Below are 61,500 nucleotides of genomic sequence, written 5' to 3'. Positions count from 1 at the left end.
CCATAGGATGACAAGTGCCCATCACTGGCTGCCCATAGGATGACAAGTGCCCATCACTGGCTGCCCCATAGGATGACAAGTGCATCAGGCTCATGACAAGTTTGGCTGCCCAACTGAGGAGCCACCAACTGCAAAGGCTGCAGATCAAGCATCACTGGATTGAAGATGCCACCGCCACTAGGGACTCAGTCTTGTGTCAGGGACCCCAATGGCTGTCATGTTCTGTCACATCGGAGCACATCTATAAGTGTCATTGAAGAGCGCTTTATGGTCAGCTGAAAATGTTTTTAAAGGGATTATCCCAAGATTAAAAGTTATGCCCTATTCTTAGAGTAGGTGATGAGGAGATGAGCCTTTGTGATGAGCTGCCCTCCCTGACATCTTGGAGCATCCCCCCACCACACTCTGATCAGCCATGTAGTCTCCCCTCCTCCTCCTCCCCTGATGCTATTTACAACACAGAGAGAGCCCAGGCAGCTGGAGCGATGTGCTGGTGGATCTGTCATATATAGCAGCGCAGCCACCTAGGTGAAGGAGTTACAGACTCCACAGCAGCAACATGGCAAACAAATGAACTATTAAAAGTTTGGTTAATTTAAGGTCCTACAATTAGAGCCGACATAGAGGAGCAAACAAGCACTGTCAGCACTTGTTTGCTCCTCGTTCCCCGCTCGCTGCCGCCGCTATTCGACGGGGGGCGGGGGGCTGCCCAGGTGATCGCTGACCGTCCGGGCAGCCCATAGGATATAGCGGCGGTCTGCTGCTGCCGCTCCTATTACAGAGAGTGCTGGCAGCAGATCGCTGCTATATAAGTCGTTTGTCTTTCAACATGTTGAAAGATAAACGACTTCAATGATCAGCGGACATGAACGATGTTGGCTGATCGTTGCCTCCTATTCCACAGGACAGTTATCGGCCGAATATGGCCATAAGCGTTCCATGGAATAGGGGCTTTAGTACATTGGAGGCAAATAAATTATCAGTGTGTATGTGTCCATTGCCTTCACAAGTGTCATTGAGGGATGTGGATATTCTGGGGAGGAGGTTGTTACGCAAACAAATTCCACTCTTTTAGGCTATGTACACACTTGATACTAAGTACACTTTGTGGTATATGTTGGCCAGCCAGGAGAACGGGATGCTGACATAGATCCCATTCTCCCAGCTTGCTTACATAAACCACAAAGTTTGCTTGTCATAAAGTGTGCACCGACCTAAGGGAACCTTATAGCACAGTTATGGCAGCCTGTACTTACAGCAGCCTCTGCTGCTGGATTTCATCTGATAGGAGCACAGGGCAGCACTGCTTTGTCTTCCCTACCACTTGTCCTGCACTACATCAACCTTCTATCTGCTGAAGGGCGTGAACACTAGATGAAGCAATTGCTCCAAGTTTATTTCCCCATTGCATAAGTTTGGAAAATATATTTCTGGCTCCTATATATGACACGGGTGGATTTTGTGTGACATGAGGGTCGTGTTACATCTCTAGCTTATGGGGGCACTTGCTTTAAAAAGATTTCCTGAATTAGAAAACTATTTCTTCAAGAAACAGTGCTGCTCCTTGCCAGTGGTTGGGTCTGGTATTGCAGATTGGGGGTGTTAAAGGGGTAACTTAGAATTAGACAAAAACATAGCTGCTTCAGTCTTAAAGAGGATGTACCACCAGGTATGTCCTCTTTAACCTGACCCAGGGATAGAACAGCGCCGTCACGGGGAAGCCTGTGGCACGGGCCTTTTTTCGAACCGCGGCCCAGTTCCCCTGTACAGCGCCGTTCTTTCCATGGTTACCGGCCGGTGCTCAAGCACTGGAGGAAGGTCGGCCCGCCCCCAGTGGGAGGGAATTCCCTCCCCTCTATGACGCGGCTCCGTAAGAATCAAAGGAGCCGCGCCATGGGAGCGGGCCGACCTTCCTCCAGTGCTTGAGCGCCGGCCGGTAACCATGGAAAGAACAGCGCCGTACATGGGAACTGGGCCGCGGTTCGAAAAACTGCCTGTGACGGCGCTGTTCTATCCCTGCGTCAGGTTAAAGAGGATGTACCTGGTGCTCTACATTGGTATGTCATTAACATAGCAATCCATCTGCACTACAACATGTCCTTTCCTTTTGCGCTTAGATCATGACCCTATACACATGTACAGATGTGTGACTGGGGCCATTGATTAACATTGGTCCTATGTTCTGTTCGCAGTTACGTGTGAATAAGGCCTAAGTATAAGCTGACTGACTTTAGATTTTTCCTGTAGTTTTGGCTCTCGCACCTCAGTGCTTCACTTTCACAAACATTACATACCTATATATTTTTATGTGGACTGTGAGGTTATACATAGCCCCCATAGGGGAGTGTAAAGTGTTAATTGTCAGGGACATGTGGTGGCACACAATTGGCTGTTGTCTGGTCTGGCTATGGGGTGGTGACCCAGAGATGACCCGCATCTCTCCCCCTCCATCAGTATGTGCCACAAGGAGCGGAGCTGTAGTTGTCAGTCTCCGGAGACAAGTAACACCATTCATGTCCTGTGTAATGTCATACTGTATACCCACAGTCTGTGCCGCCCTTTCTTCTCCCAGCAGGTGGCAGCGGAGCAGAAATGGGGAACCGTCTGCCCTCCAGCTGTTGCAAAACTACCGTTCCCATCGTGCCTGGACAGCCAGATCTTTAGCTTCGGCTGTCCGGGCCTGATGGGAATGGTAGTTTTGCAACAGCTGAAGAGCTGACTGTTCCCCATCCCTGCCATATAGCAAATCATAGACATCTTATCAGAGATTCCTAAAGTGTAAGGAACATGATATCTGGTTAGATGAGAGGCCAGATTACTGATTTTACATGGTGACTCTCCAGAGGGACATGTAACACCATCTACTAGGTTGTGACTTCTAGTAGGTGTAATGTAGCCGGTGTTGGCCGTCACCCAGTATGTGTAGCACTAGGAAGAGGTTGGCTAGAATTTTTATGAACTTCTCTAGAGGGTGATTTTATTTTAGCCGGGCCTCGTGCACACGGTGTGGTGCCGATAAGATGGACTCGTGCCCTCTGCTCCTTCACCCCGGCACGGCTTAGATAAATACGCCCAGTCAGCATTCTTACCATCACTGCTGGATTTAGAAACCTGCTCCCAGTCTTGTGAAATGCAAGACACCATCCAGTGCCTGGTATTTGACTTCTATGGGGTTACTCTCTATACTACAGAGTGTGACGTCAGCGGAGGGTGGTGTGTCCCGCTGACTGAGCCCCCCCTTCCCCCACAGCTGAGATTTATGGCCGTCATTGTGGGTCTCCTCTTACAGACATACCCAGCAGCAGCAGCTGTGTATGCAGCGGAAACCTCAGCATGTGGCCTCATTGCAGACAGTAGTAAATGGAAGTTCAGCTGTTTATATGAAAGATTGAGTGACCTAGTAAACTCATCACTTAGAGAGTCCTTCACATGCTCTGTAAGGGTATGTGCACACAATGGAATTTGGGTGGAAATTTTAAGCAGCGTCCACGCGGCGGTCTCCACATGAAGTTCCGCCTGTCCCATAGACTCAATGTCAATTCTTTGGGTGGACAGCATATTGAGCGTCAGAATATCATTGAGGCAGGCGGAACTTCAAGCGGAGACTGACGCTCAAACTCCGCTTGAAATTTTTAAATTCTGTAGTGTGCACATACCCTTAGAAAGTGTTCTGATTGGGCAGGGGTTACAAAGCTGTTGTTTTTTAGGGCTTTAAAATGGCCTATCCTTATATTGGTGGCGATCCAACTTCAATTAGTTTGAGGGGGCTGCAATGCCTGGAAAAAAACAGGCACAGCTCCATATATTGTGTAGTAGCTGTACCGGGTACTGCAGCCTCCTCATTATCAGGCACAGCTCCATATATTGTGTAGTGGCTTTACCAGGTACTGCAGCCTCCTCATTATCAGGCACAGCTCCATATATTGTGTAGTGGCTGTACCAGGTACTGCAGCCTCCTCATTATCAGGCACAGCTCCATATATTGTGTAGTGGCTGTGTCAAGTACCACACCGATGCCAATTCAGCCCTCTTTACATCAGATATCAGGCACAGCAACTCAGCATGTGCAGCGCTGTGCCTGGTAAACGGTAGAGTCCGCAGTGCTTAGGTGATCCTAGTGGCCCCTTTATTCAGCTGATCTGTGCGGATGTCAGCACTCGGATACAGATAACATCATACACATGATTGTTGTTGTTTTGATATATGTACAGATTACCTAACGTTGCCATTTTCTTTTCCAGCCCAATGGTCGCCCTGTGGAGCTGTCAGAGGAGGTGGCGGTCCCTGCTGTAAAAAAGGAAAGTCCAAAGCAGCCTATTGATGCAGAAAAGAAAAATGAGAAGGTAACTTCCCTTGAGTCCTCTATAATGGCTGTTCCTGACATTTCTCACTGCAGCTACATTGTGAGTAAAAGAACTACATGAAACAACCCTATGTGGTGCCCTCTGTCAGTACAGTGAAGAGGGAAGCTCAGCTTTGTCTTCTCTAATCCAGTAGTTTTAATGCCAGCCCAATACCCCAGTGTATATAGCTTCACATAGGGTCCACACTCTGCCCCCCAGACTGTACATGAAGTCAGATAAGTCATATACCCTGGCATTTTATACTGGTGAATAGTCATAACCTAAGGTCTGACTTCATCTGCCATTGTTACACCATCCATAGTGACCCATTATAGAATATCACCCCTCAGCCTGCATATAATGTCTTTACAACTACAGATGATTTGACTTTTAAATATTCATTTTCTAAGATAAAGAAGAACAAAAAGAAACCAAAGGCGGATACGAAACAAACACAATCATCAGCCAGCCAAGATAAAAAGAAGCCGAGGAAGGTGAGCCAGGATCACTACTTATAATGAGTACACTGTCATTCTGTATCTCTCCACAGCAAAAGGTGCTTTCTGACTTGTTACTGATGGATAGTCTGGAAATGGTACGTGAAACATTACAAGAAAGTTGTCACATCATTAGGTAACCGGGTCTTCAGGTACTCAGGAAGATTGAGCCAGGTGTCTCGTTGTCACTTGCCAGTTTCTGCAGGAGATGTGGCTGGTTCTGCATTAGACACACACCTGCACCTGTTGCTTTGGGTATTTAGCAGACTACAGTCATTAGAGACAGAACTTTATTGTCTGCCTTGCAGAATCTGCTGGTTGCTCCACTTTTAGATATTATCTGATAACTTAGTTATTACCTCTCAAGTACAATGCACTGCTCTCAGCAACCCATCAGCATTCTGGTTTTATCTTTAGACTCCATATTCCAACATGAAAACCTTTGGATGCCTGCAGCCTACTACATGTTATGTACATGGAGTTGACTAAAGATGCAGTATAAAGATGAGTGAACCTCGAGCACACTTGGATTCATCTGAACTGGAACACTCTGCATTTGATGAAGATGGATGCAGCCTTGAAGCTGAGTCGAAAACATGGATACAGCCATAGGCCATGAGCTGTATCCATGCTTTCCAGGACTCCCTAGGACTGCATCCAACTTCATCCATTAATAAATGCCAATCAAAATCAAATGCTGCACCCTTGGGTCTGGATGAACCAGAGTGCACTCCGGGTTCACTCATCTCTAATGCTGTACCTAGGGACAATGCTGAGCTCTCTAGTGGTAGGCAGGGGGTTTGGAGCCTTATCGTAACTTCCAACCACTATAGAAATTAAAAATGTTGCACTGAATTCTTCTCCAGAATATACCTCCAGATTATATGATGTAAAGGCATTGTGCAGCAGCAGTTACGCTTTCTGCTTTTAGTTAAAAAATGTAAGAAAGTAGGTGACAACCTTACATTTTTATTTTATAGGGAACTGGGAAACCAAAATCAGTAACAAGGAAAAAAGGCAACAGCGCAAACGTGACAAAGGAGCGGACGGTGATGTAGGCACGTCCGATAACGCCACCTCAACAGTCGAAGCCTACTCGGTTATACCAACACAGTTTACAAACGTCCGAAAATCTAAAGGTCATTGTCTTATTTTTTTTTTTTTTTTTTTTACTTTTTAGTCAGAGGACTTTGTTAGAAACTGTGAATCACTTTTACTGTTGTAAAATGTTACCTGATCTCTGTAGCCACTCTCTGGATAGGTCCATGCATTACAGGCAGTATTCTGGTGTCAGTAGGCACTGTGTAGTGGAGGTGACGGAGAGAGCTACAAGGCCACAGGTTGGGACCACTGCTATAGATTGTAGTCTAAACTGCTGGTCAGTGGTGGAGGCTCCCCGTGTATTGTGGAACTGAAGAATCTTATGTAGAATAATTTGAATATTTTTAAATCATGGTTGCAATGCATTCAAGATCAGCACGTCAGCCTGATATTACTTCTCAGACATGAATACATCATAATAGTGTACTTCTATGTATTTACTTTGTGTGCGCTTGACAGGCCAAAGTGAAGCTTCTGCGCTGAATGGAAGCAGCTGGAACGAGAAGCCAACAAAAGTGATTCCCTCCCAGCTAGTGGAAGAAAAATGGGTGACCGCTACCAATACAGCAGGCAAGAAAAAAGCTGAAGCCTGCACTTGGAAGCAGGAAACCGTAGACTCTAATGGAAAAGAATGGGGAGCACCATGGAGCGAGCGTTCAATCTTCCCTGCGATGGGTAATAAGCTTTCAGTGGTGCTGTGTTTCATTTCTTAACCCCTGCCAAAATATTTCCAACTTTTTCCCTATAAATATAGTAAGAAGCTCCATGTGCACTTCAAAGAAACTTGAGCAGTCTTGTCTTACCAGCAACAGAAATGACCGTTTATTAATGCGCTCTTCGTGTGTCACAAGCAATGTATATTTCTTATTTCACATTTCAACCCCTGTGGTTCTATATCAAGGAATCTGTAGTGAGAAACTGTAAAAATAGGTACCTGGTCACAGAGACAGTAATTTATACCACATCTTCAGTATAACTTAATGTTACATGCAGAAAAGTAGGAGAACAGGTGGAACTTGACATGTGATATAACTAGGGATGGTCCGAACCTGCCGAGGTTCAGGTTCGGCTGAACCTGAATGCTCGGCATCGGATTACCGTTGTCTGCCCGCTCCGTGCAGCGGGCGGATACAGCGGGAGGACCGCCTAGAAAACTGGGATACAGCCTATGGCTATGGCTGTATCCCAGTTTTCCAGGCGTTCCTTCCGCTTGATCCGCCCGCTGCACGGAGCGGGCAGACAACGGTAATCATTGCGGATGGTTCGGGTTCGTACGAACTCGGTTCGGACCATCCCTAGATGTAGCGTATACTGTATGATTCAACACACAAACAAAGTAAAGGAATCCACCAGTGTTTTATGTGCTGTAAGAACAAGAAGTATGGCTGGTACAAAATACCATTGTGGGGAGATAGGGATATTTAAAATGATACTAGGTCCCAAGGTGTTCTTTCAGTGATACAGGGGGGTGTATTGTACATCATAATAGCCAGATATACTGTCCTTTGGTTGCTAATACTGATAAATGTAATACAATAGTAGAAGCTAATTGGGGATGGCAGTCCCGTAGGCCTAGGAAAGGCATTGGAGATTGCTGCTGAATGCAGTGGGCAGTCGCTGGGTATTGGATGAGCGTGCACTTTAACAGCACCGCAATGTATAGTTATGTCATGGTGCTTAATCGTTTCCTGGATGCAAGAATAAGTACTGCAGAGAGTCTAGAAAGAAAAAAACAAAGCACAGATACATATACACTGTCCATTTTACAGAACTTTTATTACATGTTTCAAACTTGTGGCCCTCCAGCTGTTGTAGAACTTCAGTGTGCATCGTGCCTGGACAGATAAACCTTTGGCTGTCCAGGCATGATGGGAATTGTAGTTTTTCAACAGCTGGAGGGCAGCAAGTTTGACACGCCTGTCTTAAGGGAATGCCTGCATCACATCGTCATTGTGACTTTATAGTAACTTTTTTTTTTATTGGTCTCTTTGTCAGCCACATGGCCCAGTGTGGACTCAAGACTGAATTCATCCGAACAAAGACCACCATTCTCCACCATTGGATTAAACAATGCTGTTTCTGGTATGTTGAGTAATAATTTTATTGCCGTATCTTGGAGAGGGGATAAGTGTAAAGAGTGGGACGTTTCCCTTTAAATTGGACAGAATATGCGAGCTTGAAGTCATGTTTGATGTACATTTGGTTGGGATTATTCTGTTAACAGAGAGAAATACAATAATACAAATACAGTAGCACATGTGCAGAGTTGTGACTGATGTGCTACATATCCTACAACAAGGCCTGCACTAACTTGTACGCAAACTGTAACCAGAACAAAAGGCAAACCCCATAATGCACTTGTGGTAAAGATATGATATGCCTGCCATGGTTACTTACCAAAATTTCTCTCCTCTTATTTAAAGCTGCAGTCAATGATTCAGTTCCTCAGAAAAGTGCAGCTGATAGCCAATGGGAAGTAACCCCTGCAGAGCCCAGCATTGATGATGAATGGTCTGGCCTGAGTATGTATAGACTAGTTTTTTTGTTTTTGTTTTTTTGCTACAGTGTATATTTGTAAAGACACAAACTGAGAACTCTTACCAAAGGGTAGAATACTCTCAGCAACAGTGACGGGGTTGCTCAGTTTATATTTACAAAGAAGGTTAGGACTCACTAATAGTGTTGAGCTGACTTGCTGAACTGTTTTTTTTTTTGGCAATGTTCTCTAATCTGAAAGCTAAGCATTTGACTCCCAGCATCTTGAGAAATTGGATGCAGCCCTGGGGAGTCCTGGAAAACATGGATACAGCCATATGCAAACAGTTCGGGAAGTCTCAACACTACTCACTAATTATATTTTTGCTTATTATGTTAGGGCTCTGTTTACATCACTGGTTCATACACCTGACCTGTAGCCCTGACACATTGGTTCATACACCTGACCTGTAGCCCTGACACATTGGTTCATACACCTGACCTGTAGCCCTGACACATTGGTTCATACACCTGACCTGTAGCCCTGACACATTGGTTTATACATATAATGTGAAGGAGAAAATCCACACCAATCCACAATCACATTATATTGGATTCACCAGGGTGCACTTTAATCCACTTGCTCCCGCTTGGATACCCACCCTTAACTAACAAGTCAACTTTGGTAAGCTGATTCACTTGTGTGTTTGTGTATATATATTATCTACATTGGTTTATACACCTGACCAGTAGCCCTGACACAAGCAGCTGTACCATTTACATATGTCATATATACAGAGTCCGTTTTCCTGTATGTTCTGGTACAGTGAATGCATACTGCCCATATGTGTTCCCAAAAGGAATCTGCATCAGACCCATAAAACTTTGTCATTTATCTCAATGTCTTTACTGGACTGTGGCCTATAATTATAACCTGTGGCCTTCTAACCTGCAGATGGTATGAATTCAGCTGACCCCAGTTCTGACTGGAATGCACCAGCCGAGGAGTGGGGCAACTATGGAGAAGAGGAATCTGCACCCGGTCCACAGAATGAGGAGCCCGAGCAGGAAGTTCCTAAGGTAACCTTTATTTATCTTCATATTTCACATGGAACAGCTGCAGGTGATATCTGTATTCAATATGCAGCGTTCTATAAAATGACTACATGACTTAGACAAAGACTGACCTGTATTGTGTTTATTTCACATTATATTGTTGTTTTACACATCAGCATTAAAGGTCTAGTGCGGTGCTACACATTTATTCACTAAATAACACACCTTACAAAGTTATACAACTTTGTAATGTGTGTTATTTAAGTAAATGGCCCCCTTCCCCATGTTGCCCCACCCCCGGAAGTGTTTTGCATTATACTCACTGAATTACTGTCGACCCCGGACGCCATCTTGGGACAATATGTAATCTTCAGGAGGCCGGCCGGACCGCTCCAGCCCTCCCTCATGCCGGCCCCCCTCTGGCGTATCATCAGCTGCTCAGCCGCGATTGGCTTAGAGTAACAATGACTACATGACTTAGACAAAGATCGAACTGTATTGTGTTTATTTCACATTATATTGATGTTTTACACATCAGCATTAAAGGGGAGTGCGGTGATACACATTTATGCACTAAACACACATTACAAAGTTGTATAACTTTGTAATGTGTATTATTTAGTGAATAAATATTGAACACTGAAGTACCCCTTTAAAGTGACTGTTATCCCTTTTCTGTATGAGGACTTCTCTACACAGCTGTCAAGCCTAAATTCTGTTGCTTTCATACCTTACTTTATTAAAGGTTTCTAGATGCTTTTTATTGGTGGATTGGGCCACCTGTGACTTCACCGTCTAGGCCGGCCCCCTTGGTGGCCATTGGAGTGGGCCTAGGCCGTTCCCAGTGGCTTTTGCGGAGGCGGGGCCTAGTCTGTAACCTGTCTATGGAACAGCAGATAACGTGAATTAGGAATTAATGTGAGAGACTCGGCAGTGAGGGAGCACAATATGGAGTGCACAGGAGGGAGGACAACAGTCTTGAGGGAATTCTGGCAATGCATGATGGGAAGTGTAGTGGGGGTCCTGCTGAAACAAAGCCCCCTCTTCCTGCATATATGGAGCAAAAGTGTGACAAAAAAGGACTACCTGTTTAGCATGTGGAATTAGCTCTTTGCTCCATTAAACATGTCTAGTTTATACTTGTTCTAGCTTTTGGACTTGGGAATTATTATAATTTTTTTTTTTGTTTCATAGGCTTCAGATGATGACAAAGATAAAGAAGAACAGGCTGGTCAATCTGCTGCTAGTGGCAAAGCTAAGAAGAAGAAGAAAAAGAAGAAGAAGCAAGGAGAGGAGTCTGGTTCTACCACACAGGTATCGGCACTGTGGTCAAACTCCAAGGGCTTTACCACACACATCCAGCCCTCTCAAGTGAATTACAGCTATGCTGCCATCTACTTATACGACAATGCAAGGACTAGAAGAAATAAACATTAAAGAGGCTCTGGTGCTTTCAGGAGCTCTAGGACCCCTGAAAACAGCTGATCAGGGGGTGCAGGGAATCAGACGCTTGCCATCTAATATTGACTGTCTGTTTTATAGTATTTTCATAGCCTGGGAAGGTTCAGACTGTGAGAATAACGGGAAAGGCTATAAACATATTAAAGTCGCACAAATTCTTATTTGAGTTCTGTAGTCAGAACTGTTTAATAACTGTCCATGGATGCATCAGATGACCAGATCTCCTGTGTGATCGGCTCTGGTCTGTGAGATGAAATGACATTGGGCAATTGCCGCCTCGTATCTGATTAACCAGTGTAATTCTTGCAACCAGTTTTTGCATATAAAATAAACTTTATGCTAATAATGTCAATGGCGTGTTTGTATAGACATGAGCGGAATTGCTGCTAATTGTTTTAGTAAATATTCTGTAGAATTGTCCATATTCAGCTTTATTTTTGTGAAGACTAACTAGAATTGTTACTGGCTATAGGATGATGATTTGTTTTTTTTTGTTTTTGTTTTTTTGTTTTCTTTTAGGAAGCAGAAAGCACAAAAGACGCTGGGGATAACAACAAGCAGAACTCTGTCCCAGCTCCTATAATCCCCACAGTAGTTGAAAAAAGTAAAGAACAGAAAGAGGTAAGTTCAAGAGTCAGATGCACAGTAATAAAACTTCACTATGTAACCAGTCCTGGTAATTTGCCTATAGTGTTTTTCTGCCCATAAATTGACATGCAGTGTGAATTTTATGCTCCCAAAGCATGTCAATTTTGTTGCCTATTGTCATCTCTCGTTTTACCAATTAATTCTATAGGGATGAAAACTGTGTGTATTCTGCATCAGACATAGATTAGCAGTGGACAAAATTGTATGCCAAGTTTGGCAGCCCTCAAACTGGAGAAGCAGCGCTCACATATGACCACTGCCCCATTCTGATGGGATGGGGTCCGTTATAGAGATCACAGTTGAGTGGGGGCCCCAGCTTTCTTACTCCTGGGTCCATAATTATCCCAAATGCTTTGGATAGCGTCTACGTTTTAATGGCGGGCTAACGCTTTTAAAGGTAATCTTTCAGGTCGGTACCAGGTCCAGAGCTACATGCACAGGACATAGGTCATAGGGAGATAAAACAAGTGCCGTCCCCAAGTGCAGATGCCGTCAGCATTTTTCCTTGGAAGCTAAAGCTATGATGAGCCACAGCAGGCAGGCCTCCTCCCCCATCTCACCCTGCCTTGACTGATTGACATACAGGCCTGAGCTGCCAGTAAATTAATTAAGATGGGGAGAGGTAGAGGAGGAGGTATGCATGCTGTGGCTCAGCATCACTTTGGTGACACTTCGGTTTCCAAGAATAAATGCTGACGGCCTTTATTTTAACTCCCTGTCACCTGTCTGCCTGTGTCTGCAGGTCTCTACCTGTTACACACCTGACAGGGTCCCATTAAAGTGAATGTACATCAAAATATATAATGAAATCATCAAATGTATATATATACATAAAAACAATCCAGATTATGGAGTCAGTGCAGCACAGTGACTTTGGCTCTAATATCATGGATGCATAGCTATACTAGACCTCTAGAATTGTTGTTAAAGATCATAGCTCTATTGTGGCTCTTTCCAGTAGTCATATGGGGGAAGTGGTAGTTTGTGATTGGGTTTATGCATGTAATTTAGACATCGGTAAATCAAAAGGGTGTTCTGAGATGGTAGTATTGATGGCCTATCCTTAGCACCTGGAAGATGAGCCACAGGTTAACCAGGATTAGTAAAACATGTCCTCTTCCATAAACAGCACTATTTTTGTCTTAAGTGTGTGTGTGGTATTGCAGCTCTGTTTCATTGACGTGAATTCTACTTGTCTGTATTACCACACACAACCTGGGGACAGAAGTGGTGCTGTATTTCACAGAAAGCAGCTGTGGTTTCCTAATTCTGGATAATCCCTTTAATGAGTAATTAACTCTTACATGAGTGACAGAATTCCTCTTAAAAAAATGTTATGAGTGCGTTTGTTTGCTTATACTGGTATGTAATCATTGTGAATTTATTGTAGAAACAAACTGTGCAGGAGACACGCCTACATACTGTATTTACTGAGGCTCCTGTACCTGCCAAGCATAACAATCCTGAGAAAAACCCTCCGCGAGCGAAGCAGCCACAGGAGTCCAACACTTCCGTTACCAAGCAAAACAGTGTGTCTCCCCCTTCAGAAGGTAATGCTCCACTCAAATTTTTCCTCAACATCATCAAGTGGCTAGGGGGGTCATTAGGGAACTATTGAATTTAAAGGGAACCAATCACACTAAAATTGGGCATAAAGGTAAGGAAACGTGCTGGTACATCAGCCAGCACGCTTCCTAACCATCCCCCTGTCCCCCCATCCCATAAACATTCAGCCTGCAAAGTTAGTAGTCACGGTGGGCGGGGTCTTTGTCAAGTAGTCTCTGGGTCCTAGGCCGGCTCCTGCGCTGTAATCACGCCCCTCCGGGCGTGTTGTAAAGCGGCGCCTGGTGACGTCACTCCGGGGGGGGGCGGCATTGCACGTCGGCCACGCCGACGTCTTTACTAAGCTGCGCATGCGCAGTACAGTGGGTGATGCCGCTGCTGTTCCACGCCGCGCAAGCGCAGTACAGCAGCGTCTTCTCAGGCTGCACTGCGCATGCGCAGCTTAGTAAAGACGTCGGCGTGGCCGACGTGCAATGCCGCCCCCCCCCGGAGTGACGTCACCAGTTTTAGTGTGTGGTTCCCTTTTAAGGGTTTATCTAGTCATAGAAAAAACATGGCTGCTTTGTTTCAGAACCAGCACCACTCCTGTCCTCTTGTTGGGTATGGGTTTTGCAGCTTAGTTCCCTTGAAGTGAATGGAGAGGAATTGTAATATCACACACAACCTGGGGACAAGGGTGGTGCTGGTTTTGCAGGAAAGTAGCTGTGCTTTTTCTAATTCCAGATAACAAAGCCGTATAGTTGAGTCAAAATTACATAGTGGCATTGTCATGACTTTTATTCTTTACTGCAAAATCCGTGGCACCCCATGTCTGAATCCTCCCTTAGAGGCTGTTTTTACAATGTGCTGTATATATATATATATATATATATATATATATATATATATATATATATATATATATATATATATATATATATATATATACATAATTATTATATATATTTATTATTTTTTTTTTTTTAATAATATTTATATTTACATTTACCCTATTCATTGGGAGATTCCGTGCACCACAAACTCAATGTGAAGCATCATTTCTTGCAGATAGATATAACTGGCCAGTTTCTAATTAAAGTCAATCTTGCTTTTCAGCTAAGTCCGAAGAAAGCTGGGAATCCCCAAAACAAGTGAAGAAGAAGAAAAAGGCCAGAAGAGAGACGTGATTTTCTTTCATCACTGGAGAAACATGTTCAGACACTCTTGAAGATTATGCTGTTTATGCAATAATTTGTGAACATGTACAGAATTTTATAACGTCTGCATTTTTAATAGTAACTGCTGTCAACATGACCTCCCTAAAGGCAGGAGGGGAATAAAAAAAAAAAAAATACTCTATTCATGGACAAGATCAAAAACCATACAGCGGCGATGGGATCGCCCAGATGATCATGTATTTGCCAACTGAGAACTTTTTAATTTGATATAGAAGAGACTTCAATTCCTGATTTTACGCAATGGTGACCTGTTTACATTCATATTGTGCCCTGTCTAGTCTCGGAGAGAGTGGAACCCGTGCTGGGCAAGTCTGTGAAACAACAGTTCTGCCATCTCATTGTTGACACTCTTCCTCATTGTCCTTCCTATTCTTTTTTTTTACTGTTGATAATAGTAATGTGACAGCCTGTCAGAGTATCATGGCACGTGTGAGCCATCAAGCAATGAGTAGGAGACTGAATTGTGATCTTGTGAATGTATGACCAGTTCCTATTATTTTATTTTTTTTTGCTTACTAGAATCATCCTCTTTTGTATTAGATTTAGCTTTATGGTGTGTTTCCTTTTTTTATCATACTGTTATGTCCCATAAATCGTAATACTTGCACTCTTAGCCATAGTGTGGCTAACATTCATGTTTTCAGTGGTGGCTGTCAGTGACAAAGCAGTATAATTTCTAGGGCTACCATTGACGATTGAGGAGGCGTCCATATTTGTAGGATAACGTGGGCGTACTGGATTCTCTGTATGGGCGTGGCGGCTTTAGACAGCTTTAATTGACGTTGTCAAGACCTCCAATAATCAGGAATGTTTTTTACTGCCTTAACCTGTAGTGTTTAGAATCATGAGCAGAATTAGTGTTTTTATAATACTGAAATACTAAAGATACATATGTAGTCCTGAGAGTAGCCCCCACCCTTGGCTTACAACCTGTCAAATCGTGTTGGTTTAAAAAAAAAAAACTAAAAAAAAGTGTGTGGGTTTCATCACCTTTTACCGGCAATGTAATTACATTTATTAAAATTTGCAGCTAACTTTGTATCTATACATTGTGCATGGTAAGATGGACATTGTAAATAGCCTTACCTAAAGCAGAACGCGAAACTACAAGACTACAAGTGCGGATCTAGATAGCCATACAATATTTATGACACCTGATCGGACATCAGAAACCGCAGTATAACAGATGTAACCAGTGCTACTGATCAGCTGTTCAATATACGCCTGTCTTATACGGTTACCCCTTCTTGAGGAACTTTCATCTGTGAGCTTTTCTGGTTCAAAAGTTTAGCACATGGTTTGGAGAGAGGTGATCATGCTACCTTTCAGTTTTAAATAAGACTTTGAGATCAAGTGTCAAGGAGGTGTTGCCAGACTACAGCGTCCATGCCTTCTCTCTCCCCCACCCTTCCCTGCCTTAATTGACATACAGGATAGTGCTGGAAGCTAAGCCCTATATGTCAATCGGGCAAGATGGGGAGGGAGAAAGCATGCACGTAGGGTTAGGCAATGCCTCCTGGACACTTGATCGGATTCTGATACAGAGATGACGGATTCCCTTTTAAAGGGGGTGTGCAGGATTAGAGAGAAGGTCTTGACTGTTTTCCAAAAACAGCACCACTGTGTTTTTGTTTTCCTTCTAATCCCAAATGTCTCCTGTAAGGTTGATCTAATACCAGTGAGATTGATGCCCGCCTGTTCACTGACTTAAAGCTAGATGTGCTTAGTGCCACATTGATGCCACCAGTCCCCAGTGAATAGACCGGCCGCACAGATGCCTTGATCATTGGCAGCAGATCATGTTTAGTATTTTCTTCTTTTTTTTCCTGGGGGGGATGAGGGGGGGAGGGCGTTAATGCTTGGACAACAGTTCCTAATTTTTACACAAATGTATTAAATATAGAGAATTCCAGTTGCAGGAACATGTCAGATGCGTTTACATGTTCAGAACATTTTGTTTAATTCAGTGATATTTCTAAGTTGATTTTGTTTAAATAAATTTGCAAATCCAGCGTGTGTCCCGGCTGTTGTATTTTTTTTTTTTTTTATGATTATTTTATATTGATTTATAAGGAGGCCTAAATCTGGAGATTAGTGACTGCTTCCTGATGTTCCATGTGGCTGTGTCGGATATTATTCAGGGTATATATGTTGTGCATTTGTAGGTTCTAGTTTTGTTGGGGGGAGGGGGTTGTGGTATAATAGTAATGCAGTGTGCACCCTTAAAGGGAGATGTGCAAAGAACTGCCATAGGGCCTACATACTATTCAGGGTAGCATTTTCTGTTTTTGCAGAAATTTCTCTGATTGTCCCATTCTCCTGGGTTTGCAGAAATCCATGCCTATTTTGCAGAAACAACCCAGTCTGATGTATGAAAGGGATTTTGGGATTCTGTAATACATTATGTAACGTTTATTTTTCCCTCATATGAATTAAAGTGTCACTATCAATGTCAATATATCAGTGTCAAATCAATAGTCCAGGCGATTTTAAGAAACGTTGTAATTGGGTTTATTAGGCAAATATGGCATTATCTGCGTTCAAAAAGCCTTTCCCCAGCCCCCCCTCCTTTCTCATCCACTTATTATCCAGAAATCCCGACTCTTACATCAGTCGAGTTGTGTCTAACCTATGGAGAGGGGAGGAGGGAGATTAGTTACCAGCAGAGAACAAAGGATTACACCAGCGTTTCCCAACCGGGGTGCCGCGGCACACTGGTGTGCCGGGAGAACCCGCCAGGGGTGCCGCGGGATCACGGTGGGAAATGTGCGCTGTCACTTTAAGCATCCCGAGAAGCTGTGGCCGCACAGCTTCTCAGGATGCACAGATCACTTTGATGTTCCGCCCGCACTGAGCAGGCAGAACATTAAAGTGAGCATAATGTAGGAGCAGGAAGTATCAGCATCCTGCTCCTACAGTCACTCCCATAGGCTGAAGGCACTTTATGCCAGCAGCCTATGGGAGGCCGGGACGTGACCTCTCCGGCAGGCGTGATAATGTGACGTCATCACGCCTGCCGGACGTCCTGTCCCCGCGGCTCGCAAGATGGAGCCCGAAGAGGAGGAGGAGAGCTTCTGCCTGCAGCCACAGCGCGGATTAAGTGAGTAGGATGTTTTTTTGTTTTTTTTTAGGGGCATAGCAGGGGGCATTATTAGCTCATGGGGGCACCTCTGGGGGCATTATTAGCTCATGGGGGAACCTCTGGGGGCATTATTAGTATATGGGGCACCTCTGGGGTCATTATTAGCTCATGGGGGCACCTCTGGGGGCATTATTAGTTCATGGGGGCACAGCAGGGGATCCTACATACAGGGGGCATCCACATTCCTACTCGCTTTACTGCACATAACACCAAACAGCGCAGTTACTTTGGGAGCCGACAGGAGGGAGAAAGGAAAGGAATTTGCTAGAAATGTGCGGAGCCTAAATTGTTTGTCTCGCAGGTTCTGAAGTGATGAAAAGTAGTTGGAAGAAATCATCATGGAGGTCTGGGCCGGATGGAGAGGAAAAGGGAAAGTGAAGCCTCAGATCAAAGAAGACGTCACCTGTGAGTCACTCTATGACGGTTTTCTTATTTTGTAGAACATTATTTAGTAGGGGTGCCCCGAGGAAAATTTTTTTTTTCTGAGGGGTGCCCCGAGGTGGAAAAGGTTGGGAAGCACTGGATTACACAGTGGGAGCTGTTCGAAAGCCGGTATTTAGAGATCAGAGAGGTCAGTGCTGACTTCAGAGGAGATAGCCCAGTAATGTAGCTGTAAATTAACTCTTTGTTGTCCTGTTTTGGTGCCTCATCTCCCTCCCCCTCCCCTCTCCACAGAAAATCATGAAGACAGGTGGGAGAGCTTCAAACTGCTTTCTCATGATAAAAATGCTTTTTTCGTCTAATAAACCCAATTACAAAGTTTCTTAAAATCTCCTGTACTATTGATTTCTGCTTAACTGTAGGAAGGATCTGGGTTGACGTCTCTGATATGATATGATTTGTTATGTGAGAATCGAGAAGTCCTCATACATTAGACAAAAAGCTGTTTAGACAGTTCGTCTAATGTGTATGGGGGCCCTAACAAATCATAGCTTCATAGCATCGATCCACTATAAATTTAGCAACAGATGTCTGTGACCTGACCACACTACTATTACTGACCCTTAGTTTACCAACTGTTATTGAGCCCAAATCTCTATATGTTTACTGTGGTTCACTAAGGAATCGGGTAAGATCTTTCTGCTGTTCCTTGAAGACGTATGCCGCATGATTGGGTATTGCTTATGAACATTGTATTTTGTGTCTCATACGTCTGTGTTTTAGGTATATTTCCATATGAGCACACAATGAGAATTTACGATTGACTACCAAGAAACCAGGACAACGCTAAAGCAGATTACGCCTTTAATCTCCAGACAGTTTAAAATCAGCCGTGGTATATTATTGGATTAGTGTGTTGTTTATAGACAAGATCATAATATACAGACTGGTATTGTAGGTCAGGGCCGGGCAACCAGCTCACCATGGTGACTTGCAAAATCTGCCTTGGCAACTTGTTTGCCTCCCTTTTGCTTTAGCCAACCAATGCCAGAACTCAGGGCACCACTCACTTTATCAGATTTAGTCTCTTGGCAAAAGCAGATAGAGACTGGACTGGAGTAATTTATAGAGATGATCGAACAAGGCCAAAGATCAGGTTCGTACGAACCCGTACCATTGGCATTTGACTCCCGCTGTCTTCCCGTTCCCTGAGGAAGGCGGGGAAAGCCCGAGTACCGCCTGGAAAACGGATACAGCCTATGACCTAGGCTGTATACCTGTTTCTAGGCGGGACTTGTTGCTGTCTCCACCTTTCCAAGAAATGGACAGCCAATGGTTAAGGTTCGTACCTGAACCTCGGCCCTGTTCGATCATCACTAGTAATGTATAGCAAAACTGCCAGCAGACTGCATTATGTGGGCTGGATGGGAAGAAGTTGTCCCTGCTGTCACTTGTTCCAATTTCCCTGGCAGCCCAAGGGCGTCATCCAACTTCTCCATCTGCCGGGAGTCAAACGCCAAGCGATCGGTTCAGAGAAAATTGCCGAACCTGAACAGTCTGGCAAGTCTGCCCAACACTTGTTATCACTAGAAGGACGCATCATCTTGCAATCAATAGGAGTTCTCGGAGACTCCTAGACTTTAAAGGAAACCAATCGTGCGAAAATCGCCATTACAGACATATAAATAAATTTGGTTTTCCGTTTCACAACATATTTTATGGAAAAATTAAGTCTGTTATTACAAAGTAAAATTGGTGTCACAAAAACAGACATATGGGTCTGTAGGTGAACAAATGAAAGTGCTGTGGCCTTTTAAACGAGAAAATAAAAAAAGCTGAAAAAGATTAAATCATTTTTTTTCTCCCAAAGTGATATTATAATATTTTTTCCTCTATTTGATAGGGAAGAATGTTTAATACATTGAAATCATTTACTTCCATGTGATTATAGAATGTTCCACCACTGCTTTGTGTCATTTGTGAATTGTTTAGTTACTACTTAGTATAGGAAGCTATGGGACCATCCTGTGGTGTGGTGGTGTTTAGCAGGTGTTACACCCGATCCAGAGCCCAGCACACACACTTACGTTACATGCTTATTATCGATAAGGAGAGTGACCATAGTGAAGTCCTTGCATCCAACTCTCTCTAGCATCAAAGGACAGATGCTAAAAATGATTCTTTAATCCCAATCTTTTTATTTTTTTACTGTAATTTTTTTTTTATTTTGTTTATACATTGTTATGGGGGCTGCTATCTTACCTCTGCTGTTCTTAACAGCATTTAGTGAGATGCTTTACAGCAAAACATAGATGACAATGGTAATGTCTAAATCCCATACCGTAAAGGGACCTCGATGGGTGTGCGCTCACAGCTCTCCAGGCAAGCCCCGCCCTGGCCGGATTTCATTGGCTGCTCCACTCCTGGCTTCCTAGCAGCTAAAATCAGACCCTGCCGGAACCCCAACCCTAATCAGAACCTTTAGTGTTAGAGTTGAGGGTCGGATTAGGGTTACGTCCCCCGATTTCTCATGTGCTAACCCTCCCTACAGCCCCAACCTTAACCCTAACCTTCCTGATTAGCACAAACCCCGAGGGTTAGGGTTGTCATGTGGGCAGGGTATAGTTAAGTAGTTTGGTAGTAACCCTATTCCCACCCCCAACCCTAACCCTAAACTTAACGACGTTAGGATTAGGGTCGGGAGTCTGACTTTGGCTGCTAGGAAGCCTGGAATGGAGCAGCCAATGAAATCCAGCCGGGGCGGGGCTTGCCTGAAGAGCTGTGTGCACGCACCCAGCGAGATCCCTTAAGGTATAGGATTAGTCACTACCAGATGACAATAGACATATAGTAGTGAAACATTACTGAGTGCGCTCTGTGACCTATGAAGAGGTATTCCACAGGGAGGTCATTGGTTATTGGTTATTGTTCCGGGAACCTACACAGTCACTACTCATCCATTTCCCTTTCTGTGGGTGGTGGTACCGATAGTCCGGATGGGTCACAGCTCCACTCCGGACCACCGTGATAAGTACCCAAGGGATCCCCCCTCACCCACCTGGCAAGTCACCGACCACAGGGGAAAGGACATAGCCAGCCCCCTTGAGCTAAAAGCAGGTGTGCTGCCATACCTGTGTGCCCCACTGGCACTGGTGTCTCAACACATCTACCATCTGGCTGAGCTATATCCGACCACCCACTACATCAGTGGCGTTACACATCACCATCTGGCAAATGACCGTTCGTCCATAAGCAGGCTATACCACCACTACAAATAGGATCAGGAATCCTGGGCACTTGCCCTGCTTGCAGGTGAAAGCTGATGGAGCACGACCTCTGGGCCCATCCATGGCTCACTCACAATGGCTACACTTGTCATGCATGTGCCTGTAGTCAGCAGAGAGAGAAGCGCCTGTCCTGCCAGTGTCCTAGCAGTTTTATTATTTTTTGCTGGGTGCTCTGTCTACCTACAGGGGAACAACTAACTATTGGGGGCACCTATCTACTAGGGGCACCAGCAACCTACTAGAAGGGGCACGGGGGCTATCTACTGGAGGGCATATAACTACTGGGGCACCAGCAACCTACTAGGAGGGGCACCTGGCTACCTACTAGGAGGCATATAGCTACTGGGGCACCAGCAACCTACTAAGGGGTACTACCCCTTGGGGGCACTTATCTACCTATGGGAGGGGCATCTGACTATCTACAGGGTGGCATATACCTAATGAGGGTGCCAGCTACTTATAAGGAGGGGCACCTGGCTTCCTACTGGGGGGCACCCGACTATCTCTTTGGTGCATATACTTACCAGGGGCACCAGCAACCTACTAGGAGGGGCACCCGACTATCTCCTCGGTGCATATACCTACCAGGGGCACCAGCAACCTACTAGGAGGGGCACCCGGCTACCTTTTGGGTGCATATATTTACTGGGAGCACCGTCTATCTACTGAGGGGCACTTATATACCTATGAGGGGACACCTGGTTAACTACAGGGGGTCAACCTACCTACTGAGGGTGGTAGGGGGGCATCTGTCTGGAGCACCAAAATGCTCTTGTCCTAACCCTGACAGTGAAGCCTCTTAAAAAAGACCACCCCTCCAGAAGACACTCCCCCTTTCACGGTGACCATTTTCAAGTCCCTCATACAGTATGCAAAACGACTATTTTTAATGCAATACTAGGTTGTCTTTTCGAAGACGTTTCACTGTAATATATATAAGCAAGTGGACAATACCTCCACGCTTGTCTCTTCTTTCCGTTATTTTTATGCGTTTTTTTTTTAGGCTATACCCTTACAACGTTTGCTTTGCGGACTGTCTTTTCGGAAAGAGCCACGTTTTATTAATAACAGACACAAATAATGGTTCAAAAAGACGCAAAATGACATTGTGTGAACATAGCCTTAAAGTGGGAGCCTAATTGATGACGAGGAGCGCTCTTTTTAGATATGAAGCTACAGACACTGTCCAGTATGCAGCTCTTATGATATGGTCGATCATTCCTGCACTGCTGGATCTAACGCTTTTCCTTTCATTCTATCTCAGTGCAAGGTCTCCTAATCCTGAAGTGATCAGCGTGACGCACCATCATACAGCCTCCTCTCCACTAGGGGGTACTGGCACACAGCTTTCAGGGGATCCCTAGGATCTGCTAATCTCCTCTTATAGACGGTAGTGGCAGTCTGGATGGGAAAAGCCTGCAGTTGTGACCAGTGATGCTGTCTGCCTATGTAATCCTTGTCTGTGGTGCTGAAGCTTCGCCGAGCATTCCCATGCATTGAAGGAGCCTGGATATCTGCCACTCAGCAAGAAACAGCTCTCGTCTCCTGAAGGACTCTACTTCCTGGCACTGAATTCTTTTCCTAAAATCCCAAGACATGAAGATGCATTCACCATGGGCTCGATTTTACTCGAACAGCTGTTGCTTGTGTTGCCATGTCCGCACCGGAACAATTATCCTTGGTGTTTGGAACCTGGTAAGCAGCCTCTCATTTTCCTATCCCTTGAGTCGCATCATGTACCGGATGCAGATTTTGGGAATACCTGGACTATGACGAGACAAAAATGTCCTTGTATCGTCTTCAGACCCCCATCTCTATTACTCTGTTTGCGCCATCATTAGTATTTTGTATCACTTTAGTTGGTATTGTGTTGACTTTTGACATATGTTGTATATTATATTACGGTACATTATAATATCCCTCCATGTTTAAGGCGGACTGTATCTTAAATTGTCAGCCTAATAACTTAACACTGAAGGCGACTTCTTTGAGATCTAAAATTGGTGATATAGGTTGGTATTGGTTTGTAGGCTAGATTTTCTAGGATGTTTCTAGTATAAAAGCTTAGTATGCTCTTCCACTTCAGTCAGCACAGTTGTTTACGAGCACAATCTCATATATTGTTAGTCTGTTGTGTTTTTTTTTATAGAAGGCCTGTGATGGTTCTCCGTTGTCCTGTGTCCTTATTAGGGTCCTTAGATCATGCTTAGAGGGTCCCCAGAAGAAAGCAGCAATAGTTGCCGTGAGACAGTTCAAGGGTTACTTGGGAAGGAAAATATTCTTTAAGGTTTCTGTTTTGGTGCAATGACTGCTCTGGAGGCTTCTAAATGAGGCATTACATGTAGTTATTACATTACCAGCCATGACAGATTCTGAAAGAGGTTTTTAAGTACCTATTCACAGAAAAAGACCGGACACAATAGCGGTGGTCCTGACACATTCAAAGTGCTGTTAACACTCAGTAGTCAGTAGTCCTGAAACCATAGCAGTGGTCCTGACACCATCTCAGTTGTCCATGACATAATCACAGTGCTATCGGCAGAAGTAGACCAGGACACCATAGCCAGTGGTCCTGACACCATCTCAGTTGTTATGACACAATCACAGTGCTATCGGACAGAAGTAGACCAGACACCATAGCAGTGGTCCTGACACCATCTCAGTTGTCGTTACACAATCACAGTGCTATCGACAGAAGTAGACCAGATACCATAGCAGTGGTCCTGACACCATCTCAGTTGTCATGACACAATCACAGTGCTATAGACAGAAGTACACCAGATACCATAGCAGTGGTCTTGACACATTCAAATTACTGTTAACACTATCTCAGTTGTTCCTGACCACCATCTCAGTTGTCACGACATGATCACAGTGTCCCTGACACTATCTCAGATCTCCTGACACCATCTAAGCGGTCCAGATACCATCTCAGTTGTCATGACACAATCACAGTGCTATCGACAGAAGAAGACCAGACACCATAGCAGTGGCCCTGACACAATGAAATTGCTGTTAAACTATCTCAGTTGTCCTGACACCATAGCAGTGGCCCTGACACCATTTCAGTTGTCACGACATGATCACAGTGCTCTTGACACTATCTCAGATCTCCTGACACCATCTAAGTGGTCCTGACACGATCTCAGTTGTCATGACATAATCACAGTGCTATTGACACTATCTTAGATATCCCGAGAGTACCATACAATTGTTCCTGATACCATCTTAGTGATCCTAACACCATCTCAGTTGTCATGACACCATGTTTCTGATCTGGACATGTAAGTGTTCGTGACAGCACCTCACTAGTTTTGACAACATATCAGTGCTCCTGACATTATCACCACGGTCCTAACACAAGCTCAATGGCCCTGACATCACCTTATGGTCTTGACACCATCTTACTGGTTCTAACACCATCTCCTGGTCCTAAAATAATTGTTTAAACACCTGTATGGGTCTCAAATATCAGTATTTTGTTTACAATTCTACAGGTCATAGGCATAGAGCACAGAGATAACTTGGACACATGGGTCCCAATATCCCCTCTGCCACAGTATTATAATTGGCATGTCTTAAGAGGGGACCCTGTTAGAACCTTCTATAAGCATTAATTTCCAAAATCTAAAATTAAAGACAATGGGGGAGATTTCTTAAACTAGTGTAAAATAAAATTGTCTTAGTTGCCCCTAGCAACCAATCAGATTCCACCTTTCATTTCATTCCTCACAGTCTCTTTGAAAAATAAAAGATGGAATCTGGTTGCCGGGGGCAACTAAGACAATTCTACTTTATACCAGTTTGATAAATCTCCCCCAATATACTTATTCGCTGCTCCTCACAGAACAAAAAAAATGTATATTTAAGTATGTACAGTATTTGACTAAAAAGTAGTTTAACCTTCTGTTCAACTGTTTCTTGGTTATATGTGTTTCTGTACTTACCAATCTGATCATGACCGGGGAGACACCCAGCTTTTCCTGCTTGCTGCCTAGTTTCACAACAATGCAAAGGACAGTTATGGATGGCTGCAGAACTGTGTGTATTTGGAGAATAGGAAAATTGGGTGACGCCCCTGAGGATGCAGAAATGAGCAGTATTGCTATATTAGCGGTCACCTAGCTCACCTAGAAATTGAGAAGTAAACAAAAACCTATCAGGCTAATATTTATGACATTTGCTTTGTCATTTCACCTTTTCACTTAGGTGAGGACTTAAAATTAACTAGTTTATCTGCTTTGGCCCTGATAGAGAACAATCTTCTGCTTTATAGCAGTAAATAAATTAGTATTTTCTTATGCAAGTCATGTACAGGGAGTACAATTATTTTATGTTCTATCACTATATATTACAGTATATGCAGCTCCATTATCATCCATGCTTCATTCATACCAGGGATCCATCTGTGCAGATAGGCAATGTCCAAGGTCCAGCCCCTCCCCCACTCGCTGAGTACTGTCCTTTAGTCATAGCTTTTGACACCTGGCCAGCCTATAATCCGAGCGCCTCACATCACCCCATGACTTGACCTACTACAGCCTAGTGCAATCTCAGTTCATCCCTACAAGGGACAGTTTTCTCTAGGGCGGATTAATCCTAAGCATCTCACATGGTCCAGGAAGTCCTTCTATATTACAAGCCTTGTAGTGACATTCTTATTGTTGAATAATACTGACGAAGGTTTAACATTATGTTTTGTATTAAATAACAATGGGATAGAAATGATAGTTAATATGCATATATTAACATACCTACTATGCCACTCTTTACTGTCATTTTTCTGGTATCACATTTACATTTTAAGTGAATAGATCTGGGCTGCAATACCTGACAAATCCTGTAGTCAAGAGTGGCGCTGTTTTTGGAGAAGAAAATACTAGTTTTTTTTAGTTTTTTTTCCCTCTTTTTTGCTCTTTAAAGGGAAACTCTCGTTAAGAAACTCTGGTTTGACAGTGTATAATCCTCACAATCTAAGATTGTTTGTAATAGGTTTCTATTACATGAATTGGGCCATTTTTCTGCAGCACACCTGACTCACACCCTGAAGCTGTTGAAAATTCTCACTTCCTGGTCCACTCTGTCTCTACTCATCGGTCCTCCCCCTCCCTTTCTGAGACAGATCACATGATCTCTGTCTTTTCTGTTGTCAGGCAAGGTATAACTCCCCATCTGTAACCCCGCCCACCACTGACATCATACAGTGATCACCTGGCCAAGGGAAGGAAAACCGCAGCCTCTCCTGAGTAGTATAGCGGACAAGATACTGTTGTTTCATCTTTCTCTTTTTCTAATCTATCTATGTAGATGAATAGATAGATAGATAGATAGATAGATAGATAGGAGATAGGTAGATAGATAGATAGATAGATAGATAGATAGATAGATAGATAGGAGATAGATAGGAGATAGATAGACAGAAGCAGATTGAGCAGTGCTGGGCACATACTACAAGACAGGGCAGGTAACCAGCAGTTGGTTCTGAGGTGCAGTGCATGCTGGGAGATTAGTTTACTGTCCAAGTGCCATTATGTAAAATTGGCATCATTTGTAAAAGTTTGAATCTGGGTCTAGGAGCAGTGTAGACAAGTGGGAAAGGTGTCAATCAGTGGGTCCAACAATCAGGTGAGTGCACCTATATGCTTTATGTGCATTTTATTTTTATGGGATCATAAGAGTTCCCCTTTAAGGCCTCCTAAACACACTTTTGGAGAATTTATTAAGACCATCATAGTATGCATTGGTCATAACTTAAAGTGCATTGGGAAAAGATGTGTGAGATTTATTTAACGGTGTAAAAAAAATCAGCAAAATAAGAATGCTTTCATTAAGAGAAGTGTTAATAGGTTTTTTTTATCAAATAAAATGGAAGCATCACATCACATGATTTCAGCACCCTTTGCCTTCAAAAAATCATTTGTCCTGGGGGACCAGGTATATCCATAAATTACACTACCAGCCCACTAATTCAGAAACTACTTACACTTACAGTAAGGTTCCTCCACCAAATATGTTTTATACCTTTTATTTTTTTATTTTTTACAAGATACAGCAACAAAAAAACTACAACATCTAAAACTAGTATTGTTCTCCTATACACTCCTACTCTCCTTCACAATGGAGTTGGCAAAATGCCTGGCTAGAGTGTACAGCAGGGGCAGGAAATCTGTTAAGGCTGTGCAGAAGACCGAATGTTGGGCTATTAAGAACAATAGAGTAGACAGTTTGCATCAGCATGATACGCCTTAGAAAGGCAGTAAAATATTTAGAATATTTCCCAATATTTGCACGATTTTTTTTAACATTTTTTGTTAATGCACATTCACCATTACTTTTGCTGCAGTACCATTTTTCCATCCAAGCTCTTCTGCATCCATACATTTAATTTCTCTAGCAGTGTCATGTGACCTCTGATCAGCCACCATTTTTTTTCAGTTTTCAAACTTTGTTCTCTCCCTTTCAAATCTGCTATCAATCCCATAATGCATCAGCACCGAATCATATGGGCAGCTACAGCCAGTGCCATCTCTGCCTGCCTAAATTGTCATCAGATCCAATGTAACTGTCTGACAGAAGCTGTGTGGTCAGCATCAGTAACTCTAGACTAGAGGGATCCAATGGTTGGATGGTGTCTCTGTCCAAACCTTGATCCAGGCATCTGTGAGCTCTTGGAACCCTATAGCTTATGGTATAGCTATATGGAATACTTCATGGGAAAAAAAGTAGAGAAAGTTGCTCAGTGACCTTGCTAAGTGGCAACTACTGGAGGCAAATCAATCTTAAAGGGGTACTCTGGCTAAAGGCCGTATTCAACTATTGTATTGCCCTACAAAAGTTATATAACATCTAAATATTTTTCTGTATACCAGATGCATAGTGCTATATTATCTGCACTTACCACGACCAGAACTCTTGTAGTCCATAGAAAAGTCACGCTGGTTAGTATCGAGTGCCAACTTGAGGCCTTGACGTGTCCGGTGGTCTGCTTGGTGGGCCTGGTCCTAGCGCCGTGGAATGCTAGAGGCTAGGAGGCTGCCTTTCCCCACCCTACTTCCAATGTCTTGCAAGACTTGGTAACTCGCAAGACACAGGAAGTAGGGCAGCGATAAGGCGGCCTCCTAGCCTCTTACACACCCTAAGGCTAAGACCAGGACCACCAAGCAGACGTCACACTGGACAGATCAAGGCCCCCAAGATTACTGTATTTTATGAGTACTCTTAGCCTTGCCACCTCTCAAATATTTTCGGAACTGTAAGCGTACGATCGAACACTACGGCTATCGTATGAGGAAAAAAACACACCCACAAGTGTGGCCAATGGCTGCACAATTTACTAGTGAAATTGGGGTTCAGCCTGCAAAATTGACTTCTTATTGGTCACCACCACATGTACTATAGCTTTAATGTTTTACTGTAAAAAAAAATATCTAAAACACATAATAATTTTAAGGTAGGGGTATTTATTTGCAGTAAATACCCGACAAAGAAACCAGGTTCTTGGTTAATGGTGCAAAAGAGACACAGCCCTTTGGGTAGAGTCGTTGCTATAGGCTGGGATGGGACTTCTTTCTGCGGATCCCAGGTAAATGATGGACAATTACATGGACTTTCTTGCCTCCCTATTGCAGATGGGCCAGCTGTATTTATTGAGGAGGTCAACAGTTTGAGCAGGAATGGCTAGCAATGGGGAATGGACACTGAGAACACCAGAGCCTGTTTTGTTAAAGTGTCATCCTCCTGAAAAACTCAATGCTGGGAGCCAAGCAATCAGACAATCAGAAGAACAGGGAGTTCCATGTCCCCGATTTACAAGGAATGGTGGTCAGACACACCCACTATTTCTCCTTTCGGCTCTTGGTTATCTCCCTCAATTCCATAGAGTTGCATGGGGCAGCAGTGCACATGCCTGACCACTGTCCTATTCAAACAGGAGGCACGGGACCCCCATTATTAAATCATTGGGGGGAGCTCCTTATCATACTCTTCATACATATCCTGTGGATAGGTGATAAGTGTTGTTTGGGAAACATCTAATTCTGAATAAGTTAGCCATATATGTAGGAGGGGGAATATAACATTTCCAGAGAGTAAAATCTTCCTGCCTAATAGACTTCACAAGTGAGCGCTCCTTGGGTGACACTTTATCAGTATTTATGTAGAGTCGCGCCCGCTCCTATCATTACTGGATCAAGTTCTGTATTCAGTTTCTAGAATTACTGAGCAGCCATTGTTCTGATGTTGCCGTTGGCTACAGGGTATATGACATTACACTTGACCCTGTCACATTTTCTGTCTGCTATAGATTTGTCACAAAGGTATTCAGCACAGAAAACACTTATAAGATAAAGGGAATGTCAACTCTTCTTGGCCTAAAGCAAACATTTTTTGTTTGACATTTTTAGTTCTCTGTTTTTTAAACTACATTAAGAGGTTGTCCAGACAAAACTAAAGCCCCTATTACATAGGACAATCTCCTGTTAGGTCAGCACTTACTTTCTCCTCATTCCCCGGTCGCTGCCGGCGCTATCACATGCAAGTAAGCGGGACAGCAAGCGCAGGGGAAGGGGTTGTGTGGGGAGCTGCAGGGGGGGGGGGGGGGGTGTCTAAAGATCGTCTGAGGAGCCCATGGGAGAGAGTGGTGGTCTGCTGCTGCCTCTCCTGATACACCTCTGCAAACCCCCCCCCCCTTCAAGCACACCGATCTCTGGATCAGCCCCCAGCTCCTTTGTTATGAATACAGGCGTGGGTACAGCATGTGACCCGTGGCTCTATTCATTCATATGGAGCTGCCGGAAAGATCTTAGTGCTGTACTCGGCTCTCTCTGGCAGCTCCATTCCTGCTCTATGGAGCCACCAGAGAGAGCCTTTGGATAGTGGACGAGGTTAATTTTGCCTGGACAGCCTCTTTAAGTACTGGGCAGAACTATGAACATGGAGTCCATATGGTCCTTATGCATCCCTGCCATATGTACTATATAGCTGTAGACAGCATATAGTCTAACATATAGCCTCTGGCTGTATCCATGTTTTCCCAGACTCCCAAGGGCTTTTCCCAGCTTCTTTAGCCACCGGTATTTAAATGCTGAACAATCGGACTCGAGCAGGCTCAAGCTGTGCTCATCTCTACTAGGGACTAGGGATGGTCCGAACCTGCTTCGGTTTGGGTTCGTACGAACCCGAACTCTTGGAAATGATTCCCTCTTGTTAAATGAGGGAATTGTTAAATGACTAGAGATGAGCGAACCGGGTTCGGGTTCGAGTCCATCCGAACCCGAACGTTCGGCATCTGATTAGCGGGGGCTGCTGAACTTGGATAAAGCTCTAAGGTTGTCTGGAAAATATGGATACAGCCAATGACTATATCCATGTTTTCCACATAGCCTTAGGGCTTTATTCAACTTCAGCAGCCACCGCTAATCAGATGCCGAAAGTTCGGGTTCGGATGGACTCGAGCATGCTCCAGGTTCGCTCATCTCTATAAATGACCCATAACCTTAAAATCTTCCAATTTTCATTCTGACCACATAACCTTACAATACAGTTCTCTACAGATGACTTTCCACTAGTTACCTCCTGACCATCACAGGGAGGATTACAACAAAACGTGCGCTGGAAAATAGATAAGATGTGATCAGACCAATCACAATAAGTTTTGGCCACAGCTCCCCTCCTCATCCCTGTACAATGACCTTTGCACTGGTCACAGAGCTTGCCTAGAAAACTGTACTATAGAGGTATAATGTAAAAATTATGTGTAATATATTTTTATTAACAATCTGAACACGTAAAAAGTAATAAAATGTAAAAATACAATAAAAAAAATTTGTACTGCTGGCAATGGGGGGTCGAGACTGTAACTACCTTCTACAGGGATAAAAACTCTTACTAAAGTGGCCATACCCCTTCCACAACTGACGTTCGAACGATCGTTCAGCCATCAGTTATCTTCCCTCTCCTTACACAGGAACGTTTGGCCTGGATGAGCATTCCTGTGTCCTCTATGGGGAGGAGAGGGCTAAGCCACAGCCAGAGAGCTCTGACAGCGGCTTATTTCCCCCAGAACAAAGGGGCCAGGTGGTGATTTTTCATATTTTTCACCAAAATCATCTGTCGGTGGATGGTCGGGAACATACCAAACACCTTATACCGACGGCCAAACCTTTAGTCATATCATGTCCTATCATTGGAATAAGTTGGATGACATGAATGATTAAAATCTAATCAGGTACCATAATATGCATGAAACTTTAGTGCAAGAAAATGGCTACCAAGCATTGTCTGCCCTTTAGAACTTGTTGCAGATTTATTTTTGGATAAAGCTACGTTTTAATTATGACATTATTGATTACAGTTTTATACGTCCTAATAAGATTTAGATTCCAGTGCGCAGATCTTCCGATGGCCTGAGGTTCTCTGGCTTCGTTCACTTTGATCCCTTATTATTATTACTACGCCGATTTGTCCTGACTTGCAGTTTCATCCATACTACAGAACATGCTGATTTCCAGGAACTCAGGGCCTCTGCAATCGACTCAGACACATCTTCAGGAGATGAGATGAAGTCACCCTGGATGCTATTAAGATAATTATCTCTGTAGATACCACAACCAAATTGTTATTCTGGCAGCTCGATCTTTACCAGAAGCGTTTAAGGAACTTGCAGCATGTAATAAGTCAGTGGGTAACATTTGTTTCTGCCAGTGACTGTCTAGAATATAAAGTTTATAGCACAAGTTACAATAAATGGTTCCAGGAAGACAACTGTAAGTCTTAAAGAGTTATTGTCATTTAAATTTTTCAGAGATCAATAAATATCAATAGTACAAGTGATTTAAAAAAAAATCTGTAATAGGTTTTCCTTCTGTACTCAAAAAGCTGTTTTGCAGCTTCCTCCCCTCACTTCAGAAAAAGCAGATTTTCTGTGTCCATTATGGAGGGGGAAAGGGCCGAGGGGGATGAGTGAACATGAAAAGGAGAAAAGGCAGCTCTGCACAACACAACATCCTGCAATCTTTTCTCACCAAGTTCCCAGATCTGCATTGACCTTTCTGACCTCTGATTTCAGCATTTTTTGTGCCCATACAGCCTCCAGACTGTACAGCTGCTTGTCTCCTCTTCCTACTCACTCATCCCCCTTAGCCCCTCCCCCCTCCATAATGGACACAGCAAAACCCGTCTTCACTTTGCTTCTTTGTAATAAAGACGATGTTGCCTGATAATAAAAAGATAAGAAGGAAGGGGGGAAGGCTGCAAAACAGCTACTTTTTTGCCCAATAAAACCTATTACAAAGTTTCTTAAAATCACCTGTACTATTGATTTCTGCAAAAATATTTTAAATGACAGCTACACTTTAAATACTGTATCATAGTACCAAAACTCTTTGAAAACTGGTAATTGGTTCTGAAGCCCCCAAAATGTCAACTTAAAATAAGAAAAAACTGAAGTTAAACTAAAATAAGCACATAACTAACACAGGTAAAAGACCAGTGTATCTTCCTGATGCCAGTCATTTTGGCAAAGCAGAAAATTGCCATTTTACTATTTAGATGTTACAAACTCGCCGGACGTAGGTGGGGAACAGAACAAGACAGTGAGCCCTAACCACTAGAACCCACCTTCTGACCCTACCTACTTGCCTCAACGGCCCTAAATGGCCGTGGACAACCACGGTGTCAGTCCCTGTCCTACACCAGGTGATACACAAGGACAAGACAGACAGACAGACAAAACACAATAACGAATGGTCAACAGTCCGGGTCACAACAAACGGGCAGCAAAAGTACAAAATCACAATCCGAAGGCAAAGTCAATATACAGGCAGTATGGTCAGGGGCAGGCAGCAAACAAGAATGGTCAGAAAGGCAAAGCAGGGTCAGAATCAACAGAGCAAGAATAGAAACACAGAACCAGGCAGAGACAAGCTCAATATCCGGCAAAGATATCCCAGACTGAGGTAGTTATATAGGAGGCCAGGGTTCTGATCCAGAACATAATTGGACCATCCCCCTGATCTCCAAGCACAGACAGCTGAGAACAAAACAGATCCACTGGCAGGAAGACCTGTCAGTCACAGCAGAACCAAAACACAGATTAACCCTGACATGGCCAGACAGAACTCAGCAGGTGAAGTCGGGTGTGTCTCCCAAAGAGAGCAAATAAACCAGTGTTCAGACACAGCAAAACAAAACACAGAACAGAATAAGAGAATATCAGCGCCTTCTCGGCCGTACAGCACGAGCAGAGGGGCGCATAATGCTCCGCAAAGATACAGTCCTGACAGTACCCCCCCTTTTATGAGGGGCCTCAGGACCCTCACAGGACTCAACCTCACTTAGAAGATTGCCATCTGACTCCCATTCATCAGAAGACGAGTCCATGGCATGGAGAACAGGCTTTACTGACAGGACGAGCAGAACAACATATTAAATTCACATCAGATACAGGCAAATCAGGTACAACAGAACTAGAAATATTAATTTCGCCGGAGGGTACCTGTGCGCCCAAGTGACCTTCCTGGGAGTCACCTGGACGCCGATGATCTGGGTGCAGGTTTTCTTGCCGCTTGGGCCGCTTGTGGCAGAAACTGATGAAATGGCCACTGTCACCACAGTAGTAACATAGACCGTTGTGTCTCCGGTGTTCTCGCCTGGTCTTGGCATCTAATAGTCCCAGCTGCATGGGCTCGTCCTCAGGAATAGTAGGGGTAACAAGAGGGGTTTTGACAGAATAGGAGACAGATTGTTTAGAAGAGTCAGAGTCTACTTTCTCCCTATGTCTGTCACGGAGCCTGCGGTCTATACGAATAGCCAAATTCATGGCCTGCTTAAGGGTGGAAGGTTCTGGATGCCCTGTCCAGGCATCCTTAATGCCATCAGACAAACCCCTGCTTAAACTTGCATCTAAGTGCAGGATCATTCCATCCGGATGGAACGCACCACTGGCGGAACTCAGCACAATACTCCTCCACCGGTCGCTTGCCCTGTCTCAAAGTAGTCAACTGCCTCTCAGCTGCTGCTGCCCTGTCAGGGTCATCATAGAGTAACTCCAATGCAGAGAAAAACTGATCCACAGAAGATAACTCAGTGGCATCTGGAGGCAAAGAAAAAGCCCACTCCTGCGGAGGTCCTTGTAAGAGTGACATAATAATGCCTACTCTCTGGCTCTCATCCCCAGAGGACCGGGGACAAAGTCTGAAAAACAACTTACATCCCTCTCTAAAGATTCGAAAGGCCTTTCTTTCGCCTTTGAACCTATCAGGAAGCTGCACTGGAGGTTCTGGGGGAACAGCAGCAGATAGCATGGCATTTTGGCCCAGGAAAGACTCTACCTGCTGCACCCGTTGCGTAAGGTCCAGAACAAGCTGGTTGAGACTTTGCATTTGCTCAACCAGAGCTTTCATGGGGTCCATAGCAAGGTGGAGAGAGAGAGAAAAAAAAAAAAAAAAAAAAGTATGGCCGGATATTCTGTTACAAACTCGCCGGACGTAGGTGGGGAACAGAACAAGACAGTGAGCCCTAACCACTAGAACCCACCTTCTGACCCTACCTACTTGCCTCAACGGCCCTAAATGGCCGTGGACAACCACGGTGTCAGTCCCTGTCCTACACCAGGTGATACACAAGGACAAGACAGACAGACAGACAAAACACAATAACGAATGGTCAACAGTCCGGGTCACAACAAACGGGCAGCAAAAGTACAAAATCACAATCCGAAGGCAAAGTCAATATACAGGCAGTATGGTCAGGGGCAGGCAGCAAACAAGAATGGTCAGAAAGGCAAAGCAGGGTCAGAATCAACAGAGCAAGAATAGAAACACAGAACCAGGCAGAGACAAGCTCAATATCCGGCAAAGATATCCCAGACTGAGGTAGTTATATAGGAGGCCAGGGTTCTGATCCAGAACATAATTGGACCATCCCCCTGATCTCCAAGCACAGACAGCTGAGAACAAAACAGATCCACTGGCAGGAAGACCTGTCAGTCACAGCAGAACCAAAACACAGATTAACCCTGACATGGCCAGACAGAACTCAGCAGGTGAAGTCGGGTGTGTCTCCCAAAGAGAGCAAATAAACCAGTGTTCAGACACAGCAAAACAAAACACAGAACAGAATAAGAGAATATCAGCGCCTTCTCGGCCGTACAGCACGAGCAGAGGGGCGCATAATGCTCCGCAAAGATACAGTCCTGACATTAGATTTTAAAATAATCTTGTAGTCCTTATTCTGGCCACTAGGCCTAAAAGCCATGTTGTCATTTGTTAATATACAGGTTTTTAGTGGTGGAGTCTACATTCATAAAGCTGTACCGTTTACGTGTCATGAGTCACTCAGCAAACATAGGAGCATGCCCACAGCAGCCCACAAGTCATGGGGGGGATGAACTGGCCAACTATTTATTTAGTGGGTGTTAAATTCTGTATAACTAAGTTATAAGTTGCCAGAGTTGTTTTTAAAGGGACAATAACTTTTAGCAATGTTAAAATATATACACATATGGGGGGACATTTGGGAACAGTCCACCAGAGGTGTACGCCAGGGATAAGGCACAGATTCGCCCCTTCTGCCTGGCGTACACCTACAGATAGGACCCACATTCCTGGTGATTGAATAATTAGAGCGTATATCTGTAATATTAGATTGTCTGTATATGACTCTAATATCCATAGTGTATGGAAGAGTATGAAAGCTTCTCTTTGAGTAAGACTCGGTTCACACAATGTTGCTTCATGTGTATTTTAGGGAGGACTACAAGTGTAATATGCCTACAAATAACACTACCAACTAAGCCACTACTGTGCAGCCCCCTAAGCAACTGGACCAGCCCACCAACAGTGGGATTAAAGGGAACCTGTCACTACTCCTGACCTGCCTGTTTTATCAAATCCTTGTATTCCCCATGAAATAACAATTCTGGAATATCTTCTTTTATAGCTCTGTGATGTGCCGTTCCTCTGTTATTCTTATTAGAAATGTATTAACCAATAACCAACTGGGTGTTACCAGTTGGGGGCGTGTCCCTACTCTACCTGGCAATGTCAGCTCTGATTGGATAGTTTCAGACAGTGTAGGTACACGCCCCCAACTGGTAACACCCAGTTGGCTATAGAGTCATACATTTCTAGTAAGAATAACAGCAACGGCACGTCACAGAGCTATAAGAGAAGATGAGCCAGAATTGTTATTTTATGGGCATTACATTTATTTGCTAAAGCAGACAGGTCACGGGGGGTGACAGGTTCTCTTTAATCTGCAGCATAAGCCCTTCCAGCCCACAGGCTCTGACCCTTACTAAGCACCCCCTGGGCTGTGCACCAAAGGAATAAAATGTTTTTCCAAGATACATCATAACCATTCCATTATACAATGTTGTGGGACACACTGTATGTGAAATGAGAAGAAATAAATACTCGGCCACTATCTGAACAATTATTGTATAGGGAAATTAATCGTCAATGTAACTGCAGTGATCTGTAGTGCTGACCATAGTGTCTGATGTAATTCTCTTAAACTCTGTGAAGTGACCTTTTGTCTTGCCTTGTATAACACTGAAGTTACAAAATCCTTAAGAAGATTACTGTGTGTGTCACATTTCCCACCAAGGTCTGTGTGGATAAGTCCGGGTAATGTGGTAGAGAGGGATGTTAGCCACCGGTGTAAATATTGGATGTTACAAAGGACCTTTGGTTGATGACTATTCTTATATATTACATCACTTATTTCTTCGGGTTTATTTGACCCTTGTTTTCTTTTATACTTCATGTGCAGCTCAATTTAGATTCAGATATGGACTACAATGAGCCATTCCAACAACTCTACCGATCCCAACAAACCTACCAATAATGACCACCCTACTAATTCCAACCACTCTACCAATCCCTACAACCCTACCAATCTCAACTACTTTACCAATCCCAACCACTCTACCAATCCCTACCACCCTATTAATCCAAACCACTTAACCATTCCCAACCACCCTACTATTCCTAACCACTCTACTAATCCAAACCACTCTACTAATCCCAACCAGTTTACCAGTCCCAACCACTCTACCAATGCCTACCAACCTATTAATCCTAACCACTCTACCAATCCCAACCACCCTACTATTGCCAACCACTCTACTAATCCTAACCCTTTATCTATCCCAACCGCCATACTAATCCCAACCACCCTATTAATCCCAACCACTCTACCAATCCCTACAATCCTGTTAATCTAAAGCACTCTACAAATCCCAACCACTCTACCAATCCCAACCTACCTACTAATCCCAGCCAATGTACCAATCCCAACCACTCTACCACCCTACTAATCCCAACCACTCTACCAACCCCAACCATTCTACCATTCCCAACCACTCTACCAATCTCAATCCTTAATGTTAAAAAGGTTATCCCATGATTAAATGGGCACTGTCATTAAAAAAGTGCATGATGTAGGGTGCTGGGATCTACAGGTGTTGGATGATGTAGGGTGCTCGATGTTGGACATTGCTGGGGTCCGCAGGTGCTCAATAATGAAGGGTGCTGGTTGTGGGGTCTGTAGGTGTAGGATTCTGGAGGGTGATGGCTGTGGGAATATAGGGTGCTGAGGTCTGCTGGTGCTTGATGAAATAGAGTTCTAGCAGTGAAATCTGCAGATGCTGGATGATGAAGGGTGCTGGTTGTTGGGTCTACGGGTTCTGAATGGTGGAGAATGCTGGCTGTGGGATATTAGGATGGAGGATGCTGGCTGTGGGGTCTGTGGGTGCTGTTGAATTATGCTGAGGTCTGTGTTTAGAGTAATAATCCTGTATACCAAAGGGAGGGGTTACCTAAGGAGCCAAAGAGAAGGTACCTGACAGCACACCTTCCAACATACAGCCGGTCATGGTGCCTGCACCCCACCACCCGGACACCACCAGCCTGTGTATCTCAGCCACACTATGTTAGGAAGAACCACTAACATTATGTATTCTGAATTTAATAGCATCTGATTCACCTTCTATATTACTATTCATACACTGCCTAATGGAGTGCTGTGTCAGCTCCGGGGCTTGGTTTGTCCTCTAGATGTCTCTTGTACCTTTTCATTTATCCTTACATCAAAGAGATAACCTATAAAAAGCAAAACCCCCGAGAGAGCTCTTGTCTTTTTTGTTTTTTTTCCCCTGTTCTAACTATGTCATTTAGTGCAGCGCAATAGAAGAACATCTTTCCGTGGATTCATTATCAATGTGACATTCTATAAAAGAGCAAAGTCATGTGTTTTGTGTATTTACCCATAAGGTAAATCTTCTGCTTATAGTTTATTTTTGTATGTTTTATAAAACAATTTGTTGTGTTCTATGGTTGGGGCTGTGATACGGGCTGGATACAGCCACATTTGTTGGGATCACTAAGCATAACCGTTCTGGCCTTAGTGTCTGGTTTAACTCAATGGACATATGTCTTGTATCAGAGTAACTAATTCATTAACCATTTACTAAAAATTCCTGGCCTTAGGATATATATACTAACATTGCAGTTGCCAAATGAGGACAAAATCATGAGCACAAGTGGTGACCAATGGCCATATGGTTATTCCATGGGCCATTGCATGTGGTCATGGTTTTGTATACTGCAACTGCAAGGTTAGAAGCTACCCGCAGGCGAGAAGGACATTGCATTGTGATTTTTTTACTCTCTGATTTAAAGAAGGCTCTTGCACTTAGATGGTGCCAATGCTAGCACCATTATACTAGCTAGCAGTCTGTGTTTCTGACCTTAGACTGTCTGACCTTAGATTGTCTTGTCCCTTATTTTTTTTATGTATTTATATATTTTTTTTTTTAGAAAAAGAACATAATTATAGTATTGTACCTTTACAATTACAATTCATATAACAGCTCCCCCCAAGTCACCCACCCCCATAACTCCCCACCTGACCTAAAACCCTCCCCCATTAAGAGAGTGATGGGAGAGAGAGGGAGGGGATTTTATTATTATTATTATTATTATTATTATTATTATTATTATTATTATTATTATATATCTATAACTAGACACCAGAATACAGAACAGTTTCAGAGCTGGTCTTCTGTATCAAGCCAAGCCCCCATATAGAGTCAAACACTTTTAGTCCTCTCTTCTTATTCTTATAGTAACTCTCCTCATTAAAGGGAACCTGTCACCCCCCGTGCCGGGGTGACAGGCTCCCGACCCCCCGTTAGAGACCCCTATACTTACCTCATCGCGCCGGGTCCCGCTTCTGAAGATGGTCGGGTCCCGGAGATCTCAGCCGCCGCAGGCCGGCGCGCGCTGAGAGATGAGTCCAACGCTCATAGAGAATGACGGAGCGCTGGACTCTCCTGTCGTTCTCTATGGGTGTTGGACTCATCTCTCAGCGCGCGCACCGGGCTGCGGCGGCTGAGATCTCCGGGACCCGACCATCTTCAGAAGCGGGACCCGGCGCGATGAGGTAAGTATAGGGGTCTCTAACAGGGGGTCGGGAGCCTGTCACCCCGGCACGGGGGGTGACAGGTTCCCTTTAATCCTAATTTTCCTAAGTAAGTTTAAAGGAGAAGTCCGGCAAAATTTTTTATTAAAGTACTGTACTGCCTCCCAACAGTTATACAAATCACCAATATACACTTATTACGGGAAATGCTTATAAAGTGCTTTTTTTCCCTGAACTTACTGCTGCATCAAGGCTTCACTTCCTGGATAACATGGTGATGTCACTTCCTGGATAAACATGGTGATGTCACTTCCTGGATAAAATAGTGATGTCACGACCTGACTCCCAGAGCTGTGCGGACTGTGGCTGCTGGAGAGGATGATGGCAGAGGGATGCTCAGTGTCCCTCCAGTGCCCTGTGTCCCTCAGTGTCCCCCTGCCATCATCCTCTCCAGCAGCCACAGCCTGCACAGCTCTGGGAGTCCGGCCGTGACATCACCATTTTATCCAGGAAGTGATATCACCATGTTATCCAGGAAGTGAAGCCATGATGCAGTAGTAAGTGCAGGGGAAAAACACTTCATGTGCATTTCATGTAATAAATGTATATTGGTGATTTGTATAACTTTTGGGGGGCAATACAATACTATAATAAAAAAAAAAATTTCGGACTTCTCCTTTAACCATTGTTCTACAGATGGTTTTATCCAATTTTATAATATCAATAATCTTGCTGTCTTGTCCCTTATTTGTTGCAACATATTGTTGGCACATTTATGACTAAATGCTGCCACCTAAGCGTTGGTTATGCTTTCATGTTTTTAGAAATTGTCAACCAAGACAACCTCTGCCATCCTCCAGTTTTCTGCCATGTCGATGAACCAGCCAAAAGACTGCTCACATCTTATGGGGTGGCGCCCTTTGCTTTGTTTAATTCACTAAGGGTCCCCATACACTCATTGATGACTTCAGCAGGGTCACCCAACTTTCTAAAGTTTCTAGTGGCCTCCCAGCTTTTTAGGAGCCTGGGAACTCCTCTTTGTACCAGAGAATAAAAACATTTTTCTTCGCAATGAAAGCAAATACAGATATATGAAAGGTTCAATGTGTTTCCTTGACCTTACAACTATCTTACAGTGTCAGCAGTTGTTTGAAATATAAATTGCAGAGGACAGATTCCCTTTAAGCCTTAAAATAGCCACTTTGCACGTGAGATTTATTTTTTATCATAAGCCGCAGCTTATACATTGGTTATAATTTTAATAAAAAAACATAATAATTTTAGTACTTTTCTGATATTACCATAATTTATCGAATACCAAAAAAATTAGAGTATACCTCCATCCAGAGGTGATCGGGTACAGCCGCAATAATGGGTGGTCTAGGTGTCTAGGCCACTGTATGAAGCTGAGCACCCCTGGGTGACAACTATTAGCAGTTACAACAAAATTTCTCGTAAGGCATCATCCATATATTTTTCTTTATTTTTCATCATGTGAACATACCCTAAGCCAATCCTGCTCGCAACAGCACTCTAGTACAAAGACTGGAAGAATCCAATCACTCGTAGTTAATTCCTATTGATATGAAATGATAGTCATAAATAACTAGTAAATATCATTTGTGCTGTCCTTGTTCTATTCACACATTCTAGACAGTTTTTCATTAGCAGTAAGTACCCATTGGCCGTCAGTGCGGTTCCATTAGAGCCGCTGAACACAATTTAATGCACACTCCTCATTAACAAAGCCGGGAAACTGTAAATCATACTTACTGCGAGTTCCTGAAACCTACATTTATAAAGAAGGGTGAAGGTGATAAATTTCTGTGCGTGTGAATGAGATTCAGATCTACGCTATAAAAAGCTCCGAGCCATCTTTTTGTAGAATGGATGTACTGGAAAGCCATTAAAGTCAAAAGAATCCCTTTTAGCTGAAAACACAGAATTGTCCTGAGGTGGTTTTGAAGGGATGGGCAAGGTGGTAAGGGTCAGTGCTAGTGTGTGGCTTATATTGAAGTAACAGGGACCCCCTGTTACCACTAAAATGTCTTCATATGTGGCAAAAAGGCCTTTGGGAGATCTGCATCTCTGCAATCGAACTGAATCCAACATGAGGCAAGATGAGTTTCTTGCCTCAGGTGGCAGAAAGCGTATTAGTATGTTGGTCTGGTCCACATACTAATAGGTGGTGAGAACCTGCACAATGTGTGTCTTCTTTCAACCATACTATGTTGAGGGTGGTTAAGAGTATAGTGTTACCTAGCAGCCCTACAATATGTCCTCATTTTTACCCTTACTCTTTGCCTACCTCCCGCCCATCCTCTACCATGGGTCTCCAAACTGCGCCCCTCCAACTGTTGCAAAACCACAATTCCCATCATGCCCTGTCAGCTAAAGCTTTGGGTTTGGCAGTTCAGGCATGATGGGAAATATAGTATTGCAACAACTGAGGAGCCGCAGTTTGGTCTAAACCCACCACAGTCACCAGGGGGACCCTGCTGAATCAGGGCCCTTAGCACTGACCATCCCAAAAACTAACACGTTACCTAAGCCCATCAGTATTTCACTCTTGTTCCAGATATTTCGGTGTTGCGGCATATTTGTCCTTTAACGGCAGAAATTCTTTTGTTGTTTGTCATTTATGGGATGAGCAGTTTGTTTACAGGCTCCGCAAGTGAGATTAATGCTCCTGACTCATGAGTAAGGTGACGGTTCAGCTTTTCTTAGTATCTCTGGATGGTCTTGTCTCACCTGCCTGTAAACACATTCTGGGCTCAATTAACTGCAGCTAATGGTGCGATGCTTCATACTGATGTGAAGCTGCTGACAGGAGCAATGCTTCACCATCAGACTTCTTTATAAGATATATGTATATATGTATATATATATATGTATATATATATATATATATATATATATATATATATATATATATATATAACATCTATCTATGTCTCTTTCTTTCTTTTTTTTAACCAAATAATAATATAAGTGAAATACTTTGCCATAAACCAACCTTACTATGCTTTTTACAAAAAATTTGGATTTGTCCACAATTTTTGTGACTGACTTAATGTAAATTGCTGACAGGAGCAGGGACTCCTTTCAAAGACAAGGGTACCTGCCTTGGTACATTTAGAGGCAAGGCACACTTTGTCTTGCTGCTCAGCATGTGTATATGATTTGAGATGCCAAAAGATGAATGGTGATGCTGAATGTTAAATTTGTAAGCAACAGGGGCAGAGTAAGCAACAGGGGCAGAGACATCTGCCATTTGATAGAAGTCCCTGCTCCTGTACATGCTTTCCTTGGCACTCTGCACTATTGGATGGTTTGTCACTCTATTAACATTCACTGGCAAATGTATGTGTCTGGCAAAAGGTGAACAGCCTAGCGAATGTTAACTAAGCAACAAGGCATGTAGTGTGTGTCTCACAGCTAATTGTACATTAGTTGTTACTCTTACCGTTTGACAAGAGTTCCTATACCTGCATGAATCATAAATATAACCCTAAATTTAACTAAACACCTATATTAAAATCAAACTTCTGACCAAAGATTAGATCCCTATGTTAATTTCAAACTCCAGACCAGAGCAATAACTTAGGGCCCTTTTACACAGCCCTATGCAAAGCCATTTGTGGCCACAGACGCACGCCAATCAGCGAGATCTACGCTTATTTTGCAGTGCCAATCAAGCCGGACTGCACGATCGATCCCTCTATCATTTGTGCGGCCATTAACATTCATTCTGAGTTTTAGCCGGAGTGCCCCTTTAATGACATGAATATTATCTGTGGCCCACTCCTCTCAGTGCTTCGTCAGAACATGTTTCATCCATAACCCTTATTGCCCTATACAATGTATAATGTTTACACTGCAGGCTAAGTCCACATCTGCATTAGAGCTCCTTTCGCTGGGAAAGAAAACACTATCTTACTTAGAGATGAGCGAGTAATGAAATATTCGACTTTCGAGAATTCGAATCGAATAGGCACCGATATTCGACTATTCGAACGAGTATTCAATCCCATTATAGTGTATGGGGGAAAAAAATCGCGGCACTTGGAAATCAAATGAAACCTCCCTAAACGATGCAAACACCTCCGGAATGACACTGGGACATTAGGGGGAGCATGCCTGGGTTCACCCAACATCCCAAAATCGCAGTATAATGCCACTCTCCACAGTTGCAAAGGAAATATTTGCGAACGCTTTACGAACATTTATGGCAATGTTCACACATTTCGTTCGTATTTCTTGCGCAGTGTTACATAAATAATTCCAATGTGCGTCCGCAGAGCGTCATGTTATTTGCGCGTATCACACGTAATGCTGTACGAACGTTACTGGAACAGTATGTATGACGTGCCTTTTTTTGGGCTACTGAAACAATATGTATCACGTGCCTTTTACTGGGCAACTGAAACAGTATATATCAGGTGCCCTTAGTGGGCTACTGGAACAGTATGTATAACGTTAACGTGCCCTTAGTGGTGTTAAACAGGGACACTATAAGTCACTTGTACACACAGGGTACTAGAATGAATACACCTGCTGATGCTGTTGTTATATCATCTATGTCTTAGCACTGAGAAGAGCTTTGGATTCAGAGATGACTTTTTCGCTGGATCTTAGCCCTGAAAAGGACTTTTGGGTTCTGTAGTAATCCTGCCTAACCAAAACTACTACTAAACTACTAAAACCTATTTCTCCATGCTGCAAGATCTCTCCCTGACTAGGTTGAAAGCGCATCTGCGTTTAAGAGAGGCGGGAGCCAAGTATATTAAGATTCGAAGTCATGTGGTTCAGCCATCCAATGAGGGTAGACGCCGTTTTCGCGCTGTGTGTGTACTCCCAGGGTCCCTCACGGCCTCCCTGCATGGTCATTGGATTATAAAAAGCGCTAACTGCGATGGGAGGGCTTTCGAATGTTTCCTGTGTATTCGCCTCACTACTCGATTGAATTCGAATCTTTCGAATACCGCAATATTCGATCGAATACCTACTCAATCTAATCATATTCGCTCATCTCTAATCTAACTGAAAAATATTTCAGCAAGAACGTACTGTATGTATGGGGATAGGGGGGCGCTAACATCCAGCTTTAGTTTTCTTCATTCATTGTTATAATTGAGTAACTGAATAATAATGTCATAATTAAAAACAAATCACATGATGACTCTGCTAGATTGTAAGCATCCCTCCTGTATCTGTAGTTACTAGTGGTCTCTATCTTATATTTTATATCTTATATCTATCATATATCTTATAACCATCTTTGTATTTGTATCTGTTGCAATGCACTCATCTAGTGCATTAGTGCATTAGTCCCTCTACCTCAGGGATAGGGAACCAGTTGTTGCAAAACTACAACTCCCATCATGAACCTTGAAGGGCCAAAGTTCCATACCCCTGCTTTAGCTGTTTCAAAACTACAACTCCCATCATGAACCTTGGAGGGCCAAAGTTCCATACCCCTGCTTTAGCTGTTTCAAAACTACAATTCCCATCATGCCCGGCAGGGCTGAAGGTTCCCCATGCCTGATGTACTTGGCTCCTATTGTGGATTCTATAACTTTGTTTGGGCCCTGACATCCTCTCTCCTTTGCAGTTCTGCGCATTATGCTGACTTTGCTAAATTCAAAAATAACAAGAACAATGAAATATATTTAAGCACTTGGTTCGGATTTTCTTCTTCTTGCCCCGCTGAGTCCACAATGTCCTCTTTAGGTCTCAAACCTATGAAATTATTTATAGCTTAATTCTCTAAAATGTCCGAACCATGAAGATGTTTATCTTGTTTTATAATCTGAAAGAGGATTAATAATCTGGATTGGAAAGGTGACCTCTGTGGGGCTGGTTACATGCATCTCTCTGGAGGCTGGCCAAGTTTATCATGAGACGCTATGGTGCATTATACCTGGCTATTACATGATGCGTACAGTAGAATGATGGATACTGAATAGGAATGGATGGCTCTGACAGTCACTTATTATTTATATAGGTTACATTATTTCAATATTTTTCACTTCTAAGCATTTTTTTTCATTATGATACTGAGCCTCCTGATTCATGAATATAAAGTCAGAACAAGAGTGAAGACTGACACTTAGGCCCAATTACAACTCTGTGTCCCATACGGAGCTGTAATAAGGCCTCCATAGTAGTATAAACTGTCTTACTTCATATGGAGTTCCAAATTAAAAAAAAGAAAATTGAAGCGTGCTCCTTTAGTTGTTATATTAAGGCCTCGTTCACACGCTATATACTTTCAATAAATAACGGTCATTGTTGCAGACGATTCCTATGGAATCCTGGCTGAAGTGTAAACACTGGCTGGGATTCCATGCGGCTGCACAGAAAACTGACATGTCAATAGCGGCTGCACCAAATTGACTGTGCAGACAATGTAAAGTGTGGCTCTGGCCGCACTTTACATTGTCTCCTATGGTTAATTGGAACGCGGGCACACCTAAATGTCTTGTATTCCAATTCAAAAGAAGTGATGTTCACCCGGCCTATACTGCAGTAAACTTCGCAGACAACGGCTGTCATATAGCGTCTGAACATGGCCTTACAGAGCAATTCTCCCCTCCTGCATTACTTCTATGGGGAAATCCCACCCACCTAGGCACCTATCAGTACAATGTATGGTGGCACATGGAATCCCTTGGCTTTATAGTATGAAACCACAAGGAACTCTGCAGCCACCTGCACAAGGATTTCAACATTATCCCATAGGATGGGTTATAACTAGCTGTTTGATGGGAATGGAGGTCCTTGTCACCTGAGTGAATGGAGCAGCAATGTGCATACTCAACCACCACTCTATTCAATGTCCATGGGACTAGTGGCCATAACTGTTAGAAAACGCTTGGACGTTCAATAGGGTGTGAAGGGAGTGGTAGTTGAGCATAGGTGCTGCCACTCCCTTAAAGGGGTACTTCAGAGACAATATTTTTCTTTCAAATCAACTGGTTTCAGAAAGTTATGTAGATTTTCAATTTAGATCTATTTAAAAATCACAGGTCTTCCCATACTAATTAGCTGCTGTATGTCCTGCAGCCAGGTGTTTTTTTGTTTTGTTTTTTCAGTCTGACACAGTACTCTCTGCTGTCCGATACAGAAACTGTCCAGAGCAGTAGCAAATCCCCATAAAAAACCTCTTCTCCTCTGCAAATTTCCTGTCTCGGTCAGGGGTGGCAGCAGAGAGCACTGTGTCAGACTGGAAAGAATACACCACTTTCTGCAGGGCATAAAGCAGCTGATAAGTACTGGAAGACTTGAGATTTTAATTACAAATCTATATAACTTTCTGAAACCAGTTGATTTGAAAGAGAATAAAAATTCACTGGTGTACCCCTTTAATTCAGAGGACCATTTACCTCCATTCTTGGGATCAGGGAGGTCCCAGGAGTCAGACCCCCACCAATCAGGTAGTTATCCTCTATCCTATGAATTCTAGATGACTTTTAATCTTGGGATAGCCCCTTTAACTACCTATACAGGTTGCAGAAATCGAAGTTGCACCCAGGACCCTCCGTTTGACGAAGCCCAAGAACCCTTTGCCCCTCGTAAGTGTGAACTGTACTATATACAGTATGTGTGTTGCCGGGCCCTGCTCCAGATTTTACATTGGGGTCCAGTAGATTCTAGTCACTTCTCTGCTCCTGCACTGCAATGAATTGAGCTCCAACAGAGGCAGATAAACAGGACGAGGCACCGAGCGAATGAATTATACCCCACTGAGGACAATGTAATGACTTCATTAGTTGTTGTCAACCATTATCTGACGCCATGTAGGATGGCGGATCTATTTAGAAACAACATAAATAATAGAGATATTGGTCACTGGTTCATAAGATAAAACTCTACCATCCCAAGTGTATATTATAACGCTTCACGTTTTATCTTTTACAGATAATAAATTCTGTGGTCCTTCTTATTCTATTGAGTGCCCTTGCTAACCCGGACCTGTACCACCTACCAAACAGCGAACTGAGGAATGACTTTGACTTCATGGATGATGCCAGTGAGTAAATGGCTCTTGTCTGCCGGCTGCTTAGTGATGGCGGCTTCTAATGTTTATGTTTGTCAGAAAGAGTATATGATAAGGATTACCTTGGGATCAGGGGCGTAACTACCACTATAGCAGCCATAGCGGCTGCTATGGGGCCCGCCGCATCAGGGGGCCCCATGGCCTGCTCCTGCAATACACTGGGCCCCCTGAGCCGTCATCATTTGCAGCATCGGGTGGCCCTGTTGGTCTCCTTGGTTTTGCAAATGTCCCTTTAACTGCAAGGGGGGGGGGCAATCAAAAGTTTGCTATGGGGCCCAGCCATGTCTAGTTACGCCCCTGCTTGGGATCACATTGTACTTAGACAGTACATCCAAGGTGTTTGTCATGATGCTAATTTCGGAACCTTTTTTTTTTTAATGGACCAAATATAGTCTAGTAGTGTCTACATTAAGTAGTTTCTTCAATGTATTCCTCCATTTTTGAGGACCCAAAAGTGTCTGGTTGTATTTTAAGTCCTACAAAGTAAAAACATACATTTGGCAATTGACCAAACAGAGTTATTAGTAGAGTCAGAGGTGCGCTCACAAGCTTAGGATCCGCTGGAGATCTGCTGCAAATCCTGTACTTTTTAACGTACCCTTAAAGGGGTTGTCCAGCGAAAATCTTTTTCTTTCAAATCAACTGGTGTCAGTAACTTATTTAGATTTGTAATTTACTTCTATTAAAAAATCTCAAGTCTTCCCTTACTTATCAGCTGCTGTATGTCCTGCAGGGAATGTTGTTTTATTTTCAGTCTGACACAATGCTCTCTGCTGACATTTCTGGCAGAGACAGGAACTCTGAATCCCCATAGAAAACCTCTCCTGCTCTGGACAGTTCCTGTCAGCAGATGTCAGCAGAGAGCACTGTGTCAGACTGAATATAAAACAACACTTCCTGCAGGACATACAGCAGCTAATAAGTATGGGAAGACTTGAGATTTTTTTTAATAGAAGTAAATTACAAATCTATATAACTTTCTGACACCAGTTGATTTGAAAGAAAAAGATTTTCGCTGGAAAACCTTAGATGGGTCACTGAGACTTTATAATAGACCGTCGCTTGACCATAGGTCAATTAACCACCCTGATGCTATTTTCACACAACATCCAAAAGTGACTTTAGCTTTGGCTGTCCAGGGATGATGGGAGTTGTAGTTTTGCAACAGCTGGAGGGCCAAGGTTCTCTATAAGTGGTCTAGTGATCTGTGCACAGTGTTGGACTGGCCCACCAGAGGACTGTAGGATCCTCCGGTGGGCCCTCAGCTTTAGAACCGCTGACTGACATGTTGTTTCTCACTGGTTTCCTCTGGTGGGCCCCAGATACCCCAGTCCAACACTGTCTGTGCAGCGCTGGCCTTACAATTATCGAGCTGTGTAATAGACTCTGTAAATGAGCACCGATCCAAGTGATCGGGATTTGTTTACAGCACGGCCCGGTACATGTAATACATGACCCTAGCTCCCAGCTCAGTAACCTCTGCACATTACACAAAGCATGCCCACAACACTCTGCCATGGGAAACCACTCTTCTCCTCAGGACCAGTTAGGATATATATTCCCCATTTGCTTGTCATAATGCCATAACTAATGCTGGATGATGAGAGGATGATGATCTCTTCTGTGTAGTTATGCAGATATAGCTAAATCTATCAGTTTTTGGAACTGAATTATGAATAAGCACATTGGGAATGACGGCAGGAAGATTAATTAATACTCAGCCTCCCAAGAGATCTGCCAGAGATGTTTTTTTACACCCGGCTAATCCCTGATCAGAAGGCATGCGGTGACTCATTTCTTTCAGTGTATGGGGACATAATACCAGGTTACGTTCATAGAGCAATACTGCTAGAAGACAATACGGAGCCAAGTGAAACATAATACAATTTTTTGGGGAGATTTATCAAACATGGTGTAAAGTGAAACTGACTCAGTTGCCCCTAGCAACCAATCAGATTCCACCTTTCATTTTCCAAAGAGTCTGTGAGGAATGAAAGGTGGAATCTGATTGGTTGCTAGGGGCAACTGGGCCAGTTTCACTTTACACCAAGTTTGATAAATCTCCTCCATAGTCCTTTGGTCTCCATATATAAGAAAGCATTGCTTCTAGGGCATAACATCCCCTATGTACCCCAACCAATGGAGTCTGTGCACAGTACCTGCTTCATGCTTGACCTGACCTCTTATTTTCTTGTTCTTTTTTCAGACATGTGCATTGCTACTTCCATTTCCCTCTTAATGATTCTTATCTGTGCAATGGCCACATACGGTGCCTACAAGGTAAATAAAGAGTCTTGCTTTACCAGTGTACTACTGTGAGCTTTCCTTCTTCCCTTCTTCAGGATAGTGTCTTTGGCACTGTTAGGGTCCTATTACATGGAGCGATTTTTAACGATTAACAACTAACGATAAATGATTTTAAACAATTAACGATAATTTTAGGTTCAGATCTAAATCAACGATCAACGACATACGAACAATTTTTTGATCGTTGCCTGCAATTACACAGAGCGATTATCGTTTAAATTCGAACGATATGACAATTTTTCGCACGATAATCGTCCCGTGTAATAGGGCCCTTAAAGCGATACTATCATACAGTATAAAAACTATTTGACCTGTCTTACTTTTGATTCTCTCATATCTTTAAGCATAGCTGGAAGAAGTACACGACAGCGCGCTTCACTCTCAGCTCAACTCTCAGTCCACCTTATTGGGCTCCATTGTTATGGGGCCCGTCTTCTGTAATCAGTTGGAATGAGTGGTGAGCCAGGGAGTGAAGCATGCTGCCACGTGCTTCTTCTATGTGCAGTATATATACTGATTGGAGGGTGTCTCAGCATTAACACCCAAACCAATCTCAATTTTAGAAGTGTTTGTGCAGCATGTTAAAAGTTTATTTATACAACACTAACACTTTAAAGGGGTATTCCACTTAACTTTTGATATGTTGCTGCCCCTGGTAAGATTAAGGCCCCATTCACACGTCCGTGTCAGTTTTTACTGTCAGGAAATCCTGATCAGGAGACCTCAAATGTCATCAGGAAAGTATCAGGATTTCCTGACAGTAATCCGTTACCATCAGGAAAACATCAGGAAACCATCAGGAAAAACCTTCAGGATTTCCTGATAATATAATATGTTATAGTATGCCAACATAAATCACAGGTACCCACACTGTCCGGGACGAGTTCGAGGCGGGGTGCTGTCTGGAACGGGGGGGTTGCTGATCGGGCAGCTGGTAGCAGAGCGATTGGGCGGCTGCTTTGCATCAGGAAGGTGCCCGTGATTCCGACGCTCCCGTAGACTTCTATGGGGGCGTCCGGATCGGAATTCCGGATAATAATAGGACATGTCCTATTTTTTCCAGATCTATTTTCCGGAACGGACACCCTTCCGGAAAAATCCGGAAGGGTGTCGGTGACCAATTAAAGTGTATGGGTCCGGAAATCCGTCCAGATTTCCTGATAGGAAATCCGGATGTTTTTTCTGGACGTGTGAAGGGGGCCTAACAATTCCTTTCATATTTGTTATTATCTATTTATTCTTCTTCCCCCAGTTCTGAGCTGATGCTTTCTGCTGAAGACACAAAAATCTGTGTCAGAGCTTTTCTGTCTGTCTCCCCCTCCTCCTCCCTCCCTTCTGACACGGCTGATGTTAACAAGTCCCTGGCAGACTTTATCTGCAACATTGTAGCTTCTTTGTAATGCTGGGAGGGGTATTCTGAGGTCAAGTTGCTGATGAACTCACTGTGATTAACAAAGAAGCAGTACAAGGAAGCTACAATGTTGCATATAAAGCTAGTCAGGGACTTGTTTACATCAGCTGTCTCAGAAGGGAGGGGGTGGAGGAGGAGACCGAGAAAAGCTCTCACACTGTTTTTTGTGAGTTCAGCAGAAAGCAGCGTCTCAGAATTGGGGAAAGAAGACTGAATAGATAATAACAAGTATGGGATGAATTGTTAGTCTCACCATGAAAGTGATGACAGATTCCCTTTAATAAAACCTATACAACTACAGTACATGGCTGGTGGCAATGCAGTGAATACATCAATTATAATAAAAGCGGCTGGTTATAACTGTCTCTCTCTAGCCACAGTCTAAATATATATTTGTATATATATTATACTTTAACCACTTTCTTTTTTATTCCCTGTAGCAACATGCGGCTTGGATTATCCCAATTTTTTTTTGCTACCAAATATTTGACTTTGCTCTCAATTCCCTGGTTGCTGTGAGCGTGCTTGTCTACCCAAACACAATTCAAGACTACCTGCGACAACTGGTAAGTATGTCACCTTCTGTACACTTTCTTCTTTGGTAACATTTCCCAGTGTACAGTAGAATATAACCATTGGGCTCTGTTTAGAAGGTTAAAGTATTCCTATCAATGCATACAGTAAATACTGCATACTCTGTTTCTTGACTGCTAGATCAGACTACATAGAGAGCTTTTTTGTAGTCTGTAACCATGGAGACGTTGGATGTGTAAACCTTCCTTTCCGGTAAAAATACAGTCTTAGTTTTGCAAAGCTGAGTAAAAGTCGAAGTCCTCCAGTGGTTCCAGATGCTTTATTGAGTACCTGAGCATAGGAGAACGTGATATACATATTTTCTTTACTTTTTTTTAAGTTTTCAATGCTTATATCAACATTCCTGGTCGTCCTACAGCAGCACTGAATGGGTTAAAGTTTCCTTCTAGAAAAGAGGCAGAAGACATGTTAATTAGCATAGATTAGTTTAAACAGCACCACATGTATTAAGGCTGGCAGGAAGAACCCAACACTTGAGTTTTTTTCTTCTGCAAAAATAGAGGTAGTTGACAATTGTGTTCCACTTTGAAAAAAGTGGGAAGTTTTTTATTTTTTTATTTTTATTTGTTTTTTGCTTATGTGTGGTCTTCCTTACCATTGGTAACCTGTTATGGGGTCGCCTAGGTCTGGGCCTTGGAGCAGTGAGTATCCTGCCAGCCTTTCCCGTCTCTGCCTCACATGAGATAGTTAACAGCATCATGATTATGCAGTTAGACGGTGGTATCCGTCTAAGGCTCTGACCAGGCTTATACGTGCGACCACTAGGCGTCTCCCTTTCTGTCAAACTGTGGTCCATGCTCCGTGACAATATTTAGTCTTTTCCCTGTTAAAAAAAGAGACCAAACACAAGAAGGCCCAGTCCTTTTCACGCTCATGCAAGAAAAGACACTGTTCATTGTGCAGGTTGTATATCAACTGAGGGCAATTAACTTAATTAACTTAATTATACTTAATGCTGCGTTTACACGAAAACGATAATTGGCTCGATCGTACGATTAACGATGTCGGAGTAACAATTTTTTTTCGTAACGATCATCATTTAGATGGTACAATATATCGTACGGAACATTTGTTTTGCGATCGTTTAAGTCTATCTCACACATTGGTTAAATCGGCGAACGACTGTTCACACGGAACGATCTGGGAATTTTTTGCGAACGATCGACGATTTGAGAACATGAGAACAAAGATCAAAATTAGCAATTTCTCGCTCGTCGTTTGATCGTTTGCTGCGTTTACACGTACGATTATTGTCCGAATTTGATCGTTATCGCGCAAATTCGCACGATAATTGTTACGTGTAAACGCACCATTTCAGGAGACAATGCTCTTTGTTATGCAACAGTTCAATCAATATAATGTCACTGTGTGGTTACAGAGGTTTTGGTGCTGTGTGATAGGAGAGCTGACCATACAATGCGAGCACCCCCAGGATTCTCTGCTACTAAATGTGATCATGCAGCAGCTGTACACATGCGCAGTGAAGACTTGTCCCACTCCGTGCATGCTCAGGAATAGCTGTAAATCAATACCTTGCCATGCCTGTGAGCGCGGAAAGCACTGGGACTTTCGACACAGAGGGAATATGGACCACCATTTGAAGGAAGGGAGACACCTAGTGGCCATATGTAAACATTGATTTAAACATACAAAACTTAAAAAAAAAATAAAGAGAGTATATTGCAAAACTGCTCGCGATCACAACCCCTGTTGTTTGCCAAAAGTTTTGAGTCAAACATATCAGATTGCTTTTCAATTCAACCAAAATCAGCAGGTTCGGCCAATTTACTATGAGAGCATGCTGGGAGTTTTTGTAGCCTCACAACGGCTGGAGAGCCACATGCTACAGATCCCTCCATTTAGCCGTGAAATGTTTCCTCTGTTGCCGGAATTCTTCTTTATGGGTATAAACCCACACACCGTATATGCAGCGTATTTACTGCTGCGATACGCAGCAAACTCGCAGCAGATTAGATCTAAATAACACAGCATCAAATCTGTACCAACAAATCTGCTGTGTATTTGTTGCGTATCTGCTGCGTATACGGTGTGTGGGTTTATACCCTATACCAAACACGAGGCAATGCACGCTTTTAGCTGTGGTGACCTTTATGACCAGGCATCACATGGTCATGTACAGTTAGGCGGGTCTTGGCGGGTCTGCAGCGAGTCCCCTTGCTGCGTATTTGCAGCGAGACTCGCTGCAGATCCCGACCCTATACTTTTAATGGCAGACAAACACGCAGCAGGGATGTACATCCCTGCTGCGAGTTTGTCTGCAGCCCACCCCATTAACCCCGCCGGAGCTGATACTTCACCTGATCCCGGCTCCGGCGGTTCCCAATGTCTTCAGCAAGCCGGAGCGGGGACCAGGTGAAGTATATGCTCCAGCCAGCCGCCCGCAGCCCGGGCCCGCCCTGCTCCCGATCGCCCCCCCCCCCCCCGCCAGCACCGAGCACCGCATCGCACCCCACGCCCCCGCAGCACCGATCGCACGGCCCCCCGCAGCACCGATCGCCTGCACGCCCCGCCCCCCCCCAATGGGGCCCCCCGGCTGTTTGATCCCCCCTGGCAGCACTGATCGCCCCCCTGCAGCCCGGCCGCCCGATCGCCCCCCCTGCAGCCCCGGCCGCCCGATCGCCCCCCCCCCCCCCGCAGCCCGACGCTCGCACGCCACCCTATCCCGTCGCCGCCGACCTGCAGCCCCATGCCGGGCCGCTGAACCCAGATGGGGGCTGCACGGGGGCGCGGTGCTGCCGGGGGGGCGCGACAGGGCGGGCGATCGGTGCTAAGGGGGGGCGTTGCGATCAGTGCTGCGGGGGTGGGCGTGCGATCGGTGCTGCCGGGGGGCGATCGAGCGGGGGATCGGTGCTAAGGGGGGGCGTGCGATCGGTGCTGCGGGGGGGCGATCGGGCGGCCAGGGCTGCGGGCGGCTGGCTGGAGCATATACTTCACCTGGTCCCCACTCCGGCTTGCTCAAGACATCGGGAACCGCCGGAGCCGGGATCAGGTGAAGTATCAGCTCCAGCGGGGTTAATGGGGTGGGCTGCAGACAAACTCGTGTTTGTCTGCCATTAAAAGTATAGGGCCGGGATCTACAGCGAGTCTCGCTGCAAATACGCAGCAAGGGGACTCGCTGCAGACCCGCCAAGTGGGTTTGTAGCCTTAGCCTGACAGTCACTTAACCTTGAAACACGTCTCCATAACATGACTTGTAGGTTAAAAGTCATAGTCCGTCTCATAGACCATGACGGATGTGAACGCTCTGCGGTTTAGCAGAGCTGCAAGAATCTGATTTTATTGCTATTTTTGCAATGAGTTTTTGTTTAATTCATTTAGCGGTGGATGTGGGCCAGCATTCTGGATGACATAAATTGTGTTGGGCTAAGGTTTGGGGATCCTGCCAAGCAAGGCTTTTAATATCTCCTAGAAAACGCCCAGTCTCCTTCTGCTTCATCTAGAAGTGGTAGCGAAGAACCATTATTATGTCGCTGAAGCCGTCTCGTGTGTCACCTGGTGTTCTCCAACTATTAGTTTTTAATAAACCATGTTATCAAAGGCATCTGTCTAGGAATAGGAGGGCAAAGTTTGTATTTCAAGGGATTATTTGAGATTAGAAACAGCTCCACTCGTGTCTAAATGGGGCCGTGTCTGGTACTGCAGATCAGGACACAACCCATACACAAGAGCTTGGTGAGGTGAAGAAAACGTTTTTCCGTATGTTTAAACTCAATTAACCCCTATGTTTAGAGGCTCTCTAATGCTGGCGTTTACACAGAAACAATTATCGTTCGGATTGTCGCAATAACGATCGCATTTGAGTGATAAACGTTCCGTTGTAAACACAGCAAACGATCAGCAAACGATGGCGAGAAATTGTTCATTTTGATCTTTCAACCATGTTCTCAAAATTGTCAGCCACCCCTCACTGCTCGATGACCTTACAGGTCACAGAGCATGCCAGAAAAATTTATGCATGCCTTTAAATGCTGTTAACAGATCCCGAACAGACCAGAAACTGCGATCTTTGCACACAGCAGTTTCCATGCAGTTTTGTGAGCATATACATCTACACACCTGCCACTTAATTGTTGAGAGGAGAGCTATTGTCTGTTGAAAAAAATCTAGGTAAAACTTTTCCTCTAAGTAATAAAAAAAAAAATTCTGCAATTAGTTTTATCTGCATCGGGCAGCCGCTATTTTAAAAATGTGCGCTAAAAAGTGTTTGTTTTTTTAAATGGAACATAGGTGGTTAGAATGATAAATCTGCATTAAAATTAAAAGGGGCTCTAATTTCAGCTCAGTGCTTGGGCAATGAAACCCCATAGAGAATTGAATGGAGTGTAAGCTATGAACATGCAAGGCAAAATTTCCATGGTTCTATGGAACGTCAGGGATTCAAGCAGTCCGACCCCCACCAATCTGTTAGTTATGCCCTACCCCGTAGCTAAGGGATGTCTGATGCTATGGGAATCTCCTACTCCTACTTAAAGGGTATTCTGGTCAGATAAAATAAATATTGAATCATCTACCCTCCCGGAGACTAAACAATTCATTCAATACTTGTTATTATCTTTCTTGTGTCTTTCTTCCCCCAGTTTGAGCTGCTGCTTTCTGCTGAAGACACAAAAAATCTGTGTGTGAGCTTTCTCTCTCCGTCTTTGCTCTTATCTCCATCCTCCCCTCCCCCTCTTCCATCACCTTCCCCCCCTCTTCCATGATGATTCATGTAAATAGCCTCCCTGGTCGGCTGTCTCTGTACTTTAATGCACGGAGGGTTAATCTGAGGTCAAGTTGCTGGTGACAGCTTGCCAGGGGACACTGTTTACATTAGCCGTCTCGGAAGGGAGGGAGGAGGAGAGGGGAGACTTATGTGAACAGCTCACACACAGTTTTGTCTGCCTTGAACACAAAAGCAGCAGCTCAGAAACTGGGGAAAGAAGACTGAAAAGATATAATAACAAGTATGGAACGAATTGTTATCTCCAGGAGGTTGGATGATTCAATATGTAATTTACCTGACTAAAATACTCTTTAAAGTGACACTGTCACCCCTTTTTGCATTATGACTTCTCTTCACGGGTGTAATAGGTAAATTTAGCAGTTTTCACACCTTATTTTATATCATACGTCATGGTGCTTTTACCAGTAAAAAGTGTTCTTTTATCATCTGCAAATTGTGCCACCTCAATTGTGCCACCTCTGCTTCTCAACCAATGTGCCACTTAGCCCTACCCACAACTTTGACATAGACCTGCCCCTCTGTGACATCATAGCAATCTAGGCCCCACCCCTTTGATGGCCATTGGAACGTGCCGACCTTAAGGTCTAGACCCACACACCCTTTAGGCGGACCATACCAATGGCCATCAAGGGGGTGGGGCGGATGGGGTCACGGAGGCCTGTGGTGGTGATGTGGGTGGGGCTAAGTGGCGCTGTGGCCGTGAAGCCCCGCCCAGGTGGCACAATCTGCAGATGACGTATGATATAAAATAAGGTATGAAAACTGCTAAATTTATACTTTACACCAGTGTAGAGCAGTCAAAAAGGGGTGTGACAGTGTCACTTTAAGGGCTTGACTCTCTCAGTCAACATAACAAATCATTTTCCTATGAACTCTGCTGCCCATTGCAATATCTTTATTAGACTCAGAATGGAATTTTCGTGGGCATAAAGTTAATTCTTTGGAGCCGACGTCCAATGTGTGGTCTATCTATGGCGTAATTAGATTTTTTCCGCAATGGTGAAAACAGATGTTCCAAACCTACTCACAAGGAAATGCAGCCCGAGTTATTAGGCATATAAACTAACAATGCTACGCAAATGTTTTTATACAAGAAGACAGCTTTTGTTCTGGCTGGCTACTTAATAGACATGACATGTCATACAACACAATGACTTCTCACCTCAAAGTGTAGCCTGACTATATCATGGTTTATACACTATAGTTTCAATAAACTGCATTAGAGATGAGCGAGTACAGTGAAAATATTCGACTTTCGAGAATTCGAATCGACAATAGGCACAGATATCGACTATTCGAACGAATATTCGATCCCATTATAGCCTATGGGAAAAAAATCGAGGCACTTGGAAATCCAAATTCGACCACTTCGGTCACCAAGTTCACCAGAAAAACCTCCCTAAATGATGCGAACACCTCCGGAATGAGACACTGGAACATTAGGGGGGCATGCCTGGGTGCAGTCAACACCTCAAAATCGCAGTATAATGCCACTTTCCGCAGTTGCGAAGGAAAAATATTTGTTCACACATTTCCTTCGTATTTCGTCGCGCAGCGTTACATACACGATTCCAAATGGGCATCCGTTTAGAGCGTCACGTTATTCACGCGTATCACGCATACGCTGTACGAACGCTAGGCCGCAGCAGACAGAGATTAGGCAACTGGCACTATAGGTATCACTTTGCCTTTCACTGGGCAACTGAACAATAGGTATCACTTGCCTTTTACTGGGCAACTGGCACAATAGGTATTCACTTGCCTTTTACTGGGCAACTGGCACAATAGATATCACTTGCCTTTATGGGCAACTGGCACAATAGCGTCATGTGCCTTATACCTGCAAACTGGCACAATATGTATAACGTTTACGTGCCTTAGTGGGCTAAACCAGAGACACTATAAGTCACTTGTACACACAGGTGGTACGGAATGAATACACTGCTGATGCTGATGATGCTGCTGTTATATCATCCATTCTTAGCACTGAGAAAGTGATTTGGATTCAGAGATGACTTTTTCGCTTGATCTTAGCCCCTGAAAAGGAACTTTTGGGTTCTGTAGTAATCCTGCCTAACCAAAAACACTACTAAAACCTATCTCTCCCTGCTCGAGAACTCATCCCCGACTAGGTTAAAAGCGCATCTGAGAGGCGGAAGTCAATTATTAAATATTCAAGGTCATGTGGTTCAGCCATCCAATGAGGGTAGACACCGTTTTCACGCTGCGTGCGTACTCCCAGGGTCCCTCACCGCCTCCCTGCATGGTGATTGGATTTAAAAAAGCGTCAAGTGCGATGGGAGGGCTTTTAAATGTTTCCGCGTATTTGTCACACTACTCGATTGTATTTGAATCTTTCGAATACCGCAATATTCGATCGAATACCTACTCAATCGAATCGTATTCGCTCATCTTATTACTGCATAAATAAATAGCACAAGCAAATATTATGACATTTTAGAGTATGTTACCATATTAAAAATGCTCTTTTACCCTTTTATCACCCTACATTTAGGACAGAGGAGACAAGACAGAGATCAGCTTACTGAAGGATCAGATACATGCTCAGGGCTGTATCTGCCAATAGGCACCCAAGGGCCAGGCTTAGGGGTGGCAGTATTGAGGGGGCAGCACTTAAGTGATACATTTTTTTTTAAGTAGCTCCAACACCATGCTCTTCAACCCCTCCCCCCCTTTGGTTGAATCGACATGTGTAACGCTGCTGGACTATACTCACCAGAAGCAGTGCCCGTCCAGGTCCTCCACCTGTTTACCACCACTGTCCTGTCCGCTCCTCTGCTCTGTACTATATACTCGTCCTGCTGATGGCTGCTGTGCCTTTCGTTGTGTTTTCTACCTCCTTCTCCAAAAATGGACACCTCTTGCCACTAGGGTGCGCATACGGCCACCGCTCTGGATTTATAGGAGCAGCTACTGCCATCTGCCAATCCAGAGCCATCTGCACCTGGCAACCTATTTAAACTAGGTCCGCCTGGCCCTCCATACCTGAGATTGGGTATCCTGCATATATAACAAAGGTGTCTGCTTGCTGTTTCTGCTAATACTCATCTGTATTCTGACCTGTTCTGTTCCAAGTGTCTAGAGCTACAGCTCTATAATGTCCTTTTTTCTGCTACCAGGTCTAAGGCGTGATATATATATACAGTCTATATAAGGAAAAACTCTTTACGGGTGTGTTGCAGTGTATGGGAGACACCATAGATGTTGTTCACCCCACTAGCTTAAGGTCAACTGACCATTAGAGATGAACGAGCAGAGGGGAAAACTGATGAAAAATTGTGTAAATCCAGAACTAGTACAACTATTGTGTACGCACACAACAGCCTTATCCTGAGTTACCTAAAATGACCGCTACAACAATTACCCTCCATAGCATTGTCCCTGATATCGTACTCATATAACATGCAGTGTATCACAGATATAAAGCACCTGGACTTTTCGCTTTTTATTCTTGAATTCCCTTAAAGAAGCAGTTCACTTTTTTTTTTTTTTGCCCCCCGGGTAGCCGCTGTCATGTATACTTACATAAGATGATCGGTGTCCCGTTCCCGTCGGTCAGTTCCGTCCCGCGGTGCCGTTCACATCGGCGGCGCTCACTTCCGCCGGCGCTGTGACTCCTTTTCTCTCCCTTGTCATTTGAACGCCGGAAGTCACGCGCTCCATAGAGATGCATGGAAGCGATTGACTTCCGGCGTATAATCACTGGGCAGAGAAGAGGACTTGCAGCAGCCGGCGGAAGTGAGCGCGCGCCCGATGTGAACGGCACCGCGGGACGGAATCTGACCGACGGGAACGGGACACCGATCATCTTATGTAAGTATACATGACAGCGGCTACCTGGGGGGGAGAGAAAAAAAAAAATGGGATAACTGATTCTTAAGTGAATCCAAGTAATTGTTCCTCCGCACGAGATGATTGAGTTTTCTCCAACAGTAAACATTGTCTCTCCTCCACGGTTTATACTTAGATGCATCACCAGGTCACATGACCAGGGTGTGATGAGGGAATACTGTACTGGCTTGATAGAAAACAGCAGATCCTGGCAATTTTTTTTTCCCCTTTTAAGTGACCGAAAAAACCTCCAAGGTATTTCTGCACACCATCGGAAGGACGAGGAGGAGAAAGGGAAAAAAAAAAAAAAAAAAAAAAGCGAAGACTGTGAAAGTGTTTTCCTCACCAGCTGTTCCTTTCTGATGATGTTCCTGTCTCGCTAATGAATTGTTCTCCCAAGTCTTCGAAAGAGCATCTGCAGATTGTGGCGGCCAGTAACCGTACATAATAGCGGTAGATAGTCTGGGCCGTCCAGGCAATGTGATCTTCTTGGCTGTTCTTCCGATACTACTATAGAGTGATGGCGCAGATCAGTGAGACAATAACATAATGGTAGCTGAAGCTTACTGCTAGCTTGCAGAGTCCTAGACGAAACACCATAGACGGATAAATTCTGAATCATATTGTGGTTTTTTTCATTCTTTGCATTGAAGAAATAGTAATTCCAGATGAGAAAAAAAATAAAGTTTTAATATCATCAATGCCAAGGTCAAGCGACCCTCTGATAAGTTCTTCTCAGTTGTACCCTAAGGCAATATTAAAGGGTTATCCAGTGAGCTACGAAAACATGGCCCACATTCTCTTTCAGAGTACAACACGAGCTCTTGTCTCAGTTCAGATGCAGTTTGCAATTAAGCTTAATTCACTTCAATGGAACTGAGCAGCAAAACCCCGCCCCAAGCTGGAGACACAGAATGGGGCTGTCTCTGGAGAAAA

The 61,500-nt window shown here is 43.9% G+C and overlaps 1 protein-coding gene and 1 pseudogene across 1 annotated transcript; both read left to right on the top strand.

Moving 5' to 3' along the window:
* Nucleotides 1–4,241: 4,241 nt before the first annotated feature.
* On the top strand, nucleotides 4,242–16,372 carry LOC138774661 (protein LYRIC-like; annotated as a pseudogene).
* A 6,395-nt stretch (nucleotides 16,373–22,767) lies between these two features.
* LOC138774660 (lysosomal-associated transmembrane protein 4B-like) lies at nucleotides 22,768–51,940 on the top strand (the record flags this gene model as incomplete). Its single annotated transcript, XM_069955655.1, has 4 exons — nucleotides 22,768–22,866; nucleotides 47,518–47,629; nucleotides 49,863–49,936; nucleotides 51,815–51,940. Coding segments are annotated over exons 1-4 (411 nt in total), but the record flags the coding sequence as incomplete, so codon positions are not given.
* Between the last annotated feature and the right edge of the window lie 9,560 nt (nucleotides 51,941–61,500).

This window comes from Dendropsophus ebraccatus, unplaced genomic scaffold, assembly GCF_027789765.1.
Source record: "Dendropsophus ebraccatus isolate aDenEbr1 unplaced genomic scaffold, aDenEbr1.pat pat_scaffold_1002_ctg1, whole genome shotgun sequence".
NCBI classification, from domain to species: domain Eukaryota; kingdom Metazoa; phylum Chordata; class Amphibia; order Anura; family Hylidae; genus Dendropsophus; species Dendropsophus ebraccatus.
This window is presented reverse-complemented; position numbering and strand designations above follow the sequence as displayed.